Genomic DNA, 72089 nt, shown 5'->3' with positions numbered 1-72089 from the left:
TACTCGTCTTATAAAGTCTCTGTTTTAAGATTTATAAGACTGTTCTAAACTCCTTTTACGTGTTTCAAGTCCTGGAACTCTTAAATGAATTACAATGTCACAAGAGAAAAACAAAATATTATTGTAATTTTTTGTTGTTATGTTTGCACAACAGATTTGTAAATCAAAGTGTACTTTTATTAGTTCTTCCAAAACTTTGTTTTTTTGCCATTAAGTTAGCCATTTGATGTATATTGAGTTTCACTGATTTTGATGTGCACTTTAACAGTTTTTTGTGATAATTTTGCATTTAAACATGCATTGATTAATGGATTGGAACACACAAAGTAAATGAATCCATGAGGGCTGGAGCTGTAGTTTTGTAACATAATACTTGCCTAGAATGTTCACAGTATAAGAGAAAAAGGAAGAATATAGAATTCACGAGTCATTCTAATACAAAGCCACATAAATAAATTGAGGGAGAATGAAGCAACTTCTTTTACTATTGGAGTATCAATAAACACAGAAGGAATGAATAATAGAAAAATTGTCATTTGAATCCATCAGACAAAAATTGGTGCAAGCAAGAAGCTTTTCTGTGACAGTGTATTGAAGAATGTAAAACTTATAGTGCTTCTCCCCCAGATTGCTAATTAATTACAAAGAGGAAGAGCAGAGCTCATTAAAGTTAGAACTATGGAGGTCTCCACCTCAGCCAAGTGACCAAAATTCTTATGAATAATAGAAAATGCTGACTGGCGATGTGATGCCTTCAGAATAAGAAACTATTAGATATGTTCTGTTCCTGAGAGAAAACCTACAACTGATTTTTATTCATGAGAAAATTATTGAAAACTTATTTTAAAAAATCTTTTATTTATTTACTTAAAAGGGAGAGAAAGACAAGAAGACAGAGAGAATAGACAAGCCAGTGCCTCTAGCCCCTGCATGTGAACTCCAGACACATGCATGACCTTGTACATCTGGCTTATGTGGGCACTGAGGAATTGAACTCACATCCTTAGGCTTCACAGGCAAGTTCCTTAACCATTAAGCCATCACGCCAGCTCTGAAATCCTGTTTAATATAAGCTTAGGACTATAGTTTTCAAACATGCCAATATTAAGAATAACAATGGAAATCTAAGAAACTGTTTTAAATTGATGGGCAAGTTAACACAACCTATGATCATGAATCTGAACAAAAATGTAATAAGATTACACTGGGGCAGTGGGAGGGATGAACATGAATTTTTTCCTGTATACTAGTTATGCAGAATGTTGAAATCTTATATCTGGTTACTAGACTACCTCTAAAATTGTTCAACTAGCTTTAATAATAATGACAATAATACTAATAATTTGGATCTACCATAAATATATACATGTAGAGAGAAAAGTGAAGTTGGTAAAATGTTTAAAATGAATTCAAAATTATATATATATATATATATATATATATATATATATATACTATAATATCTTATAAAATCTTTCAAGCTTTAAGTCTTAAAGTTTTACGAGATAATTTATTCTACTATAGTAATATTAAGTGTCTCCTTATATTTTTATATGTTAGATACTGAGAAGAAAAATTAAAAAGACCACATCAAAATTTAATATATTGGTTCCTGTGACTGTTAAAATGTGGAATGCCACTTATAATAAATATTTACTAGAAACTAGGTAGAGGGTGAAATGAGTGAATTAGAAACACCCAGAACATTTCTGCAACTCCATGAAAATGTAACCAAACATCAGGTGTGTAGATCCAGAAATACTGGACTTGAAATAGGTAAAAAAAAAAAAAAAAGAAATCACTAACATTGGATTCTCACACAAAAAAACCCCGCCTACATTGGATGCTGTATAAGATGGTAAGAAATGTTAGAAACCCTCAGTAGAAAAGGAGAGAAAAAGAAAGCTGTGGTGAGCCCCATAAGCACATGCTGCAGTGCTCTGCAAAAATAAGTTTGAGGTGAGAGATGAACAATCCACACATAGTGGACTCTGGAAAAGGGCCTTGCACACCTGAGATTTTCATGCTGGCACAGTGCAAAGGAGACCATCTTAATTTAAAAAAATAAATATATATATATATATATATATATATATATATATATATATATATATATATATATATGATGTGTGTGTGTACCCCTTTGAATTCATTTTAAACATATATATATATATATATGTGTGTGTGTGTGTGTGTGTGTGTGTGTGTGTGTGTTTTATAATTAACAACATCCATGATTGTAAACAATATCCTATGGTAATTCCCTTCCCATCCCCAGTTTCCCCTTTGAAACTCCACTCTCCATCATATCCCCTCCCCTTCTCAATCAGTCTCTCTTTTATTTTGATGTCATCATCTTTTCCTCCTATTATGATGGTCTTGTGTGGGTAGTGTCAAGCACTGTGAGGTCATGGACATCCGGGCCATTTTGTGTCTGGGGGGGAGCATGTTGTAAGGAGTCCTACCTTTCCTTTGGCTCTTACATTCTTTCCGCCACCTCTTCCACAATGGACCCTGAGCCTTGGAAGGTGTGATAGAGATATTTCAGTGCTGAGCACTCTGCTGTCACTTCTTCTCAGCACCATGATGCCTTCTGAGTCATTCCAAGGTCACTGCCATCTAAAAAGAAAAGGTTCTCTAACCAAAAGTGATAGTTGTTTTCGCTTGTTTGTTCATTCACAATTAGAGAGCAGAGGATAAGAATGGGCACACCAGGGCATCTTGCCACTGCAGATGCCACATTGTGTATCTGGCTTTATGTGGGTACTGGGGAACTGAATCCAGGCATCAGGCTTTGCAATCAAGCATCTTTAGCCACTCGGCCACCTCTCCAGCCCCAGACTATGTGAAGAGAAATTTCACATCACACATTATGGTTGAGGGGATCAAAGGTTCCTGTACTTACATACCTCCAAGTCTCACAAGCTTTTCCTCCTCACCAGCTAATAGAATGGTCACCCTTAAAATCAAGTCTGTGGGCTGGAAGAGATGGCTTAGCCATTAAGGCATTTGCCGGTGAAGCCAAATGACCCAGGTTTGATTCCCCAGGATCCACATAAGCCAGATGCACAAGGGGCACATGCATCTAGAGTTCGTTTGCAGTGCCTACAGGCCCTGGCGCACCCATTCTTTTTGTCTGTCTCTCTTCTTTCTATTTCTCTTGCTCTTTACTTGCAAATAAATAAAAATTAAAAATTAAAAAAAATCAAATCTGTGCCCAAGAAGCTAGATGTGACTTGGGCACAATTCAGAGATAAGGGCCTGTGTGGTATTTAATTTGGGCTGACCTACTAAGGAAAGAGTGGAAGGAGCCATCCACTTAGGAACTAAAACATGATCTATCAGACCTTGAGCTTGTCTGTAAGTTGGGACTGGGACACCACCTGGCATGGCCAGGGGTAGGTAGGGTACACCACTCAGCACCCTGCTGTTCCCTACACTGCTGATTTGGTTGAATGGTTTTCCTACCACTCAAAGCTCCAGTGACCTCAGGCAGAAATGCAGTCAACATTCATTCATTTCCCACCTCCACGTAGAGTGCCTTGCATACTGGGGAACATCCAACTGGGTGTTCCATGGGCTCAGCAAGTGGTTAGCTAATGTCCTTGATGCACGGCTCTGTCTGGTTGGGGAGATCAACAGGACAAATTCAGCAGAGCAAAAGCCAGTGTCTTATCTAGCAAACAGTGGTTGGAATAGCATTGTAGGGCCTGGCCTCCATATAGCCCTTGCTGGCTTATCCTGTCTGGACATGAGGGAGAAATAATATCCTTCCTTTACCTCCAGTGTCCTTCCAGAGAAGGCACAACACACAAAAATCGATAACACACAAAATAACTTCCATAGAAGTGAGATGGTGGCTGTGACTAAACTTGAATGTGTGTTTCTCAAAGCTTTTGGTTTTGGTTTGCTAAAAGAATTTAGAGGTGGCAAGAGATGTAGGATGAGGACAATTTAGAGTTCTATAAGTAGAATTCAATGGGTAATTCTGTTGGGAACTCCAAAGACCATAACAATGAAAAGAATTCAGATAGCAAAGACAAGGCTCATCAAGTCTTGGATGAGAACAAGGGATCTATAGCAAATGGGATGAGCACACATGTATGTGGTGTGTTGTCAAAGAAATTGTCTAAATTTTGACCATCCCCTAAAGACTGGATTTCAAAACAATGGACTAATACACATGATAGGGGAAACAAAAATCAAGGCAGTCCAGAACTCAGGTTGTGGCATAGTTACTGGTGGATGCTTTTAGCTAGGGATACCAGTGAGAACTTGGAGCAAATAAAGTAGAGCAGAAAGAACTGAAAATTTGGGGGCTGGAGGGATTGCTTAGCAGTTAAGATGCTTGCCTGCAAAGCCAAAGGACCCAGGTTCAGTTCCCCAGGACCAACATAGGCCAGATGCACAAGGTGGCACATACATCTAAAGTTGGTTTGCAACAGTTGAAAGTCCTGGAATGACCATTCTCTGCTGTCTCTCTCCCTCTCTCCCTCTCCCCCCCCCCTCTCTCTCTCTCCTCCTCTCCCTCAAGTAAATAAAATAAATTTTAAAGAAAATTGCAAATTTGCAATTTGGTCACAAGATGCAGTATAGCAGTGAAACTAAGTAAGCCATGGGTTCTGAAGAGAAAAGTGCAATTAAAAAGAAGTAAACTGGGCTGAAGAGGTGGCTTAGCAGTTAAGCACTTGCCTGTGAAGCCCAAGAACCCTGGTTCGAGGCTCAACTCCCCAGGACCCACGTTAGCCAGATGCATAAGGGGGCGCACGCATCTGGAGTTCATCTGCAGTGGCTGGAGGTCCTGGCGCACCCATTCTCTCTCTCTCTCTCTCTCTCTCTCTCTCTCTCTCTCTCTCTCTCTCTCTCTCTCTCCCTGCTTCTTTCTCTGTCTGTCACTCTCAAATAAATAAATAAAAATAATAAACAAATAAACAAAAAGAAGTAAACTGTTCTGCATTAGGACAGTAGGAAAGATGCCTTCAAGGTAAATCGGGAATTCGCTGGCTCATCAAGAGTATGAGAAAGCAGACTCACTCAAAAGACTTTCCCTTATTAAGTACCCCAAGGGCACCCTGCTCACACAGAACCTCCTATGATGTCCCTATGATTTGCTGCTCTGACATTAAGCTCAGACACTCAGAAGACAAAGTTACCATGGTCCGAGTGGTCCAGCCTACCATAGCAGACCTCTCCATGAATTGGTTTCAAAAGCATGTAAAATGTGAAAGTTGTGGGATTTTAGAAGATCCTACACCAATTTCAGAAAGAAAATCTGGATGCCATGGAATGTATGACAGGCTCAGAATGCCTGTCGGTAAGCCTGGGAAAGGACAGTATATAAAGTTGTTAGCGCAAAGGCGGGGCTTCAGTAGAGACCCCAGGATAGTGGTAATGCCAGGAATGCAGAATGTTTCCTGAGGAAAGCCACAAACAGTGAGCAGAGCCAATCAAACAGAAGGAATGCGTGGGCCACGAATAGCAAGGTCACTGGGGTAGAAATTTCCAACACCATTGGTAGCCTGCGTCCCCCATGTCAAATACTGTGTGTGGGTACAGGATTTAAGGGTTGCTCTGTGGGGTTTGGGTTTTGCTTTCGTTTGGACTCTCCTTGCCATTCTCCTATTACTCTCTTTTATAATGGGAGTGTGTGACTGTATGTTGAGAGCATGTGACTTATTTTTTGACATTCAAAGGGAACTTGTCCTTGGCTCACCCAGAAGAAATTGAGCTTAGACTAATAAGACCGGCCATGAGTACAAGGGCCAAAGGTGGAATGTTGTGGTTTGCTGAGACAATACTGTTTGTGAAAAGAACAAGAAAAGGCAAAGCAAGGAACATCGAGTGCTCTTGTACACACAGTGCAACTAAATCTCACCGATCGTGGGTAGAAATGCAAAATGGTGAAGACTTTGGGAATATAGTTTGGTACCCACTTTTGAAATTAAGTGTTCATGCCATGACCTGACCATGATTTATCCAAGGTATTTACCCAAGCAAAATTAAATAGAAACTTGTTTTGACATAAAAAATCTTAATGATGAATGTTAATAGTGATTTATTCATAATCATTCCAATTTGAAATGAACCAAATATGCTTAACTGATGAAGAAATACTTTGGAGCAATAAACAACAATTAACTAAGATTACATGCAGATATACAGATGGGTTTTTCATATGCCTTAGGTTACAGGAAAGAAGTCAGATTCAAAGGTTACAAACTATTATCATTTCTAGAAAAATTCTAGAAGTAGTAAAACAACTTTTCAGGGTCTTTGGGGAGGGGCCTTAACTACAAGGACTATTTGGGGAGCCAAAAAGCATATTATGTATTGATGATCCCGTTCAAATAGTTATTTTAGTGATTGTTACTTTATTGCATACCTTGCATAAAACTACAAAAACCACACTCTAATCCTGGTGAATGTATTTTAACCTATTTCAATTATACCTTAAGACTTCAGTCAGAGGTCACAAAGTGTCCTGGAAAATTAAATAAAGAACACTTATATTTTAGTATGCAATGGAAACCAGAGAAAAAAAATAGAATTGTTAAAATTGAGAAGGGAGAGAAGCCAAGACTTAAGTATTTGAGTGGGGACAGTAGCAAGTGCTCTGTTGCAATGGATGTTAGTCCTGAATGAGCTTCGGCAGCCTAGGTGAGAGAGTACTGATGGGATGTAGGATCAACAGCAAGAGATAAAGGCTGGAGAGATCACTTAGTGGTTCAGGTGCTTTGCTGTGAAACCTACGGACCCAGGTTAGATTTCCCCAGTACCCACATAAGCCAGATGCACAAGGTGGTACATGTAATTGGAGTTCGTCTGCAGTGGCCGGAGGCTCTGGTGTGCCCATTCTTTCTCTCTTTCTCTCTCTCTCATAATTAAATAAATAAAATTTAAAATAAAAAATTCATTAAGGTAAGAGAGAAAGAACTTCCTTGCTTCCATCATCAATATCATTGATTCAGGTTAGGAACTCAGAGGGGATGGCCAGCTCACCTTCCCTTAAGAGAAAGCTACAAGTAGGAATGGTGAGGCCATCTTACTACTGAATGAGGATTGGGTAAAGCACCTGCCTCTCATGAAGCTATGTGCACTTCTTATCAACAAATCTTTTATCAGGAGGAAAACTGCTCCTATAGACAGCTTAGAGAGATTTATGGCAAATCCGAGACCTAATGTATCTTAACAACAGAAAAGATTTTAATTTAGTCTCATGCAGCATGGGTATCAATGTCAAAATAGAGACACTACTATTATTCACTGGATATATAACTGCTTTTATGATCTCTCCTATAAAATGTCTATGAGTAAATTAACAGTGAATTGGAGAGATATCAAAAATGCTGTGACACACTGCTGAATTGTGTGTTCATTGCTTTCCCATGTTCCTTTCAGTCAGGTAGTGACCTGAGTGAATGCTCATAGGCAGCTTTGCTAAGAAGGCTATCCTCACTGGGCATGCTCAGCCTTTGAGGAAGTAAAGAAAGGACTAAGGTGAACTTGGGAGCAAAGAATCCAAAGATAATTGCTATACCATATACCCAAAGACAGTCTTTACACAAGCTCAAAGTGGTAAAGGGTTGACAAAACATAGACATGAGAGTAGAAATGCTGAGAGACATGCTTGCTCTGAGTCCTAAGTGAAGCTCTGTGTCTGGTGTACAAAGCAAGCATCACATTGAATGTGTAGTTAAAGAAATCATGAGGTAGTTCAACCATTATCTTGAGAAGATCAGAATTTGACCGACATGCACTTGCCAAATTAACAAGGACTGTGGAGAACACAACAAGGGTTTAGAGATGTGCTGCAAAGAATTTTTAATTGAACATTACACCTGAAGAAAATATCAAAAGAACAAGTCTTATTCTTTTGATGAAAAGAGAAAATTAAACTTAGGACAAATTTCTCATCATTCAAGGGAAAATTGACTGTCAAAGAATGGCAATAAGTAACTCTTTAGCTCTATAGTTGACAAAAATCAAAGAGAATTGTCTTAAATTGAACAGCTTATGAGAGATTTATAATTACTTCCTTGCTCAGCCAAAGCTGAAAAGATTCACTCTATTATGAGGTACAGTGAACTCTAGTGTGTGTGTGTGTGTATATATATATATATATATATATATATATTGACATATATATATATATATGTCAATAATTGCCCTTATTTTATCATTCCTATCCTGTTTAAAAGTTTAAGTCCTGTCATATTAGTATTTAAACACAATACTGCATGCAGTTAAGCATTTAACATGGTGTTTGGATGGCATAATAAACATTAAAGATTTTTCCTGACAAAGCTGTAGAATATTGGCCAGATATGGAAATTGTTTCACTTACTCATGCAATTCACTGTTTTTCTCTTAAGAAGCTTTAGGCTTTCTTGGATATTGATTTACAGAAGGAAGCCAAATAGAAAATTAGCTCTCCTGTGAGTATGTCTGCTTTTTTGATAAAGTGCTGTGGACTAGGCACTATAGGCTATTCTTTGTAAACTGGTCCTAGTTCATTATGCAAATTAATCTTTCAGAATATAAATTACATCAAGGTATAACATCCCAGAATACAATAGACATTAATTATTATTTATGGCATGTATATTATAAGTGTAATGCAACTGATTAACCAGATTTCATGTATTGCCAAGTTAAATGATTTTTAAAGATGTGTTTATGTAAGGATTCTAATACAATACATGAGTTGTGCTAGGATGTCTTTCTGCCTATCATGAAGAGGGAATGTATTCTCATTACTTATTTATTTAAGAGGGAAAGAGAATGCACACACCATGGTCTCTAGCCAGTGAAAACAAATTCAAACAAAAACATGCACCATAATATGCATCTGGCTTATATGGGCTCTGGGGAATAGAACATAGTCCTTAGATTTCAGAGTCAAGTGTCTTAACGACAAAGCCATTTCTCCAGCCCGAGAATATATTCATATTGTTTAACTTTTTAACATTTTATTGGCAATTTACACGCACATATAAAATATATTATGATCACAGTCCCTCCAGTTACCTCTCTTGGATCCTTATGGCCAGCAACAGAGCCTAAGAAAATGTCCAGTATTATAGGTGAAATGCAATGTGTAATGTTCCATTCAGCTCTGCATGTCTCATTACTTGCTTCCAGGTCTGTTATCATTGCTGGTGATATAATGTAAATGATAGATCACAGTAGATGAGAGGAAATAGGAAGAGTTTATGCATTTAGATATCCAAATCTCACATTTGACTGATAAGTAAGCTGGAGATCATACGGCTAACCTAATCTAAACTTTCCTATTTCTTACTCACAGCTGTAATCCCTGGCATTGCCTTTGCTGATTATCATCTCATCTAGTCATACTATCTTAAAATTATAATGGTCAGAGATACTTATTAACTTCTTTGTAACTTAGCATCATTTAACTATGTTTAATTTTTTTCTTTTAAATAGTAGGACAATTCTAATTTCAGCACTGATGACTAAATTTCCATACAAAAAAGAAAACACTTTTGAAAGTTTAGAGTTTCAATAGACTAGTTTCCATGACTGTCTGCTACAAAGCCACCCACACAGAGAAAATGGTTCATTTATCTACAGTGGATTCAACATTGACCTTAAATGAAATTATACAATTTAGCAAATAAAACAATACAATGACCATAATTTATCTACAATGTATATGACATAATAAAATAAAATAAAAAAAAAACATTAGGTTACCAAGAGCCCGCATTTTGCATCCCCATTAATTCTTAAATTGTTTTCATTTCGTGAAAAGAAGTCAAAATAATTTTATGGCATCAGTATGCCTGGAATACAATGTGTCTGCCAGTTAAAGTCTTATAAAATATTTCTTGCAACTAACAGTAATTTATTAAGTTATAAACCAGGAAGCTCATTAATGCAAAACCATTAATTTTCTTCTTCTAACACTGTCATGAGAGAAATTTCATTTTAATTTCAAGTGTGAGTGGTTGATATAAGGGTTTAATTTTTATACCAGTAGTTAAAGAATGATTACATTTCGTTTCTATCAAATAATCCTCAAGGCTTAATAATTTCTGGAATGCTATTTTGCATTCTATTAATAATAATATGATAATTCTCAAACAAATTATGAGTACCTACCTTGCATCTGATGTATGCTGAGATGTGAGGCGATGGGGAAAATCAAGTTATGTAGTCTACCTTCACAGTACTTAGTCGAACATTACAGTCTTCAACACTATTACTTCATATGGCCTCTTGAATGCCGGAAAGCTAGTCTTCACATCTTGGCCCTCTGATTCTCTTGGATAATTCTTGCCTTTTGGTCTAATCTCAATGCACCCACAGCTGAAGCCAGTTTTTATTATCTGCTCAATGCCTAACACACATTTAATATTTTTAGCATACTAAACAAACACTGATCTATTATCTCAATTCACTTTGACTCCAGGATAAAAAAAAATTAGTAAACTCTTGGGGCTGGAGAGATGGTTTGGCTGTTAAGGTACTTGCCTATGAAGGCTGAGGACCCAGGCTCAATTCCCCAGTACCCACATAAAGCCAGATGCACAAGGTATCTGGAGTTCATTTGCAGTCACTGGAGGACCTGGTGTCTCCATTCATTCTCTCTTCTCTCTCTCTCTTGCTTGCAAATAAATAAATTAAATATTTTTTGAAAAATGGTAGAATCCTTGGGTGTGAAGTATGTTTCCTGAGAACTCATCTCACCAGGAAATGTAGTATGTAACAAAATTCCATGATGATTCCAAAGTCATAGATGAATTATTAATGATCGTTCCCTTCTTGTTTATTCAGGGAGAGGAGATTCCCCTTCCATTCATATGTAAAAATGTGCAGATGAAAACATATGTTTTCATCATTTAACTTGAATTTCAATGAACCAAAACTTCATGCTAGCTAGCCCTGCCCCCACACAAAGTGAAGTGAAGAAAATACACTTGATTTTGTTTTCCCAGTCCAGTGCTCACACTACCTGCTCTGGTAAACTGGAGGAAACGAGTGGTGTGACAAAAAAGGAGATGAATGACAACCACCTATGGCCTCCTCCCCTGACACCTTGACAAAAGAGCCAGTTCCACAGACTTCCTCCCATGCGCTTTGAATATGTAACCACTTCCATACAGTGTCTACTGCAGCGAATCTCCAATCCAGAGAGAATGGCAGGGTGATTCTGAAGGACACAAGATATGTAGAAGGCAGAATAATATAGTGGATAGAGTTGGGAAAAGGTAGTCTACATCATGCACACAGGAAGAAATCATGTTTTTTGTTTTTTGTTTTTTTTTACTCATGGTCAGAGACTGATCCATTGGCAGGTGTTCAGTGAGACGTAAGTGTGTCGTTAACAAAAGCCATACCCAGAAAATGAGGTGATCTGATGACTGGAGGTATGATGTATAGAAAGGGCACAGGGTCTAGTTGGGCAAAGACAGAGAGGCTCAGAAAACCCAGTTCATTTAGTGAGTGAGGAGACCTAACAGAAGGCACAGCGGTGGGGGGCAGGATAAGTACCATTTACACTAAGAGGGGTCACACGATCCTCAAGGTCTTAGCAGCTGGGCAGTGGCTGAGACCTGTGTCAGTGCTGGGCTTTGGCACTGTTGCTTCTCTGAAAGTTGCCTCTTTGCTGCGGGCACTTGTGCAAGGACTGTATGGAGCCTTGAGGATGCAGCTTTACTTCAAATGTGCCCAACATCACCATGATTAGTGCTAAGTGAATCATGTTTGCATTCCAATAAGTTTGTGGTGATGGGAAGGGCAGATGTGAGTGCTCCAAACAGATGTGGGGGCCCATGTGTGAAAACATATATGTCAGGTGCAAAAACAAAGCAAAATCCTGGTTTCTAAACTTCTGATATTGGAAAGGAGAACTCATAATCAGTGCTGTATACTGTCAGGGGAATATCCATTCTTCATCATTAGAGCATGTGGTAATAACCCTATTTAGTGAGATACATAACATGGAAAGAGAAACTACAATTCAGGAGGAGGAAAAAAACACAAGATAAGAAAAAAAAAAGATGAACAAGGGAAGAATGTGAAATGGTATCACCATATAACATATCAGTTTCTGTCTGGCTCATGGAATTCTCTGGAATGAATTGTAAAGGACAATTGTTCCCTCCTTTCTAAATAACCCTTCTTCTCAGTCACCTATTCACAACAGGCATTATGAATAGTTGCTGTGGAATACCACCCAGGATTAAAAATAGATCGTCAGCAGTAATATTTCTTCTGGGAAAGATTTAAGAATGGGTGAGTGACTAAGGACATGTAGATGAAGAAAGGCCAGAGAAGATGGTAGACAGATACCTTTATACACCAGGAAATAGGAAACCTTGCGAGTTGCAGAGAATGGTCTCTGAAAGCTGACTCGGTGGCAAGCTTTCTTTATGTGGCTACAAAAGACAGCAGGCAGGAAGATACTTTACTCACATCATCCTTTAAGACTCTGGTTCTGAAAATGTGGACCCTGGACCAGAAAAGTCAGGCTCACCTGGAATCTTGTTTGAAGTGGGCATTGTTGAGCCTCACAGAAGATCTTTGCAATGGAAACTAACAAACCCTGAAGAGGATCCTAACACAACATTGCTTTGTGATACCAAAGGGGGTTGGTGGTACAGTCTGTCAACTAGTTCACTCTCATCTCTGGCATTTGCTCTTGAACTCATGACATTATGCTTATAGTTTTCTTTTGGCACTTTCATGATCTCAGACACTGATCCAGTGGCAGGTGTTCAGTGAGAACTAGGAAGACGAGGAAGGACCATGGTCTTGTCTAACAGCATTCAGATAAGAGTCAAGACTCAGGAACTTGTGAATGTCGCTTATTGGTAAAGCAAGTGCATGCTTGGCATGCTCAAGGCTCTGGGTTCAGTCCCAGCACCAAACACAACCAAATAAAAGATGGGGTTCATATTTCACTTTCAAATGATCTTATATGACTCATTGACTGCAGCAACAACAGATTGCAGTTAGCCAGTCCCGACCCCGGTGATATTATACAATATTAATCATGTCACAAATGCCACCTAGCCTACAGATGCCTTCATTTTAACACATTCTAAGAGATGTTCAAAGGGGAAAATTGTGTGAGAAATGATGAAATGGGACAAATCACAAAGCAATGTATTAATTTAAAATTATAGTTCACCACAGTCAGTGTTCTTAAGAAAACAATGTGGACACTCAATTTACTTGCAACAAGGTAAATTCCTAGAAAGAAACTAGGGCGTAAATGAACTCTAAAGCAATATCCAAATTGGCTAGATATGGCTCCTAAGGCTACAATAGTGGGGCCTGGGATATAAGTAAAGTCCACTCACTCATAGGAGTTACAAGGATATGTTCAGATCAGTGCACTATTGAGGAAGGGACAAAACTCCTTGATTTTGCATTGCTGAGAAGGAGGTACCAAGGGTGGGGGGAGGAAATTTTCTACAGGGATCATACAGCGATGATATTTTAGTTATTTATCTAAATTCCATTTTTTTTCCTACTATCCTCACATGGGCCCAGATAAATTAGAATTCTGTGGGTAACACAATTAACCTTCCTGTGCAAAGAACTCCGTACCAGAGCTGGGGTTATGAAAAAAAAAAAAAAATCCCTTGTCCTGGGAGGAAAAGAAGCAACTCTTTAGAATGCCAGTGTCTTAAAATAAGAAAAGGGAGTCATCTGCAAACAAGCTTGGATCTCTGACCTCAGAACTGAAGCTATCTTTTCAAAGCGAAAGACTTCAGCCTTTGTGAGCCTTTACGCTTTCACGGGTCACATGGTACAGGGCATACAGGAGCTGATTTTCTACTTGATCACTGCTAGGAGGTTTGAGAGACAGGCTTATCCTAAGTTCAGATCTCATTGCTAGTTTCTGAGGAAAGAAGCCTACAATTTTTGAATCTGAAGGTCACATTTATCCCTGTGATAAATTTAATTTGTTGTTGTCACGCTAACTCTGCATAATGAAATAGATGCTATACTTCCTATGGAGATTTAATGAGACCCAAAAAACACATGATGATATATATATATTTTTTAATGAACAATGTTTAAGTGCTTAGGTATGATATAAATCTGTTTTGAGTGAACTACTAAAACCAGTGAAAACTCATGGTTAACTTCCATCCTTCATACTTTGCTAGGAATTAAACCCATGTTACGCTAGAGTGAGCTGAGGAGAACTTACAACAAGGCAAAATTGTGCCCATATGGAACACATTAGAAGATTAAGCAAATTATCCTAAATGAAAACCCTTAATGACGAGCTATGTTTGGCAGCAACATTTTCCTCTAAAACAAAAAAGAAAGATCTATGATTCTCAATTGGTTGGTCATGATTAGCCAATTTAGCACTTCTAGCTCAGTGTCCCAGGACGTGCTCCCTGAACTTTAGCCAGAGGGCACTTTGCTGTAAGGCTGGGGTTCTGGATGCCAGATATTCTGAGTTTAGGAATGGTTTGGCCTTGCAAAGGGGCTTTGCCTGCCACCATCCAAAACTCAGGATCCTCCTTATCCTACTCAACCTTGTACGCTTGGACCAAGGTAAATTTTTCATTTAAACCTTAAAACTTCAGGAGAATTCAAAGATATTCTGATGTGAATATTTTCTAAGGGAAAGGTGTTTATTCCCAAGGGAAGTCCATCTTCAGTGAAACTGCTCATGGGAGTACTGATAACCCTGGAAGAAATGTGTTAGAGAAAAAGAATAGAACCTGGGTTCTGGAATGAGAAAGACCAGGGCATGAGTCTTATGTACAGGCATTAATCATGGTGTCTCCATCTCCTTCTGTCTATAAAGGCACATCCTAGGTCATATGTCATCCAATCCAGTGGGACCACACATAGTCTTGATAGAATGTGAGGCACAACATTCAATATGCTGGACTTTAAGTTAGTCATGGTAACCAGAAGCACTATGAATTATCTCTCAAGGTGATGGACAAATTTTGTTGCAAGGGTGTGTTTGGATTCTTGAGTATTAGACCATGGAAGATATAGGCCCCAGCCTGCCAAAGATTTGTGTTACCTTTACATTTTACAGACCTGTATTAGAAGATATCTTCTAATGTAAAAACATTTACAGCCACAATGGCAGTACTAAGGACAGTCTCAAAATGTACAATGTGTGCACATAGCTTTGCAGAAATGACACTGGCAAATCATTCAAGATATGCAAACAGTCACACCAGGATGTCCTTAAACATGTAGTCAGGTTCCAATCTAAAAAGTAAAAATGGAGGAAAGAAATACTAAGGTGGATTGGTGGTATCAGACATGATATCAAGAGCACAGACCCGCTACCACTTGAGTTTTTAGAGATGTATAAAGTATATAAGCAAATCAAAAGAGTAGAAACTAAGGCAGTCAACTAGATCAGGTCACTCTGATGCATGGGGATGGTTCAATCCAGAGTTGACAAGACGCAACCCACTAGACCACACATCATGTGAGTGGCATGGGGGACACTCGGTGTCTCACTAATTTGCTCTAGAATTGAAGTCTGAATGACCTATTTGAAGTTAATGCCACATGACCAGGCCGGGGAGCAGCTGTGATGTTGAAACACTGTGTGTTCCTTCTCTGGGCCTCCTAAAGACTGAGGAAAGTGGGGACACAGAATGGGGGAAGCCACTCTCTTGAATTGACTGTAGGACTCGAGCATCTGCCTCTAATGACAAGAAGACAAGAAGGTCCTTCGTGAGACTGGGTGGCCTAATCCCTTACCTCATGACTTCAGAAATCAAGCCCATCATGCTCAGCTTTGTATTTCCAGCAATATGTATTGTCCTAAGACTGTCTACGTTAAACACTTTTCTTCAACAAACTAACATTGCATTTGCTTTTAAAGCCAAAGCCCATTGAATTTGGTAAGTAAGGAATTTCCTACGATATTTAATAAACTATCTCTATCTGATCGGCAGTAGGTAAAGACTCCATGAGTTTGTGAATAATGTGTTTTGAATAGTTCTTTCCAAAGCCCTGGATTCTGTGACTTTTCCAGAGACATCCTGTCATTGTTTCACACACAAGAGTCCATTAGTATTGGGTCAAGTTCAAAGGATAGGTCAACAGCAGGATGTAGCCTCTGATTATAGGGCTGGGGGCCACGTCACCCCTCCTACTGCTACATTTCTCAGTTCATCAGCCTTCATTTGTGCTGTTCTCATGATTTCTATTGTGGAAAAGCCCAAAGCTGTCCAAAATCTCATTCTTTTGACTTACCACAACGTTGATATGTGAGTCACTTTCTACCACTGAAGGAACTTTGGCTGTAAGGAAGACGATTGTCCACCTTTATTTTCAATTGTATCTAATAGACTAAGTGATTAAATAGTCCATTTGTCTAATAGACTAAATTTAAGATTAGCAGTCTATCTGAGACCTGTTGTTTCAATTTAGTTGGCACTGAAAGTCCTTCTGAGCTGACTTTATGATAGTTAATCAATACCTGTAATGGGAATGCTTCATGATGTCATCATTTCATTGAAATAAATGTGCCAGAATAATAGAGCAGTGTCTAAGGCAAACACACTTAAACTACAATGCTTCAAAATGTGTAAGCACTTACCATCTTGTTTTTATGATGTGCACTGAATTCACTCAGCACTGTCAATTTCTGATAAAACACCAAGGATGGCTGCTGCATTAATTTCAGAATCCCACATGCTTTGAGGTAGTAACTGGTACTTTCAGTACTCAGCTGCCCTGGGGAAATATTACGATTAATATCCTCTCTTTGATTCTGAAATGAGAAGAGATACAACTATATACACACATTGAGTTTCCACACTTGGTGTGGTGGTACAATCATGCAATCCCAGCATTGGAGAGGCTGAGGCAGGGGCAACACACATTGGAAGCCATATAATAAACCCTGGTCAAAAAAAAAAAAAAAAAAGGAGGAGGAAGATAGAGAGAAGTAAGAGGAGGAAGATGAGGAGGAAAAAAAGGAGGAGGAAAAGATGGAAGCAGAGGAGAAGGACAAGGAAGAAGAAGAGGAGAAGGAGAAAGTTTTCATGATGGAACCAGGAAAGACAGTCTCTCATATTTTACAGTGTATGCAAATTACCTGAGGATCTCATTAAAGCACAGTCTGGTTGGACCTAGACATCCTACATTTCTAACTAGCTCCAAGAAAACATAGGTGCTGTTAATCTAGAACCACAAGTCAGGTAGCAGGTCACTGGACAGCCAAGTGCTAGGCAAGAACAATGACTAAGTGTGAAATCCTTCATCCCTACCTGTGCCACTCTGCTCCTCTTCTTCATTGGAGAAGCTGTTTTTAAATCGTGCACATACATAATGCTGTGCTGATTTTTACTTTTACAAGTTGGTGCAATGTCCTATGCATATCAAATCTCCACTCGGTATTTATCCAATTTGTGTGAAGAGTCTGGTATGGTTTTACAGTAGTATATTCACAGACTTCTGGTGAGCATAGAATAAGGGAGCTCATAGCGTTTCTCCTTTGCTAATACAGAACCCAAGGTGAGCATAGGATGAGCAGTATAGAATACAGATGGTCACTTTAAGAAGTCCAACCCCAAGGCCCAGCTGAGAAGCAAGACCAGACGCCCACTGCCAGGGAAAGTCAAGGACACCTGAGGTATGGCCACGGGTCCTATCTAGTTACTCTGTGCAGAGTAGAATTTTCCCTCCTCTCCTGACCATTCGTCTAAAAAAAAAATAAATAAGCAACAAGAAGCTCCCTTTGTCCTTGAGATTTCTGGACTTTCTGTCCCTCAGCCTCTGTGTCTCTGTCTCTTTCTTTCTCTCTATCTCTATTTACTGCTCTCTCTCTCTCTCTCTCTCTCTCTCTCTTTCTCTCACTTCTTTTAAACCTCACCATAGCAAAGTGACATTCCTAATAAACTTTTAACTCTAAAAGTTCTGTTTGTCCTACTTCCTCTCTCTGGAACCAGGCTGTACTCCCTCAAAACATTATCATAAAGTTAACAGGTTTATTGTCAACCTTATAACAGTAAGCTGGACACCTAATTCTTGCTCTTGGGTTATCAACTCTCTGCAGGAAGAGAAATAACCGTCCCTTGCTCAATAGGGCAGGAAGCTTTTTCCTTCACAAGCATTGCTATGTGTTTTCCCAACAAGGCAAACTTGAATGAATATCACCATGCCATGCTTACAAAGAGCAGCATTGGCTGCTTGCGCCTTGGCAAATGCCACTGGATCTGTCATTTCCTCAATGGGCCAACCCAAGTTTCTTTTACCTCCATGGTCTGCTCCTTCTGTGCTCTGCTTCTCTGAGTTTTCTTGGTGACCCTAAGTGAACATGGAATAGCCAAGTCTGAGTTCTCCTTTGCTTTTTCATAGGTCAGTTCTTTTTAACTTGAGCGATCCACCAGGTCAGATGATTGTCTGTCTGCCAGGCAAAGAGCAGCCACTCTCTGGGTCTACCTTAGCCAGGCAACAGCCTGTTGGGAAATAGGCCAAGAAGCAGGAGCTCAGCATGGGGTCGGATTGGACCTTGGGCTTCCCCAGCACAAAGCCAAAGCCGCTGGTCTCTTGCTTAGGTTTTTCAACGCATGCGCACAGGCACGCACTGGTATTCACATTCCATATCTCCTTGGAATAAACAGGAAGGTCTTGCTGAGGAACCTGGCTGTGTGCCACATTGCCGTAGGCTACACCATAGGTGCACGGGATAAAATTTGTGAAAGGACATATGGGCCTCGTGAAAGAAACACCTGCTTGTCCAAACTAGAAAATAATAAATAAGAGTAGCCCCACTGCTAATTTGGATCCACTGCAGCAGGAAAGCTGATTGTGATGAAAAGAAAGAGGCCAACAGAGGCTCTTTCCTGCCCACATCCTTCCAGGTGAGGCGACTCCGTTCTCTCGAGTTTTAGACAGATACCATTAAGGACATGTTCTGAATTTAGATTCTGGAAGCAAACTTAAAAAGCCCACATATTAGCAAGTTCTAAGAGAGAGAGATTTTTTTTTTTAAATCTGTGAAGCCAAGTTTTAGATTTGCACCAACCAATATTTTCAGTAGCATACTTGCACCTGCTCCCAAATTTTGGGATATTTTGAAGTTCAATTATTGCTTTCAAAAATAAAAATTCAATGTCTCGAAAGGATGTGCAAGCAGAAAACTACAAAATTCTTTTTAAAATTACCTAAAAATACAGCATGCCATGAGGACTGTAAGTTATTTGCCATTATGGTGCAAATTTTATATTTGTTTTCCACAGTCAACAATATAGGGTAAGTTCTGTCACTTCTCTCTAGTAACTGGATGCCCTACTGTCACGCAATTGGCCAAAAGATGCTCTTATAAATGGATAAAATTAATTATGAACCTACCGAATAGGTTACAATGTATATATGTACACATGCGCATAGACATAGTATAAACCTATTTTTGTACATAAAATTACATATATGCAAAAGTGAATTTTTAAAATTCATTTGTTTCCAAGAAAATGGAATATGAGATAGAGAGAGAGAAAGAAAGAGGGAGAATGGAAATACCTGAGCTTCCAGCCATTGTAAACAAACTGCAAAAGCATGTGTTGCCTTGAGCATCTGGCTCTATGTGGGTACTGGCTAATCAAATCCAGGTCATTAGGCTTGGCGGGCAAGCACCTTAACCACTGGGCAATCTCTCCAGCCCCAAATGTGAATTATTTTGCACACACTAAAATGTCTGAGGGCTGGGGTGATGTATTTGTCTTGAGGACATGAATTTTATTTATCCCCAGCACCCAAATAAAATGTCAAGGTGGTGGAGCATTCCTGGGGATACCAGAACTAGGAAGGTGAGGATAGAAGAATCCTTGGAGCTCACTGGCCAGGTGTTCAAGCCCAACTGGTGAGATTAAGGCTAATGAGAAACCCTGTCTTGAAAAGAAGTAGACAGTATGCCCAACATACAAGGTTGTCCTCTGGCCTCCATATGCATGCACAGACATCTAAAAACACAAATACACACATGTACACACACGGTGTATACACAAATACACACATAGTATAAATACACACATGCACATTCATAATGTATATACATACATGCAAAAACACAGGTGAAGTGTTATGACAAATTATTTTCTTCCTTTTGTTCAAATTCACATTATGATTTTCCTCCACTACAAATTTGCTGCATATATAATAAAACCAGCAAACAGAGTCAAGATATGTAGCATAGGGGGCAAAACATACCGCAGGCTAATTTAGACTGAGACCCAAGTGACTGAAGCTCATCTATGAAGGCAGCCAGCCCTGTAGCAGTTCAGAGCCTACCAGGCTACACTTCTCCTTCTCATGAGGGGATCCCTTCATCCACAACAGGAGTTCTTACACATCTGCTACAGGCCAAATGATGTCTAGTATGAAGCTGCTCTTGCAAATAACACCTTGCTGAACCATAGCTACACTCATTTGTTTTATGCTTCTGCTCTACACAGCAGAGTTAAATAGTTACCATACAGAACATGTGACCCACTAACTCTAAAATATTCACTAGATCATCTTTTACAGAAGAAAAGTGTGTTCACTTTTGATGTTTTAGGACAAAAGATTTCCAGATTGCCCTTGTAGTTAATGGAAAGAATTCCACTTCTGCATTTCACTTGGTACACATTTGTGTGTGTGCTCCTGTGGTCAACGTTATAATTTCTTTTTAATATACAAACATTGTTTGCTCATTCTAGAACAATCTTAAATTTCACCTGAGACTAGAGATAAGTGGGTAGTTCTTATATGTGTTAAAATTTAGCTGAGATTTTCTATTATTATATGCTCACATATATTATTATATTACATGTTTGTTACAATATATTATTATATATGTTTGTGTTTTATATTTGGAAAGCAATGTTAAGTGGAAGATAGAAGGTACTCTGCATGACAACTTGACCTTAATCTTTGGGGAGTTTAAAAATATCCATTTTCAAAATAATAGGCAGTTGTTTTTCTTCTTGCGTGGAGACTACATCTTAATCATGTATTTTACTTCAGAAAAGCTGTTTAAGTAGGCCTTTGGGGGCCCAGGTGAAACCACAGAGAAGAACTGGTAAGATGAGCAAAAATGCTGTTTCCACCACAAGCCTGACAACCTGCGCCAGGGTGATGGAGACAGACACTGAAGATCCTCAAAACACACCAAAGCAGAAATCCAGAAGCAGCAGAGAGCTCAACACTAAAGTAGAGTTATAGCACACCCACCAAGGCTCAGAGAATTTTGTGGAAGTGGGGGCAGAAAGACTATAAGAGCTACAGGGTAGGAAAGAATATCCAGAGGCATTGCCTTCCCCACAATGACTAACTACTGCTCTCACATCTCCTAACCCACAACCCCATAGTGAACACCTACAATCCCACAGGGGAGGGCCCTCGGTGGAGTGCAGGCAGGGAGGAAGGAAATGATGGTAACAACATATTATGCGTCCATACAAAGTTTCTACTTTGTAAAAAACATAAAATAGATGTTCAGTCAGGCATATCTAAAAGCACACTCCCTACACTCCTTGGCAAGCCATGGATTTTATGAACCGATGCTAAATAGATGCATTAGGTTATAAGCCTTGCACTCAGTAAACTAAATACATTCCCCTAAGAAGAGCTCAACAATTTTTTGCCTGAATGCTACATGAATGGTGGCTAATGTATGTGCCCAAACCACAAGAGTGGTCATTAGTATATGTGCAGACAAGTATTTGATGGCAAAATTTTGATAGAGTAAAATGATGTTGCCTTAATTTCTCTTCATGATACACTATAGAAATGAATGAGCAAGTTGACCAACTTCAGTGCCGCGCAACTTGAATCAGACCAATGAGAAGGTGAAACAGATTAGAGGGTTGTGGAAGTCTAATTACAAAATGCTCCCATTGCTTCGAGTGTTTGTGATTAAGCCTCATACTTGATGCCCAGCTGGCAGAGCCTTTGGTGGTGGAGCCTTGCTGGAGGAGGTGTGTCATTGGAGGTGGGCTTTGGAAGTTTAAAATCCAGCTCTTCTCACCAGTGCTAACTACTTGCTTCTTCCCTGTTGCTGTGACCAGATGTGATGTTCTGGGTATCTGCTCTGCCACACTTTCTCCACCATGACAAAACTTCTCCTTCAATCTAAGCAGACATCAACCCTTTCCTGGTGTTTTGCCCCTGCAGTGAGAAAGTAACTGCTGCCCCAAGGGTAATGCATGTTTCTATTACTGAGGCTCTTGGTTAATGTCATGGGCCTAGATCACGTGCATAATGTGAAAAGTGGAGGTCTTACCTATATGGATTTTTCCTCTAAATTTCTCTGGGAATGCTTAATAATGGGACATAACTGCTGAAATTCCCCTCTCTCTGATCAGGTGTTGACTGCTTTTGGAAACTGAGACAGCACACCTTAAGCAATAGGGATGAGTTCCCCTGCTACATAGAAACACTGCAAGAGCTGGTCACAGGGCTAGCCTTGAAGGAACAGTGATGTTGGCTTTAGACCCTAAGAAAAGCTGCATATGATAGAGATTATAAAGTTGTGCTCTGAGACATCCTTTGAAGACTCATGTGTTAAAATTTTAGCTGCCAGCACATAGGGCTTTCAGGAAGTCATTTCATCAATGTGTTTATCTAGTGATAGATTTATAATTTGATGGTGTTTTGTGAGGGGGTAGATACATCCAGAGGTGGGGCTTGGTTAAAGGAAGTGTGTGACTGGGCATAGGTTCTTGGGATTAATATCATCTCCCACATTCCTTCCTCATTGGTCCCTCTTTCTACTTTCTGGCTGTGGAGAGGCAAGAAACTGAGCTCCGCTGAGTCCACTCTGCCATGCCAGTCTGCCTCACCGCAGGCCCACAGCGACTGAGCCAAGGAAACACCGACTTAAAGCTCTGCAATCACAGACCAAACCTGATCCTTGCTCCTTTCAGCTGTTTCTCTTACATATTTGTCACAGTGATGAAAAAGCAAGACTTTCTTAAGTTGGAGTCTGCAATAAATTCAGTTGTCCTGTGAAAAACTGTCAGGACCACCTCAGAATTCAATGTTCATTTGATACACACACACACACACACACACACACACACACACTTAGAATGATGGAGGGCAGCCAGGAAACTAGAGGTTCACTGTAGTCATTAAATAATGGCTCAGGTTAGCAAAGAAACAAAATCAAAACATCATCAAGATGAAATGGCAGGGGAGTAAGTATAGATGGAAAACTGAGAAAGACGTGGTGCCAAGCTTACATGACCAGATTCCTGGGAATAGCCAGAGGACACTTTTCATGAGGGGGAGCTACTTACAGAAACTATGTTATTGGTGAGTATGTTTTTAAAATATTTAGGAGATTAAAGAAAAAAAGAAATGGAAACTTGTTTGGTAATTATAGGCTCTTGAGAGCTAGGATTTATGTGCTATAAAACGATTGTAAAACTATCAAGAATATCCTCAACTTTAACCAGCATCAGGCTGGAGCATCAGGCCTAGAAGAGTCTGCCTCTGGCCTTCACAGGTGGCTTCTCTCCACAGGAGTCAATTTGCTCAAAATTATGTGGGTTGCATGACAGAATAAAAGGAAAACAGAGTGTTTTATATCAATGCCTACTATCCCTTCCCACTGGAAAAACATATTTTTATTTATTTATTTGCAAGCAGAGAGAAACAGAGAGAAGAGAGGCAGAGAGAGTGGGCATGCCAGGGCCTCTGCCTGCTGCCAAAGAACTCCAGACACACGTGCCACTTTGTGCTCTGGGCTTCACATGTGTACTGAAGAATTGAACCTGGATTGTTAGGCTTTGAAAGCAAGCACATTAACCGCCAAGCCATCTCTCCAGCCCCTTTCCCACATTCTTTTTTTTTTCCTTTAGAATTATTTTATTAAATCATAAATGTGCAACAGCTTCTTAACTCTACACACACACTTAAAATTTTTAAAGGAAAAACGTTATGTCTTATTACACCATGATCCTGGCTAACAGCTTTTCAAAACTTTGAGAAAAATCTTAAAAAAGGTTTCACATGTCACCTGAAACTTACAAATTTAACATTATCAAAGAAGGAATGCTTCTACACTCTTACAAAGACCACTAGAAAGAAACAACAATTAAAAAGCTAAGAAACTGTCTCAAAGGCATTTTTTTTACAATCCTTCCTCCACAGTAAGGTAATGTTATTAAATAATCCAATCCATTCACAAAATGGCTCTCTGCATCTGCTCTGGTGTCTTCTGTCATATCACTGCATATTTATGCATGACTGAGATAAGAGTTTCCTTAACATTGTTATTTCGATAACCTGAAGCTGTTCTGTTACCTCTGGGCTCTCATCCTCTCCTATTTATACAGTGAAGCCCATGGCAAGAAGGAAGAAGCTCAGTATCGGCTCCTCCCACCATAACACCCACTTCCTTCACTGCCTCCTGGACCATAGTTTCCTCCACCATATGGTCCCCCCATGTTCCTGCTACCACCAAAGTTTCCACTCTTCATTGGACCATAGTTAGAAGGTTGCTGGTTACAATTTCCAAAATCATTGTAATTTCCACTTCCATAATTTCCTCCAGGTCCGCCTCCATATCCATTGTAGCCGTCCCCAAATCCACGTCCACTTCCATATCCATCAGATCCTCCCCTAAAGTTACTTCCTGGTCCTGGTCCAAAATTTCCACCACCACCACGGGAATCTCCAAAACCAAAGTTCCCTCCTCTTCCACTCCTAGAACTCTGGACTTCCTGCATTTCTTGTCTTGACAGTGCTTTTCTTACTTCTGCATTATGACCATTAATGGTGTGGTATTTTTGCAATACAATTTTATCCACAGGATCATGGTCATCAAAGGTAACAAAGCCAAAGCCTCTTTTCTTTCCAGATTGCCTATCAGTAATTATTTCAATAGTATCAATTTTCCCATATTCTTCAAAGTAATCTCTAAGGTGATGCTCCTCGGTGTCTTCTTTAATTCCGCCAACAAATAGCTTCTTCACAGTCACCTGGGCTCCATGTTTTCCAGACTCCTCTCTGGCTACCGCGCGTTCTGGCTCAACTACTCTCCCATCAATCCAATGAGGCCTTGCAGCCATGGCAGCATCTGCCTCAGCCATGGATGAGAATGTTACAAAACCAGATCCTCTTGACCTTTTGCTTGCAGGATCCCTCATTACCACACAGTCTGTGAGCTTTCCCCATTGCTCGTAGTAGTTTCTCAAACTTTCTTCAGTGGTTTCAAAGCTTAAGCCACCAATGAAGAGTTTACGGAACTGTTCCTTTTCTCTCTCCATCGCGGACTCAGTCGCTTCAGCCCGATTTCCCGCAGCCAAGCGAGATGAGAGAGAACTCCGCGCACGGACCCGAACCGGACTCGTCCTGACTCAGAGGCGACCAGCGGCAGCTGTCCCGACCACGCGCACCCGCCGCGGAGACCTGCACGCAGCGCCGGCGCAGCTGCTTCTCTTTCCCACATTCTTTAATGTGGCCTAGCCACTGCTGCCTTTTAGAGAATAATAATGGCTGGGTCCTTCTTCTCAGAAACCACTGATCAAAATGCAAAACTGCCCTGACTCCATGCCCCAGCTTCCCTTCCCAGGCTCCTATTTAACAAAGAACCATATGAGTCATTCACTAATCACCAAACCTGAGTCTAGGAAACTATTATCATAGCCTGAGAAACCAAGCTACAGACTCCAGGTGATATATATGTTGATATATTTTTATGATTTATTCTATTAACATTTAGTGACACCCTCTTTACTAGGTCATATGTTAAGGAATTTAGGAGAACACAATTTTTTCCTTCACATTGCTTATCCCACACACTGGGAGTGGCTACAACACATAACACTGCAGTTTGGGTTCACAGTATATTGAAGGCCATATAAACATTGGGAGAAATTATTGCAGCTGATTTCTTGAAAACTGTGTTTTATCCAGGTACTGAATTTCTTTCTAAGGGTTCTGTGCACTTAAAAGATTTTGGACAAATAAATGTACAACATATATACTTGAGTAATATTTTTATCTTAAGCTTAAATAGAAATTATGCTTAGAGGTCTTTTGAAAGGAAACCTGAAAATTAAAGTGGATATAATTTTTCAATACAAAATTTCAAATAAGGGGCTGGAGAAATGGCTTGAACGTGAAAGGCACTCACTTGCAATTCTTAACCACCTGGGTTTGATTCCCCAGTACCCACCTAAAGCCAGATGCACAAAGTGGTGCATGTGTCCTGAGTTTATTTGCTGTGACAGTGGTCCAGGTGTTTGTCTGTCTGTCTCTGTCACTCTCTTCCTCTGTCCTTCCTTCTCTCTCAAATACATAGTTAAAAATATAAAATAACTTGTTGCAGTATATAACTTTTTAGTTCTTTCTTTTGCTGATGACTTGATAAAAGGCTGACTACACAATAAGCTGTGAATTAAGCATCTCAGGTCATATGCTTCAGAGCAACTATGATTTCAGCACAATTAAACACTATATCAGATAATATCTTTCAAATATTACCTAGTTTAAATAAATATTGGCTATCTATCAGTCAGGTGTTCCTTGGATAAGAAATATGAGGTTGTCATTAAACATTTAGATATTGGATTTATTTGCCTAGAAAAGCTCCTAGAGTTCAACCTGTTTTCTCCCACTTGGGTAAAATGTATATAAAATCCACATTTATTTCAGAGAAAAATATCATTGGGTTTGTCCCATAAATCATATATTTGTTATTTGAACCTTAAAATTATGTTATGAATAATAATCTATAATTTATTCATCATGTAAGATATTAAAAACAAACATATCATGTACAAAAACAAACTCCCCAGTCCAGATCCTGAGTTGACTCTCACAGAATATTTAACATTTAAATGTACAGGAAAATGGGTCTGTCTTTTTGCTGAATTTGTCAGTTTGAACAAATTTCAAATTACTTCACCCTTCCCATCCAAGTAGTTAGAAAAAGCATTGAACCACTGATGGTTTTCTAGAAGATTTTGAAAACCTGTAAAATAAAAAAAAAAATAGTTTGTATTGCTTGGTTGAGAAAACTAGACTTACAGAATAGTAGTCCTATAGTTCTATAGTTCTTCCTGTTTATTATAACTCTTCCTTACTCATAGAAAAGGATGTATGTGTGCATATATATGTGTGTGTGTGTGTGTGTGTGTGTGTGTGTGTGTGTGTATGTGTGTGTATGTATATACATACACAAAAAGATACAGCCACATATATATATATATATACACATACATACATAAAAAGATACAGTTTTCCTATAGTCCAAATACTGGGAATGTGATGTTTGGGACATTCACATTTTGCCCTCAAAGAATGTAAAATTTCCCTGAGCACTTTTCTTTTCTTTTCTTTTCTTTTTTTTTTGTTTGTTTGTTTAAGACTAAATGGTAATTTATTCCCAGAGGTAAGGGGTGTTGGGAATTTGTATTAGTGTAATGAAGACCACTGAAGAGAAAAATAGATAATTTTACCTCAAGATGTGCAGTATTATACACTACCTTATCCCCCCACCCATTCCCTCAGCACTTTTCCATAATACAAATTCCACTTGAAGTTAACTTAACATTAAAAAGAAAACCAAATATCCAACCCTAATGACACTAATGACTACATAAATAAATGGTGGAGGGGAGACGGTACCAGAATAATGCTACCAGTACAATCACAGAATTTACCTAATTCAAGTTTGGTAGGCTATGACTGGGTACTTCCCTGAAATGTATCAAAAACCAACACTTTCTCCTCTCCCCTCATCTCCTCTCCTCTCCCCTCCCCACTTTCCCTCTTCTGTCCTTTCCTTTCATCTCCTCTTCTCTCTCCTTCTTCTCCCTTCTCTTCTGCTCCTCTCCTTTACCCTCCCCTCCACTTCTTTCCCCTCTATAGTCCTCTCTGCTCACTCTTCCTCTTCCCCCTTCCTCCCCTCCTCTCTCTTTGCTCATCTCTTCTCCTATCTTCCTTTTCTGTCCCTTTCCCTGTCTTCTCCTCTCCTCTCCTCTCCTCTCCTCTCCTCTCCTCTCCTCTCCTCTCCTCTCCTCTCCTCTCCTCTTTCCTCCCCCTGCTTGCTCATCCCCTCCTGTCTTTAAAACAATGGTGGCCTGTCTGACTAGCTCTAAAGCTCATTTCTTTCCTGATCAAAACTGCTCTCCTGTGCAGCTCCTTGGAACATCACTGTGTCCTTTTTGGTTCAAGACCCTCAAACAATCCATACCTCAGTAGCCTAATTCAATTTTTCAGTCTGATGCTCTTCAGCTTCTGCCTTTCTTAACTCAATCTGTTGTATATTCCTTAAATGCTTACAGAAGCCTTCTCCATCCTTTTCTACACACACACACACACACACACACACACACACACACACACACATCCACCCTTGCTACTCTAGTAAGCCTTTTGAACTCCACAACGGTATACAAGTATATGTGTTTATATGATATGTGAAAAGTAAATAATGTCTACTTCACATGTATTATTCTGTATGGGAAAGTTTCTAAGAAATGTTTCTAAGATGAAGAAATGAAGAATGTAAAATCATTTCTACCATAAAAAAGAAGCAAGAAACTAGAATAAAAGAGATGTAAACCATATGATTTCATTTTATCTGAGCTTTAGAGATAATAAACTGTTTTTATCTATTTTAGATTCAGAAATGTAAGAGAATTCACCACAAAAAGACAAATGAAATACTTTTGACACGTATAAAGAGCACATTGTGGTATGTATGCGTGTGCATGCACACACGTATTAGAAAAGACAAAGGCAGCAAGACAACTGTATATTATGAAAGAATCAGCTGAGAAAAAATATGCCTGGGAAGAAAAATGTGTGATTCATAAAGAAGCTCATATTATTATAATTTCTTTTTATATGCTGACCTCCCCATTCCTCTCTGAGCGCATTCCATCTCTTGAGCAATCAGCAGTGGTTCCATCAAAGTCTGCTTTGTATAAATATTAACTCATCTTCAAAGGAGCAAGCAAGTATGTACTAAATTCAAATCTATCTTGCTCTTCTGTGGAGGTGACAAATTATAACTCTCTGCTTCGCTCCCTCTCCCCACCTCCCTGCCACCTTCACAGGGATGCGTCTACACTTCCACTGACTCTGTCCAGGTCAGTGTCTCCATCGAGGCTGGGCTCCAGGGACTTTCAGAGAGCCGAAGACTAACAGCACTCAGCCTCTCTCTCGGTGCAGTGTGGCCAAATTGCACAGGACTGGCTCGGACGGCGGAGTCTAATGATGAATTTGTTTTCCTCTTTTCCCCATTGCAGTCAATGATCTCTATCTTTGTCTCTTCCCGGTATCATCCCACATTTGAACCTGCCCAAGAGCTGCAGCTTTTTATGCAGGTGTGTGATACCTGCTGTCTGTACTTCCCAAAGCGGTGAGCTCGACTCCTTCATACCCACCCATTGCCAGTTGTTGAATCTCATCCTTCCTTCTTTCATGATGACTTGACAAGTTTCTCTCTGTTATTTGTTTTTCCTGTGAAGTTCCACCTGGTCTCTGGACTCTCACAGAGCCCTTCCGTATCACAGACTGAGCAGCATAAACATAAAACTCTTCCTGGAAGCACCTCATCATGCAGCCAGAGCTTCACATTTGCCCGCCGAGCTGATTCATAGACCGCCACATGATTGTTCATGCTCAAGATACAGATGGCCTCCGAGGGATCTCTACGTCAACTCATAGCAATGAGACCATGTTAAGATCACATGCCTCATTCGATACTTTTCCTATGAAGTGACATTCAGGGAATACGTAGGTGTGAATAGGCTTTCTGATCCTACATATTTCCAAAGCTCAGATGCTCCCACTCTAGACTACAGTACTGCAGTTAGGTTGCACAGAGCACATTACCCAATATGCAGAACTGCAGAGCAAAATTGCGATTGATTGAGTTCCACTGATGGCTTCTAAACATGTAGAATCCGGAAGACTTAAGATTCACTTCCAAAACACTAAGGAGGGAAAAAGAATTGCTAACTGGCTGGGAAGAAATGTGCTAGATGTTCTGCATCATACCATCAGAGCTACAGGCTCACCCAATGGGAGACATCAAACTGGACTTTGAAAGATACAAATAATAGTGATAGTAATAGTAATTGGATTGTAGAAAAGAGAAGTCATTCTCAAGAGAGGAAGAGTAGAATCCTTTTTGGCTGAGCTCAGAATGAGGCCAGCTACTTAAAGTGAGACTTTGTGTTTAGGCAAGAGAAGACACAATGATACTCATTGAAATCCATGCGTCAAAGATTTTACTGTCATTGGAGATTTCGAAGGAAGACTTCTGGGCAGGAGAACTCAAGAGAGTAATGTGTTTTAAGCTCTGGGTTGACAATGAGATTGGACAAGCACTTCAATGATATTAACTGTGGTGGGTTGATTCAGGTGTCCACTATAAACTTGGGTGTCCTGAATGCTAAGTTAGGTTCCCAGCTGATAGAGATGTGTGAATTAACACCTTCTGGAGGCAACATACTGTTGGTGGTAGGCTTATGGGTATTATAGCCAGTTTCCCCTTGCCAGTGTTTGGCACACTCTCCTGTCACTGTTGCCCACCTGATATTAATAAGGAGGTGATGTCCACCCTCTGCTCATGTCATCATTTTCCCTTGCCATCATGGAGCTTCCCCTAGAGTCTGTACACCATTTTTTTTTTTCTCACAAGCTGCTGTTGGCTGGGTGTTTACTGCCAGCAATGTGAACCTGACAGCAACATTGGCTGCATTCCCCCACACCCCAGTTCTACATAATTAGACATAAGACAAACAGTAGTGTCAGTACCTGTGCCTACAGAGAGAATGGTATGCATGATATACTAAAAAAGAAAGAAAGAAAAAACTTCTTGAGGAAAGGCTGCACCATAACATTAGCAGACGTTGGCTTACACTCAATATTTCATCAACTTCATAATATGCAACTTTACAGTTCTGCAAAATCTCTGAATACTAGGCTGAGGTTTTTTTTAATATTTTATTTATTTATTTGACAGAGAAAGAGGGAGAGAGAGTGAGAGAATTGATGTGCCAGGGTCTCCAGCCACTGCAAATAAACTCCAGACACGTGCACTCTCTTGTGAATCTGGGTCCTGGGGAATCAAACCTTAGTCCTTTGGCTTTGCAAGCAAACACCTTAACTACTAAGCCATCCCTCTAGCCCTTTTTCTCTTTTTTTTTAAATAGTTTATTTTTTTATTTATTGGACAGAGAAAGAAGGAGAGAGAGAAAAGGTTGAATTTTTATGAGTAAATAATTATTGAGTGCCTCTAATATGTCATCTTGTTTAAGAATTCAACATTTTTTGTTTGTTTGTTTTTCAGGTAGGGTCTCACCTTGGTCCAGGCTGACCTGGAATTCATTTTGTAGTCTCAGGGTGGCCTTGAACTCAAGGCAATCCTTCTCTCTCTGCCTTCCAAGTGCTGGAGGTAAAGGTATGCTCTACCACAACCTGCTAGAAATTCAAGATTTTAAATTAATTTTAATACCAAGAACTTCATCTTCAAGAAGCCTGTCATAATTTTGGAGTGCAGCGGAATCATGATGCTGTGGGAAACCCGAGGCTGGTGGTCGTTTTAGTCCTTACGGTGGAATCAGTCCCTTTGATTTTCACTGAACTCAATTGCCCTTCTGAAAACTTCAGCTGTATCTTCCGTCATAGGTTTCTTGCACTGGATGCTGACTGCTAATTCTATTTCCAAGCTTTTTCCCTAGAAACACAGCAGTTTTCTATGAATGACAGACTAATTGGGCCTTTACTTCTGATCATCAATCTAGATTACTAATTAACCCCTCTACTACAAGTCCTATAAGGGGTCATTTCTGTCAAGCTAAGGAGAGCCACTTGGTTTCCTGCTTTCCCCTGGCCCTCAGGGAAGTTTCCAAATGTTTATAGTCCTGCATTGAAAAGAAAATTGCGCTCATCTTGTATACATGGATTGTGATATTATCCTGTTAGAAATATCACACCTTGGTTTTACATCTTGTCTGATGGCTCCCTTTAACTTGAAATAACTATATTTTTGATTTTGCTAATCACTGCAGTATTAGTGCTAGTAAAGTAAACTAAAGTATAGTATAGTATAGTATAGTATAGTATAGTATAGTATAGTATTATAGTAAATCTCATTGACATTAAACAATTAAGTCTAAATCTTTATGGTTTACACACACACACACACACACACACACACACACACACACCAAATCAAAACTATCCCAGGCACTCACAGCTCAGAGAGACAGTTTAGGTTTTTACATATTCAGATGATGTTAGATACACATTAAGAATGTGTGTGTCCCTTCCACGGCTCATGAGCCATTGCAGAAGAGGTGGCAGAAAGAATGTAAGAGCCACAGGAAGGGTACCACCCCTTACAATGCAACTGTACAGACAGAAATTGGCCTCGATATCCATGACCTCACAGTGCCTAGCAATACCTACACAAGAACCTCATAATAGAAGAAAAGATGATGGCATCAAAATAAAAGAGAGACTAATGGAGAGAGGGAGAGGATATGATGGAGAGCAGTTATGAAGGAGAAAGTGAGGGAGGGGAGGGAAATATGGTTTATTGTCTGTAAGTGTAGAAGTTTTCAGTAAAAAAAAAAAAAGAAGAAGAAGATGTGTATCTCTGTATCAGAGACAGATCACTCACACAAAATCGTGAGATTCAAACGAGATGCAAACATCTGAGCTTTCCTGTGAGCAGTGTCTCAACCTGCCCTACTTTGCCCTGACCCAAAGCATAGGTCGGGGTTTGGCATTTCTGAAGTCATATGTCTTCTTTGCAGATGTTTTAATTTCATCTTTAGAAATGTTGCCTGTTGCTGGCAATTCTGATCCTTGAAGCACAAAAGATGGTATGTGTCACCCGATGGAATGGAGCTGTCCCAGAACAAATGGGAAACCTCGTGCAGCTTGTGGGACAGCAATGGCAGGCAGATCCCTAGAACCTCATCTTAGGATCTCTTCTGGTCATCATGAGGATGTGTATCACTAATTAGCAAAATACTCAGGAATTTTTTTTTGATTATTTGCATATTTCCATACTTCTATGAATTGCTCTTTTATGGTCTCATATTAAATATAGCTTCAAGAAGAGTATCTTTGGGCTGGAGACATGGCTTAGCAGTTAAGCGCTTGCCTGTGCAGCCTAAGGACCCCGGTTAGAGGCTTGATTCCCCAGGACCCACATTAGACAGATGCACAAGGGGGTGCACACGTCTAGAGTTCATTTGCAGTGGCTGGAGGCCCTGGGGCACCCATTCTCTCTCCGTCTCTCTATTTGCCTCTTTCTCTCTCTGTCTGTTGCTCTCAAATAAATAACAACAAAAAATTTAAAACAAAGAAGAGTATCTTCTAAAGTAATTAATTAGTCAGTTGGAAAAGTTTTATATGAAACAACAATTTTTTAAAGCGAGAAAGACAGGTCTTGACTGAGTCTGGACACACCAGGTCCCCCCGCAACTACAAATAAATTCTAGATGGATGCGCCACTTTGTGCATCTGACTTTATGTGGGTACTAGGGAATTGAACCCAGGCCTTCAGGGTTTGTAAGCAAGAGCGTTTAACTGCTGAGACATTTCTCCAGCCTTGAAACAACTTTGGCTAGTAGGAATATCTGGTTTACTTGATCTTTAAATCTTCCTCCTTTGATTTGTGTGTGGAGAGAGGTCCATCATTTATTTTCTCCAAAGTACAAATATTAACTGATGCCTGGAGATTATATATATATATATAACAAAAATGAATACTTTGAAATTTGGCCAAATTATTAGGTTAAACACAATATACTTTGGTTAGATTGAATTAAATTTCACTTTAACCTAGCCAGAATTGTTATAAAACACACCTTCTGTTTGAATTTGATTAAACATTCATCTTAAACACAACTAAACTACCTTGTAAGCTCCACATATTACATTAGCTTTCAGGTATTAACCCAAGAAAGGGAATTAGTTTGATTCAGAAAGCTTAAGCCGAATCCAATTTTTGGGTTTGTCTGAAAACACAGAATCACTAGTACTGTTTTGAAAACTTGTTCAGTTTCTACAGTTATGATTATACCAATGAAATGACATGAGATAACAAGACAGGGAAAAATAAATCTCATATATGAAATTGATCTTGGTATTATTGTAGGTTTGAAACTTCACAATCCTCTTGTAAACCTTAAATCCTATTTTCAGTTTGATTTGACTTTGTTACTACATACCTAAAAGTGGAGCAGGATATTGAAGAAAGACTATAGAGCTAAGAGCTCCATTGTAGCCCTTTAACCCGCTTTGGATCAAACAATCATCCTCTGGAGAATGGCCACAGTGATTTGTGAGGACCTGTTAACATATTATCGTAGGATAGTCCCTGATGGGTTTTATAGTACTTAATACCATATGGAATTTTGCATTTAATACTCAAATATAAAATGGTGCTTTGCTGTAATAATAAAGGTAAAACTTACATAGGACAGTGCAGTGTAAAAGAGGATCTTCTCACCTCTTTTGTCCTAGAGACCTTGCCTGGAGTTGATCATGAAAACACTGCTCTGAATACTTTAAAACCGCTGAATTGGTCCTGAGAATAAAATAATGAAGACACCGTTAAAAAGAGCAACATAATGATCTGCAGCTTGTACCCTGAGTACAGAGGTCCCACAGTGTTGTTTTCCTTGAAGCTTTCTGTAAGGAAAGTTGCAAGAGCTGTCCATAATTCTGCCCACAAATTTATGCTCTTTTGGGGTTAATTTCATATATATGTTATACTCGTGTATCCTCTTGTCCCCACTCCCATTACTCTGGAGGCCCTCCTCAGTGGAATTATGTCATTCACTGTGAGGTCACGAAGGCCTCAGTCAGTCCCTGGGGGTAGCAGGGAAATGGCGCCACATGGTATTTCTACCCACTCTGTGGCTCTAACAATCTCTCTGTCCTGTTTTCCACAATGCTTCTTGAGCAATGGCAGGGATATTGAAAATAGGATTTAGTGTTGAGTTCTTTGTAGCCTCTGGATTTCTGCTGTGCTGGGCTTTGATTGAGCACTGTGTCTGCCACTGTGACCCTGGAGCTGGTTGTCAGCCTAGCACTAAGAGTAGCATTCTTGTCACTGCTTCCTGTGCCCTGGCAGATGCCGTAGAGGTGGCTCAACAAAGGGTTCGTGGGACTCCCGTGCCTCTGCCATTGCTCCCCCTAGCATTTATTTGTCAGTATAACAAAGAGGTTCAAGGCCTTCTCCCTATAAAATAATGACTTTGTTTAAGGATAGCAAACTATAAAGGGAAGCTTTAGCTAGTTGAATATGAAAACAGAACAGGGGGGGAAAGGAAGTCCCATCAGATAAGCCAGGAATTGTTCCAGTGGCTATGAGAGTATCTACAAGGAACCCCAAAGCCCAAAGTTTCATTACATGGATTCAGATTTTCAGATGAAGTGACATCTTATTTACTATGACAACACTATTGGTTAAAATTGCAGTTAAAACTTGCAAGATAGCTCACCATTTTGGATATATATATATTTTTTGAGGCTTTTTTTTCCCCCTGACATTATCTATGGGAATAGGAAAATGGAACTAGCAACTGTTAAATGGTTTTTCCTCACGACCAATAAATGTTGTACATAATCTCATCTATTCCTCACACTGAGCTTATAAAGCAAGTCTTAACAATTCTTTTTATAGCAGAAAACTCAAGGTTTGGAAAGATTCATAACCATTAGGTAGAAGGACAGCATTTTTCTGACTTAAAACTCTTGCATTTTCTTCTGCTATTTTGCCACTTCCTGAGACAGTTAGATTAAACAAAATTCAGGGTTTGGCATGGAAAGTGCAATTAAGAGGCAAGGAAGTGGTCCAGAAATGAGGCAGGTACAGAAAACATGTGCCCAAGGACAGATAGCTATATGAGAGACGTTCAAGAGTCAGCCACTCACTGTTGTGTTTTGTTTTCTCCCTATAGAGTTACACGATGCTTTTTCTGATCAATGAAAAATATATTGAAATATGTGCTTTCTTTTTGGCAAACAAAAGGTGAGTCATCTGAAATGAGCCATTGTCTATACCCAGAACTCAAAGCACCATCCACCACAAGGAGAAAGAAATCTTTGTTTTCGTTCAAGACTTAATGCCTCAGGAAGGAGGTTCTCCTGGTTCTCCCATTTACAGAGCAGGGGCCTCCTGTCATTCTGGAAGAGCAGCCCCCTTCAATGGGTCTCTATAACGTGCTGTTACTTGCTGCACTCAGTGCTACAATGCTGACCAGTTTCAAGCAGCGTATTTATACAGGGACTGTGTGAACCGCAGTCTTGGAGCTGGTCAGTGTGGGACCTGCATAGCCAAAAATAGTGACCTGGCAGGACTCAAGGCTGGGATTCGTGCCTGCATTTGAGAGCGAAGCTATTTGTCTCTCTGAAAGGAAACATTCTCAAATGTTGAACATTTCAGTACAAAAGTAGAAAAAAAAATACACACATAGGCAAATAAAAACTGACACAAAGATAGAGCTTCCAGTCACTAGGGGGGGGGGTGCTTGGGGGTCCCTTGTCTTAATTGTTTCTACCCTTCAGACAGAATTCCTTTTAGGCTGAGAAAATGGCTCAGTGGTTATAAGTGCAAACCTGCCCATTGGAGTTTGAATTCCCAGCACTCTCATAAAGCTGGATACAAAAGAAGTATGGGAGGCAGAGTCAGGCAAATGCTAGAACTGCCATGCCTGCTAATCAGACCTTGCCAACAGCAAACACGAGGGACCTAGCCTCAAACAAGATGGAAGGGGAGGACTCACCTGAGGTTCTCCTCTGACCACAACATGCATAATGTGGCAAAGGCCTGCTTACACACTTGCACACATTTTTCTTTTCAAGGTAGGGTCTCACTCTAGTTCAGGCCGACCTGGAATTCACTATGTAGTCTTAGAGTAGCCTTGAACTCTCAAAGCAATCCTCCTACCTCTGTCTCCCAAGTGCTGGGATTAAAGGTATGCACCACCATGACCAGCTGCACACAAGTTTAAAACAAACAAACAAACACACACAAAACAAAAAGCAAAAAAAATAAAAATAAAAAATGCTCCTCTCACCTTTTTCATTCTCTTCGAAGTACCCTTGTTACCATAAGGATGTTTTTACTCTCTGTGGAGTAAATGAAGGTGCGCAGGTGGGCACTCCCACAGCTTCTGACTTCCCCATTTCCAGTCACGTGTGACTATTCAGGACTTCAACCCTGAGGAAGCGCCTCATCTTCTCCAGAGTGAAGACCTGCAGCTGGGCTCCAAATTCAGCCCCACAGCCCCTGCTTCCTGCTTTCACCCATTGCATTCCGTTTCTCCTTCCAGCCTGGCTCGGATCAATTCCTGTGTAATCTATCAGTCTCCAGCTGACCTCCAGCGCCATTGTTTCCATCTTCCTCTGTGTTCTCCCGTCCTATACGAAAATTATCTTTCATAGTTATTATTATATAAACAGTGCAAGACTAGAAACCCTTGACCCTTCATTCAAGGCTCTTCCCACTTGTTAAATCATTCTCATCTTAGTTCCCTATCCACTGATCCACATTGTGGGCATCCCACCGCACAGGGGCTTATGCAATAGAATGCCCAAGTTGGAAAGACTTTGCCATAACTTCATTAAGCAGATTTAAAACTGTATTAAATGCAGCATGTTTATTTAGGAGATATGTACATGTTTGATGCCAGCCTGTGCTACATAAGATCCTGTATCAAAAACTGCAAGCATATATACACACAAAATAGACCAAAGTAGAAGAGAGATTACTGGGGAAGAAGGGGTTCAGTGCATGGGGGATAAGTAGCGGCAAGCAAAAGAAGGTAACATGATAAGGATAAAAATACATTATATACACATATAAAATTTACTTAAAAATAAAAACTAAGTAACCCAAAGCATAGAAAATTAAAGATATATGTAGGTAAGTTCAAGGCACCACTGGAGAGGCATATAAGATAAAAATAATCTTTTGTGACCTATATATTCATTCAGTGACATCAGAGAAACAGTATCTTTGTTTCATGCAATTGGAAGAAACATATGATTTCCAAAAAATTAAGATTGGGCTAGAGAAATGGCTTAGCAGTTAATGTGCTTGCCTGCAAAAACTAATGACCCAGGTTCAGTTCCCCACTACCCACATAAAGCCAGATGCACTAGGTATGCCATGCATCTGGAGTTCTTTTGCAGTGGCTAGAGGACCTGGCATACCAATTCATTCATTCTCTCTCTCTCTCTCTCTCTCTCTCTGTGTATGTGTGTGTGTGTCTCACTCGCTCTGTCTCATAAATAAGTAAATAAATAAATAAAATGTTCTGAAATAGAAAATATTTACATAACCCAAAGTATCACCATGGTAAGGCTGATTTACCTTCTACTTAAGTATTCCCTCTTTAAAGTAATGGAAGTCCTTAAAATTAAATCCACTGGGGGATGGAGAGATGGCTTAGCAGTTAAGGCACTTGCCCGTGAAGACTAAGGACCCAGGTTCAATTATCCAGTACCCACATAAGCCAGAATCACAATGTAGCACATACATTTGGAGTTTGTTTGCAGTGGCTAGAGGCCCTGTGTGCCCATTCTCTCTCTCTCTCTCTCTCCTCCTCTCTCTTTATTTCAAAGAAATAAATAAAATATATTTTTAAGTTCAGATAAATACTTTGTAGAGTGTGTGAATTCTATTGGTGTCAACTAATACCAAGCTTCAGAGAAGAGACAGAAGCTGCTTATGTACAGCAAGTAGGGAATTATTTTCTTTCTTCCAGAAACAAAGAGGCAAAAGAGTAGCATGTAAAAATGAATGAGAACCAATGAAAAGTGAGATGGACAGAGGACTAGTTCAAGTGATTAAGATGAAGTCCTATGCTGACCACCACATTCTCTCCAAGGAAGACAAGGAGTCAAACAAGGGCATCTTTACAGACTGAAACAGTGACGTACTTCTCAGTGGTAGGAAGGGCAGACAGATTGTGCAGTACAGTGTATAATGAGTATAGAAGATGTGACTCTCTTCGGCCTGGCAAAAGGTGAAGGTAGGAGGAATAACAGTAAGAATTCTGGCTGGAATGTAGAGGACACATGTCAAGACCTAACAAGTATGGAAAGAATGAGAGTCAAAGAAAGTAATTAAGACTGTTTGTTTGTTTGGTTGGTTTTTTTGAGGTAGGGGTTCACTCTAGCCAAAGTTGACCTGGGATTCACTATGTAGTCTCAGGTTGACCTTGAACTCATGGCAATCCTTCTACCTCTGCCTACCTCCAAATTAAAGGAGTGCACCACCATGCCCAGCCTGTTTTTTGTTTTTTTTTTTGTTTTTTGTTTTTGTTTTTTGTTTTTTTTAAGGTAGAGCCTCACTCTAGTCCAAGCCGACCTGAAATTCACTATGTAGTCTCAGTCTGGCCTGGAACTCATGGCAATCCTCCTACCTCTAACTTCCTAGTACTGGGATTAAAGGCATGTGCCACCATGCACAGCTCTAGACATTTAAGTCAATATATCATGGGGTAGACTCTATCTCTGGGCTACAAGGATCACATGAATTTTCTCTTTCCATCCCTTTCCATCCCCTTCCCAAATACTTAGAATTCCCTAGACAAACAATTTTCTGGAGCATAGGTAGAGTTCTGGATTCATTACTGCCATAAAGTAAAGACTGCATTTGGCTTGTCCCATCCACACTCTCCTTTCAATTAGAAAAAAAAAAAAAAAGTGGGAAAGAATCCCTTTGGCAATATAATTTGTCATTGCAGCCTCAGGCGTGATCACAGATGGAACACCAAAGTCCATGAGACATTTAAAAGACAAACTGCCAAAGAGAAGGACCAAATAGAACAAAGTGAAAATGTAGTCTAGAAAATAAACAGAAAGATCAGAGCTTTCAATAAACCATTAAGAGGCTCAGTGAGATTGAGGGATAAAAGGACAGTCCAAAATATAATAAAATGCTGATGCAGAGAAGTAATTTTATCACAGTGTTCTTAGAAATTCAGAAAGAAACGTGGAGCTTCTGCTCTTGCCTATGATGTAAAACTCCATGAGAGTGTCGCCCACACAACAATACCAAAAGTAAGTCTGGCAGTCCACAGAATCATGCTTTATCTAGGTCATTTGATATCTTTGTTCATAAAGCAATTTGTGTATTAAAATTACAAGTAGAAAATCCCTCCACCAAGAGAGAGATCACATAGCCTCCCTTTGAATAGAATAGAAAGACGCTGTCCCGGCTGCCACAGAAGGGATACCTACCTCTCTGAAGGCTGTGTGAGAGCTAATTGAACACCAGGAGTTCCAGGCACAGGAGGAATTCACACCCATTGATAACTTTTGGCAGCTCTCCTGTCAGATATGAACAGAATGGCTAGACAAGACACTTGGGAGAAACTTCCTCTTGGGTGGAGGAATTCAGGTGTGCGGTTCAAGAAGGTGAACTTTGAGCATCTCATTCTATTCCCATTCTAAACTACAAGGTACTGATGAGTTGTTACTGAAGGATGGCCAGGAAATGTGCCTCTTCCCTCAACCCTGTGCTCACACCAAGCAGAAGACTTCTGGATCTGAAAAGGGGCAAAATTCGCCCCTGTGGACCATGCTCTGCTGAAAGCAGGAGGTTTCTTTTCATAAGTGCAGGAATGTTCAAAGAGCCCCACCCATGAGAATCAGACTCACTGGACCTGCCTAAGGCCTTCCTGTGCCCAGATAAACCAGGCAAAAACAATCTGACTCAACCCAGGCACACATTTACAAAACCTCAAGATACCCAAATGAAAGGAAGAAACCTCAAAAATCCCAGAAAGAGGGCTGGAGAGATGGCTTAGCTGTTAAGGTGCTGGCCTGCAAAGCCAAAGGACCCAAGTTTGATTCCCCAGGGCCCACATGAACCAGATGCTGAAGGTGGTATATGTGTCTGAAAGTCCTTTGCAATGGCCAGAGGCTCTGGTGTGATCATTCTTTCTCTCTATCTGCCTCTTTCTTGTGTGTATGTATGTGTGTGTGTGTGTGTGTGTGTGTGTGTGTGTGTGTGTGTGTATGTGTGTGTGTGTGTGTGTGTATTCAAGAAGGAAAACTAGGACACCTGTAAAAGGGAAAAATTCACATGGACTTCAAAATGTAATCAACAGTGTTAACATGAGAAGACAGTGAGGCAATATGTTAAGTGTTCAAAATCATTTTGAACATCTATTTTTCTACTTCTTAAGCCAACTATCCATGAACTGAGAGGAAACCAGGACAGACTCAAATATGGCAGACATTTTATCATGGCCATGAGGATTTCCTGATCAGTGAGAGTCACAGACACTCACAGAAAGTGACCACTGTCATCTCACAGTCCTCGCTCTGTCTTCTGAAAAGTTTGCTTTGCCAATTATTGTCCGTGTTTTCTCACTCTGTCCCTCAGCTCTCAATGTTCATGTCTTCACATGCAAATGAGGGGAGGTACCTGTTGGTTCAGAACAGTGTTTCACAACCTGGATTACAGAATTTGGGCTGCATAATTCTCTGTTCTGAGGCTTTTTCTTGGGCAGTTATATATAGGGCATCGGTGGCCATTATTCCCTAGACACCAGGAACACACTTCCAGTTGTAACAATCAACAATACGTTCCAAAATTTTCAAATGCCCCCTGGGAGGCAACATTGTGCCTGGTTGAGAACCACTCTTTAGGGGCTAATTCCCTTGTCACAAGGTGTATGGATTGATAATACATTTCCTTTAAAGGAATCTCAATCTAGTGATCTGCTTGTTATCAGTCATTTTCAGACACAATTAACCACACCCAGCATCTATTCCTAGATACAATTTCCAAGACAGCAGCCCACAAACTTGAGTGGGAAGGTGTCAGCTGAATGCTCACAAGCCATAATTGAGCAAACTCTCTTTCCTCTCTTCCTCTTCTTCCCTCCAACTTTTATTTTAGAAAACAACTCTCTTTTTTTCTGGGTTCGTATTGTTATTTCTGCTTTCAAATCAGCCAATTCTTAACTAAACCTGTTACATTCTTATGATCTCTCAGCTGATAATGGCCAAAACCCCTTTAGCCTGACTCTAACAACTTCCTGCCAGGTTTAGGCTTACTTGGCATCTAGTCCTCTCAATTGGTCCTAAAATACAGTTGACATCATTTATTTCTACCACTGCATAACATATCTGCATGGGTTTCCAGTCTTCAGCATGATTCTTAATCGTCCATCTCACCACTTTGCCACAAAGTTCCGTTTTGCATTTCTCCAACAGCTCACTTCTCAAAACCAATTATCTCAAGGAAGATGAAAAAGTCTAACAAACGCTCCCCAAACTCCAGTGACTCAGCTTTTCCGGTTGCGAACATGCTTATTTCCGGTTGTGAATAGGTTTATTTTTACGGTGTATGTAGGATAGCTGCTTCAGTGCATCATGCAGGCGCCCGGGATTCTTCCATCTTGGAGCATTTCTCACTTGTGTCACCAAGTCTTCCAGTCTTGTGCATTCCCACGGTGGAAAGAAAGGGAGGAAAGATTACATACAGAGAGGATCAAACACTTAGCCTAGATATGTGGTCGCCTTTTCTCTCATGTTTATTGGCCACATTTCGGTTGCTAGGTCACTCTAACTGCAAGGACCCTACAGATGTCTTTAATGTGTGACAGAGAGGAAGAAAGCTCGAATAGGAGCAAGCCACAGCAGTTTTTGACACAAAGTCAATAGAAAATAAAACCTCAGAGGCTCCACAAGGAATTCGTTTTGAAAAATTCAGATGGATTCCAACTCCAGAAATTTGTCATCTGAAGATTGTACTAATCTAGTCTGAAAGCATATATTTCTTTCAGCAGGAAAGAAAGATATTATAAAAGTGACAAGGAGGACTTGAGAGATGGTTAAGAAGCTTGCCTGAGAAGCCTAAGGACTTATGTCCCAATTCCGAGGTCCCAAGTAGCCAAGCACACAGTGACCCAAGCATGCAAAGTTGAGTCCAATCAGTGCTGCTGAAATCCCTGGTGTACCCATTCTCTCTCTCTCTCTTCTCTCTCTCTCTCTCTCTCTCTCTCAAAATTAAAAAATAAAAATGAAACCAGGCATGGTGGCACATGCCTTTAATCCCAGCACTTAAGAGGCATAGGTAGGAGGATCACCATGAATTCAAGGCCACCCTGAGAATACAGAGTGAATTCAAGCTCCGCCTGAGCTAGTGTAAGACCATATCTTGAAAAAAAAAAAAAAAGATAAAACAAACGAAAAAAGTAAAGAGGAAATAAAATGACATAGAAAAAGTAGTTAATTAAAAAACTAGAGGGAAAAAAATCCTGCACCAATCCTTTGTGTTCCAAAAATAAATGAAATTATGATTTGGGTGATAATTTAAGTATTTGCAGGGTGAAAAAAAAGAAAATTTCCCACTTAATGTATGTAATACATACCACCTATGGAGAAGTTTAAAGATATAGTGGAACATATTCCTTCCTTATAACACCTAAATTTTACCACTCAATGAATAATGCTTATATAATAGCAATCCAACATATGCAATTGATAGCCATTAAAAATGTGTAAGCCGGTTACACTGACACATGCCTTTAATCCCAGTACTTAGGAGGCAGAGGTAGCAGGCGATGAATTTGAGACCACCCTGATACTACGTATAAATTTCAGGTTGGCCTGAACTATAGTGAGACCCTACTTAGGAAAACCAAAAGAATAAAAAAGTTTTATATGTTTAAATGTTTAAAAAATAGTGCTTAATATTTTAGAGCTATAGGGAGAAATACCAAAGATTTTACTATGCTATGGAATAGAATGGAAAAGGTTTTCTACTTTGACAATGAAAAGGAATGTTCCTGAGCAAAGGTCCAGAAGTGTTCAGGATGATAAGCATCCAGGTATTTGGACACAGAAGATGTGAGTCCAGTGAAAACTAAAAGAGAAGGAAAGAGCCAGTGGAATTTGCACTAAACACCATCACTTTTAACTGTTGTTATACAACTAGGAGTATTATTATATCTAGAAAAATTCCCCCAGTAAATGTCCCTGCAGTTTTCTGTTTACCAATAATTATCTGTTATTACCTGAATTTAGCAAATCCAGGACTATTGTAAAAAGTGAGCAATTTTTTCCACTAATTACATCTTTGTGTGGAAATGGAGCTAGTTACTGTGAGATAGTAATAGCATTTGGATTAGGACTACTTTTTTGAAAGCATCACTCTGTAAGGCTCCTTCCAGGGGTCAGAAAATGTAGCCTAGTTATGTGGGGTCTGAGGTTTATCAAAAGAGACAGAATTAATCATGCTGGGTTATGTGATGCATTTTGGAGAATGGACCTGACTCCTCTAAAATGAAAAAAGGCAAAATCGTTTTCTATGGGCTTGTGAATACTAAGGTTACCCTCCTGTTCCCCCTATCGTCCATTCCCAGATTAAGAGTGGAACAATCACCAGATTCTGAAGGCAGAGGGGGAGGGGAGGTGGTCTGCACCTGGAAACCATTTTCCTGATGTGTGCTGGCTGTAATCCTAGAGATATAACAGCCAGAATTCCTTTCTGGGACTTCTTTGAAATTGGGGCAGGTTGATTTGTCTGAAGGGAGGAATGGACAGATGAAGGGTGGGAACTCATTCCTTCTTGCCACATTGCTGTTCTGCAGTGGAGGAGTTTGGCCTGCCTTGGGTTGAAGTTAAAAGGCAATCATCAAGGCGGCCTCAAGTATGCAGGAATTTGTTACCCTGATCTTGCCAATTTTTCAAACATAACTGGGCATTGTATCCTCAGTAGGGGGCTGCCACATGGTTCAGCGTTGAAGATCTTCCCAATAGCTGTGCAAATGATGATGTGCTTTCATTTGCTTCAGCTCATCCAAAGGATGACAAGCAATTATCTCTTTGCTTACATTACCTGGAAAGGCACGGTAATAAATCTGCTTTAGAAGGCTTCTTTGTTGTTTAAGCATTTAAGCATTCACACACTTGAAAGTTGGAGAGTTGTTTTTTCCTACTTGAACTAAGTAGTGAGCTTCAAAATATAAACATACTTTACCTAAAATGGAAGACAAAAATGGAATAGAATAAAACAAAATAAAATATTCTTAATTCCCATGAACAATTCACATGTACTTTTGTGCAATAGAGAGCATCAACGAGCTTCCCCCTCTGTCCCTATCCTAACACAAAACAAGTCTCTACAGCTAATTGTTGAAGACATTGGACATAAAAAGAGTGATTAGAGCTTTGAAAGTGCCTACTATATGTCATCTTATACAAGCTATTTCGAAGTCACATGGCATTAGACAGTTAACTAAAATCTTTGATTTAATGATCAGAAGTGCAATGCTGATGCTGGAGAGATCGAATAGTGATTAGGTTGCTTGTCTGCAAAGCTTAAGGACCCAGGCTCGATTCCCAAGAACCCACTTAAGCCAAATGCCCATGGTGCCACATGCATCTGGAGAACTTGTTTGCAATAGCTAGAGGCCCTGGCATACCCATTCTCTCTCTCTTTCTCTTTCTTTCTATTCTTTCTTTCTCTCTCTTTCTCAATAGATAAATGAATGACCATGCATCTTCCATCTGCTACTGGATTTTATACTGTGGCCATTGTGATATCCAAGTTCAGCCTTTAGAGCAGGATTGGTTCTGTCTTTTATTTTTGGTGTGTGTGTGTGTGTGTGTGTGTGTGTGTGTGTGTGTGTGGTATAGTGAGTTTTTGTGTGCATGCATGTTTGTATGTGTGTATGCATGGCTATGGAGACTAGAGGTCAACACCAAGTGTCTTTCTCCATTCTTCTCCACCTTATTTTTTCATGCATGGTCTCTCACTGAACCTGGAGCTCATAAATTCCATTGGAATAGCTACCCAGTGATCCTCCTGTCTGCCTCCCCAGTACTGGGATTATAAATTCATGCTGCCATGGGGAGCATGTTATGTGGTATCAGGGATGTGAACTTAGACACCCATGCTTGCATGGCAAGCATGTTACTGACTGACCATCTCCCCAGACATGTAAAATAGGTCTTTTCACTCTGCAAATCTATCTTCTTTCTGATCATGCAAACGTGGTTCTAAGCATTGGTACCATTGTTCTCATACAAAAGCAGCCATATATACTGATGTTTGGGTCTAGAAGACTGAGTTTGAACTTTGAACCCACCACTTACAACTTTCTACCTTAGGCAAGACCATTCACTTACATGGCAGGAGATTTCTTCATTTGAAAAATTGAGAAAGTAGCTGGGCATGGTGGTGCATACCTTTAATCCCAGCACTGGGGAAGCAAAGGTAGGAAGATCACTGTGAGTTCGAGACCACCCTGAGACTCCATAGTGAATCCCAGATCAGCCTGGGCTAGAGTGAGACCTACCTCGAAAAACAAAACCAAAAAAAAAAAAAAAAAAAAAAAAAAGAGAAAGAAAGAAAGATGGAGAAAAACAAATAAAATAAAAATGTGACAAACACATCTGTGCTATAGGGTTATTGTACAAGTGAAAATATAGTCAGAAAGCTTTAAATAGCTTAGTGATGTTAATTAGTATTTTTATTAACCAAGAAAGGAAAAATTATACCCTCTCAAAGTATAGTAAGTAGTAAATATAAGTCAAGTATTTTTGGATAGTCTCTATCATATATGCCAATATGCATATACTGTAACATACTTTTGCTCTCTTTTCCCCCAAATCTGCCTAATTCAATATTTAGAAATTTCTAAAAAATATCCAATGTTTATCAACTTGGAGATTTTAAAAAATCCTCTTTTTAATTAGTCTATATTAACTGTACCAAATAATGGATTTCATCGTAGTTTTCCACAAATGTATATTAAAGTCTTTCAACCATGTTCACTTCCCCCCTTCATTTTCTTATCTTCCTTCGATTCTCCCCAGCTCTTTCCTCTTCACTAATAGTCACCCTTTTACCTATATGAGGTCTTTCCCTTAGTAATATATATGAAAGAAAAAGTGTGATACTTTCTGAGTCTGGCTTATTTGGTTTGACATGATGATCTTTAGTTCTGTCCATTTTCTGACGTTTATCTGTGTAACAACAACAACAACAACAAAAACCTTAATTCACCATTCATTTCCTCTTCTCATCCTCTCTTGATATGCCTCTACTATCCCTAGAATCCCAGACCTGTTTCCATAGTCCAAGATGCTAACTAAGCCCAACTGGTATTTTGGATTCTAAATTTGTGATACGTGTGTGTGTGTGTGTGTGTGTGTGTGTGTGTGTCTTGTCATTCTGTCTTATATCAGTTTAACTGTAAATTAATCAAGGAACTTAAATGGCAAAAGAAACAAATTTTCCTTCCCTAGGTGTACCTATCATTCATCCATCAACCTTCATTGAGCACCCTCTATTTCCTGAACACAAGGGGACACAGGTGTTGAAGGCCCTCTCTGTCCTTAGAAAGCTCACTCTCTACTCTGCTAGGGAGAAAAGGAGAGCTGCTGTTTACAAGGCAGGGTTACATGCAATGTGATGGGTCCTGCGCACTGCACCAGGTCAGCACCCAGCACACACTGGCTCCCTGGAAAGCTGACTCTGGAAAGGAGATTCAACAGATGAGTGGAAGTAAACCATGTGAAGGAAGGTGAAGGAGATGCAGTGGACACAGCAGAACAGAGCAGTGTGTGCAAAAACGCAGCTCCATTAAAATGCAGGACCTTCTCCATGAAACACATGTTCTTGAGGCTCTTGCAAGAGCAGCAAAGAAAGGCAGGTGATGGAAAATCTGGAGAGGTGAGCTCAAGGGCCAGCAGATACAAATTGTCACCCATGGATTTGCTCAAAAGCCCACAGATGCCATTTATTCTTGAAAGACAATGTGCTCTACAGGGGACAAGGGAAGGACAGTAGTTAAAGCCTGCATCTTGACCTGCAGGGCCAGCTGAGTTTCATAGAAGGTAAACAAACAGACAGCACATTGGGCATAGTGGGGTTCACATGTGTTGATGTAAAGTGTGAGACTCAGTATTTCTTACTGAACAGGCAATACTGTAGATTATGCTAGCTAGCAGGAATGAGCTTAACTGAAAATCTTATGCAGTTTTTTTTTTTAATGAGATAAGCTCTTCAAAGTTGTCTGATGTTGCCTTGGTTACCTAGATTATCAAATATATACTGTGGAAGATGAGTAAGGGATCGGAGCAGCAGGAAACAGCCATTGTTAAAGTCTTTATATTTTTCATACCTGCCTTTTTGAAACACTGGATCCCTCAAGTCTGGAACAGACAAAACTTCTGCCTGGAGGAACAGAGGCCTTTTTGAAAATATATATATATCCAGAGTCAATGTTCATTGAGAAAATCTATCCTGACATGGAAATTTCCCTGATAGAGCAAGGTTGCCAGCCTATGTTTAAGCTTGCTCACCCATCTTGGACTTCACATGTGAACCTGTTCAAGTTTGACCCATTAAGAAATATTAATATGGGGAACTGGGAAACTTTATGGAGAAAATGACCCTGAAGAAGTTAACCTGGCTGTACTGAGGAACAATGTCACAGTATTTAGTCTAAGTAACCAGAGGGACACTTCTCGCTCATGTTATCTTACAATCCAGACCTCATAGACTTATGTCATTATGTCAAGATGTTATTGAACATAGGGTGACTAAAAAAAAAAAAACTACAAAGATCCATGCGCATATAAATATTAAATCTTTAGGTATCCCTGATGGCATTGATTTGGCACTTAGTAGACAAGTAAAGTGACATTTAGTGTACTTACAACATCATGCAGTGTTCAAGGTATATTTTAAATTACTGAATCCTTAAAATGACCCTGTGAGCTAAAAATCATTTTTCTTCACATTTAGAGTAAACTGCACATAAAAAGAGAAGCAAAGAAACTCTTCTAAGGTCACAGAACTTGATGAGGAGCAAACAATCAGGAAAACAGAGATTTCAATTCCAGTTTTCAGCCTCCAAAGTTCATGCTCATATCCACAAGGTAACTTAAAATACAGTGAGAGGGTGGGAGAGATGGCTTAGCAGTTAAGGCATTTGCTGCAAAGCCAAAGGATCCCAGTGTGATTCTCCAGGACCCATGTAAGACAGATGTACACGGGGGCACATGCGTCTGGAGTTCATTTGCAGTGGTTGGAGGCCCTGGTGTGCCCATTTTCTCTCTCAAATAAATAAATAAATAAAATATATTTAAAATACAGTGAGAAATGGGTTCTTCTCAGGAGCTGTATACTAAGGACTTGAGAATTCACTACTTCAATAGTCTTCAACTTGGGCCAGAGGCAGCAACACTAAGAGGGCGAGGCTGGGAAATTACAGGGCACTGTGAAGATTTATCACAAGTGACAACCAAAGGAATTGAAGAGGACAGAAGGAAAAGTAAGCAAACGATGAACCTGCATGTGATTTGCCCCACTTCTGCCAAGAGATGAAAGAGAGGAGGCAGAGTGTACAGTCTCCCCAGGATTAAAACAAGAGCCAAGGAACATTATTCCTGAAAGTGGCATGACCTAACTTGGTGTGGCTTGAAAAATACAGAACCTATTTGTAACTATTGACTGCATTTATTAGAAGTGTCAAAAAAGTCCCAAATGATCTCGCATAGTTACTGTCTACTGAGAAACAATAGCAAGCCGTACATCAATGGGTTGAGACGGCCACACAGAGTCTTCCCAGTGGCAGTAACAAAGGATCTGATGCTAATACATAACTCGACCGTTGTCCAGCTTTGTTGTTTTGTAGAAAGTTGGTATGGACACATCATGTGTTACTACTATCATTTCCCTCCTCCCGGCCTCCATCCTGTTGGAGGCTCTTCTCCGTGGGTTTGCTGACATTCCCCCTGGGGTTGTGAGTTATAAGTTGTGAGAGCAGCAGTCAGTCTTTATAAGGGTGGGGGGGAATGCCTCTGGATATTCCCTCCCACCTGTGGCTCTTACGATCTTTCTGCCCCCCTCTTCTGCAAAATTCCCTGAGCCTTGGTGGGTGTGTTTTAAGTCCCCTTTTAGTGTTGTGCTCTCGGCAAGTTCTGGATTTCTGTTCTGGTGCATTTTGAGTATCCTAGGTGCCAGAGCCTTAATCCGTCAATTTCCTTTTACAGAAGTGAAAATATAGAAGCCATTCCCTAACTTACAAAGAATATTGTTAAGAGGAGAGCCACAGGAGCAAAAGAACAATAACAACTCAAATGGTGATTTTGCCTTATGTAAGAACATTGATCTTTTTTTATATATATATTTTTTAACCACAAGTGTAACACATTATCCCATAGGCATTGTTTGGCAAGGCTCGTGTGACCAAGAAGATCTTATGTCAAGCTAACAGTTTCATCATAAGTGGCAGTACAAGTGGTGAGTGTGTGAGTGTGAGTGTGTGTGTATGTGAGTGAGAGAGAGAGAGAGATTCTAGCTCAACTAAATGGAATGGACTAGCACAGGAGGCTACAGAATTAAGCATGGCAAATTGTTCCCAAAATAATAGAATTTAAAAATAAAACCCTCCTAGCTGGGCATGGTAGTGCATGCCTTTAATCCCAGCACTCTGGAGGCAGAGGTAGGAGGATTGCTGTGAGTTCAAGGCCACCCTGAGACTACATAGTGAACTCCAGGTCAGCCTGGGCTAGAGGGAAAACCTACCTCAAAGAAAAACCCAATAAATAAATAAATAAATAAATAGACAAATAAATAAAATAAAACCCTCCATTTTAAAATGTAAAAATAATGTGAAGATTTAGCAATGTTTCTTTTCATGATGCATTAAATAGTAAAGAAAAGTAAAAGGATCACACACGGAACCTATGAAATCATAAATTTACAAAGCTGTTCTCCTAAGGGAGAATGAATCAATAAGAGGGAAAGCGCTTCAAGCTTTCTCCTCATCCAGGCTCATAAGCCAGCTACCCTATAAAGGTCTATTTAATCTCATTTCCAGATGTTATGTCTTGTATGAGTCAATCCTGTGGAGGACACGTCCTAACAGCTCGTTCTTGTTCACATGCCTTTGAAGGTTTAAGAATTCTCTAGCTGTTTTTTGTTGACTTCCCGTATGCAAGGATCATACTGTTGTCATCATAACCAAACCCATTTTTTTTATTATTACCACCGTGAAGCTTATCTATCTTGCACTGTAACTTGCCATGCAGAGGAGATGTAAAATATATCTCCAAGAGTCGGCAGTGCCATCATAAATACTCTACTATGGGATATTAATACAAGGGAGTGACAAGGTCCTCACGGCATCAGCTTAGCACAGGGTGTACAAAAAAGTAAAACCTCCGTGGCTCTTAGCAGCTGATTTGTGATATTTAACATAGAAAATGTGACCTGCATTAGACTTAGACTTTGCATTTTCCTAGGCCTTCAACCAGGTCATATAAACAACAACAAGAACAGTAATAACAACAAACCATCAATCTGACATTAGTCTGTTTACGTACTTTCACCCTGGTTCCTCTGTGTAAAAAACACAATGCCACATCCATGAAGCCACATCTGTTGGATGAGTGGCGACCCTCATCGTATGATCACTAGGAAGCACACTGTAAGTAAACTTTACAGGTTGGTACTCCATTTGAAACACTGCTGTAGCTGCTCCCCCCCAAAGACTGACTTGTCTCAAGCATGGATTCTTTAAGCGAGTAACTAGAGCAATGATTAGTTACACCACTTCCACAAAAGCTGAGCCAATTGGGTCAACAGATATCATTTAGGGCCACGTCAGCCCTTCTGGACCCCTCATTGAATAGCTACTCCATATTCAGCTTTCCTTCATGCAAATAACAGCCAAACAGTCTTTCATGGGCCTGGCATTTCAGGGGAAACAGAGTCTCTTTGGGAACGTAAAAGAATCAGACTCAGTGGGGAATTTTTTGCCTCTGGCTGCTTTATAAAATAAATACTTCAACAAAACCATTTACATAATGAAATCGTATCATCCATAAGAGACTTAGTAAATTGTATCCAATGAAGCTAAACTGTGGTTTTATAACGTGTTTCGGGAGTAGATAAGGGAATCTCCTCCCTCCATACTTTTATGTCTGGTTTTTGTTTTTCTGGGATGGGCTCTTCAGTCCATTCTAGAATGGAGAATTCTCACTAGAAAAATAACTGCTCTTCATTCTTGCCATGTTCACTGATTTTCATGGCTTCCTAAGGGAGCTTTTAGAATTCTTGGTGGGCTTTTTCACATTTTTAAAACCTTGTATGTCAGTTTTTTTCTTGGTAAGTTGATGGGTGGTTGGCAACATGGAATACCACATTAGTGTAAAATGAAGGGGTTACCAAGGAGTCACCTTGAACTTCTCTTAAAAGTGAATTTTTTTAACCATTTAATTTTTTTATTATTGACAACTGCCATAACTATAGACAATAAACCATGATAATTACTCTCTTTATTGACTTGAAGATCTGTGTTCTCACACACTCCACTTTGGCCTGCCTTGCAGAGGTAGTTCTATTGTGTGCTTGGTGGCCCTTGTGCTAGATTCTAGAACCCTGAGATTTTATATTCAGTTTGTTATTTTTGGGAGATTAGCAAATAAGTTTTTTTTTTTAAAGAAAATGAGAAATATAGTCAGAAAGTTGAATTCTGAAATTTTTACAATCTATAATGTAAACTCCTCAATTTCTTGGGTCATATTCTTGGTTTATATATCTTGGTTCCTGGGTTCCTTTTGATAAACCTGAAAATAAAATTAGAGACTTGTAAATATTTTATTGATTGATTGATTGATTTGAAAGAGAAAGAGGGAGAGAGAATGAGCATGCCAGGGCTTTTAGCCACTGCAAACAAATTCCAGACACATGCACTCCCTTGTGTATCTGGCTAATATGGGTCCTGGAGAATCATACTTAGGTCCTTGGGCTTTATAGGCAAATGCCTTAACTGCTAAGCCATCCCTCCAGGCTAAGACTTGTATACCTTAATGAATACACAAATGTTCTAATGGCTAATAAACATTTAATTAATTACTTCTAATATTTTCTGTGCAACTCTAGAATTTCCTGATTCCTGAGTGATTTGGGATCATGTATCCCTAATGCCATTAGTTATCACTGTCAAACATTTACTGTGCACTACTGCGGACAAGGCATGATAATTGCTTAAGGTTTGAAAGTAATCAGAAACTCTTTTGTCGAATTGAATAACCATTTCTAATTTGTACATCTCCCAAGTTGAGCCACCTGTTTTGGGCTGGGAAAAGATTTGAGAGTCTTTAATCTTTGCTTTCTGGGTAAGGGGATGATTACAGGAAATCGGCTCTTTAAGAAATCACTGTTGCCACATTACTAGCTGCATCTGATTTTACAGCCTGCAATTCCAGCGGCCACTGGTGGGAGGAATTGTGGGTGAGTATGAAATCATGAAGAACTAAAATAGGAAATACAATTTTTTATGATCTTTTCAAAATAGACTTAGGGCTAGCATGCAGTCATGTTTTGTTGTTCTAAACTCCAGATACACATATTGGAGGCGGGCCTTAATCTAGAACTATCCTCCCCTCCCCTCCCCTCCCCTCCCCTCCCCTCCCCTCCCCTCCTTTCCTCTTCTCTTCTCTTCTCCTCTGCTTTGCAGTACTGGGATCTAACCCAGTCTTGCCTAGAGTAGGCAAGTGATCTAAGACAGCTTCATCCTCTGTTCCTGTTTTATTTTGCCAAAACACCAAAAATAATGTTCTTGAAATGAATCTTTTGTGGGAACCGTTCAAAGGAAGTACCTACCTTATGAGGAAAGGTATTTGTGGATAATGTCATTCTTCAAACTTCTAGATTCTAAAATGACTGTAAGCTACAACTCAAGAAAATAAGTGTGTGCTGTTATTTCAACTTTTGTCTAATTCCACACTCAGTACAAGTTAGGCAAGGTCAGTCACTTGTGCTTTCAGTTTCATATTTGTTAAGTTTGTGTGGCGTATATTTTGCATTTTGATGGTACTTTTTCATGTGATTCATATTCTTGGCTGTTATTTAGGGAAATCCAAAGGGTTATGGCATCACACTGTGATCAAGACAGAGTGACAGGGGTTGGGAAGGTGGATCCTCACTGGATAGAGAACAAATAACACTTGGATTTGTTAATACAAAAAATATGGCAAAAATGACAGCTCTTGGTTGAGCAAGAGACCCCATCTTAAGGAAATAGATGAGTGAAACGACAGATACCTGTTCTTCTCCGGCCTTCGTAGGTGTGCACACAGGGAACATGCATCTGTACACAAATGTGTACACAGCATGACATACCACAAAATATACCACATCACACATATTCTACACATACATGCATGCCAAGAAAATAAAAACAAAAACAGTTTCAACTTCACTAACTTCAACTAACCATCATGAAAGAATAGTTTCCAGTACTTTTTTCAAGCTTTTAAAATACTTTTTTCATTAATTGCTTCCATAAATATAAACATATCATGGTCATAATCCCAACCTACCACCTTCTCTTTCCCCCTCTCCCAAATCTATCTTCCAATGAACCTCTTCTAACTTGTCTCTCTTTATTTTGACGTCATCATTTATGTTTGCCTACTGTTACAAGACTTTGGAGGTAATATCAGCTACTGTGATGTCATGAACATCAAGGCCACATCCAGTATTTTTTTTAATATATGTTAAATTTAGCTTAGAAAACTACAAAATTGGAAGCCCTTGAGCCTTAAGATTTTGTTTCCTTCTAGAGTAATAACTCAACCTTTCTTCTTAAATTACAATTTATACAAACTTTCCTATTCCTTGTGCACATCCTTTCTGTGTTTTCTAGATAACAACAGCCCATGCCTACTGTTGTACTAATGGGCAAGAATGACTGTCCCTTATATTTAATTCTGAAAATGCTCCCCAAATGCAAAACATACACCATTTCAATCATTCATTGATTCATTATCTCAACAGATACATGTTCATCACCTGTTTCCTACCAAGCTCTGCTATATATACTGGGGACAAAAAGAAGTCCCTCTCTCCTTGGAACTTAGTAAAGGAAGAAATATAATGTGTTGTTATGAGTAAGGGAGGAGAGCAACATGAGGTAATAAATCATAATAGCCATATTTGTACATATACAGACACACACAACACAGGAAGAGGTAAGGGTCAAACTATTCAGTGAACCTCTGTTTCAACAATCCTACCCAATATTCTCCAATTAATATTAAAATTAGAAGACCTTGTAAGAGGCAAAAACCACTCTCTAATGTGTGAACATATTAAGTAAGATAGTATTTAATGTTTTAGTGTTAAGTTCTTAACCTTAGCAACAATAAAAAATTGAGGAAATAGCATGCTATACCAATACACTTAATCCCATAAAACATGTCTTTATGTCTGTCTGTCTATATGTCCATCATACTACTCAGGCACCCCTCATCCATCCACTCATCCATGTATCCACCCATTGACACCAGCCATGATATACAATTTGCCACTGAGCGCTGTCCTTGCCAACAGAAGTAGAAGAGACATTGCCAGAACATTTCCACAAAGAGCATTCATTAACTAGTCAATTATTCCAACTTTTGTTTGTACTTATGCTCCGGGCACTAGTCTAAGGTCTGGACATTGGTATCTTGCTGGTATTCACAGACAGACTTTCTTCTACACTCTCAAGCCAGGCATGACAGAGCTCACTGTTGATCCATGGCAGTTCTAATCTGTAAGTGTTGCAGGATCCCCCTGGAACAGCCCTTGGGGGTGGGGGTAAAAAGGTGCACAATCAAGGATACAGATTCCCCAAGACAGGTGAGAAGCTGAAAGCTGACTCATTTATTGAGGAAAACAGGCATCTCTATATTTCCTTTCCTTGCTTCCCATTGGTCCTTTCTTATACCCTTCCCTGCTTCCCATTGGTCCTTTCTTTGTTTGGCATTGTGTTGTCCCTTTTTCATTGGCTCATTTCTGCTTCCGCAGTGTCTGGGTGTTTAGGCAGAGTTTAGGTTGGCTCACAGGGGAAGTAGCAGTTGCGCATGTGCTGTAATCTCAGGGCCTTGTCCCAGAGCCTCCCTGTCTATGCTTTTCCTACATGTGAGGCCATTGAAATCTGTTTGACTTCTTTTAATTTCAATTTTAAGGAGATGTTTTATTTAACCCAATATATCTAAAATATTATTATTTAAGCATAAGACAATGTAATGGTAGATTCTTTAAAATATGCATTTATAGTACTTATCAAATGATATTAGCCCAATGTGTTCAAACCCTCTCAAGCTGTGAATATGAAAGGCCCAAGAATTCAGAAGCTCAGAAATACTATCACGCACTAAAGGGAGCTTAAGCGGGCCACCTGCATACCTCAAACTCCAGGTTTTACTCTCTGTCAGAAGCAAGTAAAGAATCCCTCTTCTCATTGTATCAGAGCCCACTCCTAATATAAAACTAGGTTAAAGGGCATGAGATAGCCCTCAAGGATGGGAAATGAGTAATGAAGTGAACCACTTATTTGGTTTCTGTAAATAGCCTGCACCATAAGCCTTAATAGCCCACACTGTAAGCCTTAGTAGCCTACACTGTAAGCCTTAGTAACTCGCACCATAGGCTGTAGCAGCCTGCCTCAGACCACCAAGGTCATAGGAGGCTGATACCATACTCTGTTACCCCCACCTAAGGAATTGCACAAGTGCTGACCTCCAAGGTCACAGGAGACTGATACCACACTCTGCTACTCCCACCCAAGGACCTGCGCAAACGCTGACCACCAAGGTCATAAACTAATTGGCTTAGAAACTATGGGGTGGCACCAACTGACTGGCTAACACCCTGCGGGGCTCCTAATATTAGAAAATGATTGGTCTAAGGCACAGGCTTTGTTAGAAACCCTATAAAAACTACCCCATTCCTGCATTCGGGGCTCTGCAGTCCTCTACCCTTGTGCGGTGTACGACTGTGGGCCCCAGCGCGCTTGGAATAGGGTTTTGACGCAGTAACAGAGCTCTCTAACATTTTCTCTTAAAATATTTCCGCATTTATGATGTACTTTCTCATCTGTTTTTTTTTTTTTTTATTTTGTTTTTTTGAGGTAGGGTCTCACCCTAGCCCAGGCTGATCTGGAATTCACTATGTAGTCTCAGGGTGGCCTCGAACTCACTGCGATCCTCCTACCTCTGCCTCCCAAGTGCTGGGATTAAAGGCGTGCACCACTACGCCCGGCTCTATGACGTGCTTTCTGAGAAGTATGGAATTAGTGTTAACAGCATGCAGACAATCAAGGCATCACTTCTCTGCACTCTTCCCTCTCCCTCTACCCCTGCCATCTTCCTCATGTTGGCCTTGGCTCTCTGCCATAATTTCTTTTGCATCTCAAATTATTTGTTTATGCTCCAAAAGAAACATGCTAATCACCAGCTTGCACCCAGTGTTAAAGTTAAAGAATAGAGAACTGGGCAATGGTTTGTTCCTGCGAACCTCTATCTACTAATCAAGGATGGGGTCGTATTTATGACAGGTTTACAAGAAATTTGTACTGCATCTTATGAGCTGGAATTGAATTTTAAACCTGCATCTTACTACAAGGAAAACTGAAAATGTCCAGGTGCCCAGGGACAGATGGATTTGGTATTGTTGGGGGTAAATATTCAGCCAATAAAAACGAGGCTCATAAGAGCAAAGACCAAGCACTGGCTTGATTAAATCAGTGAACTTCACCACAGACTCCTGTTCATCTAGAGGTAGTGTAATTAAAGACCCTTGTGTGAGGAGTATAAGAAAGAATGCATGCAGTCAGCATGAACGTTAGAACTAATTTTGTGAACACTAGATTACCAACCAAAGGAAGGTTTATTTTTTCCTTTATTCCATGGATAATGAAGATCTATTAAAGGTGTTTGTATAATGGGGTGACAAAAAAAAAAAAAAGATTTCAGGCCAGTGATGATGTCCAACCTCAAATCAATCAACACTGCATCCACTAAGGACTCTATATGCTTGGCTTTCCAGCACACCCAAAACAACAGAGACCAAATCCATGTGTTGAGTGCCCAATTGGAGAGCATGGCCCTGGAATTACAGAAACTAGTACTTGGAGTTACCCCACTTTGAGCAAGCTGCCTCTATGAGCACAGCCTGTGGGATAGAAACCTAGCTCTTGGGGTTATTTATCCAAGAGTGTTCTAACTGCTAACTGCTAGTTATAGCAATGCCTGATAGAAGAGAGCTAACCCCAGGAGTTACCCAAGCTTGAGGCTGAAAACCTGAGGAAAAGAAACTGAAACCTTAGACTAGTCTAAACCAGGGGCGAACCCACTTCATCTGATGTCATAGCTATTCTGATGTTTCTGCCACTATAGTGCTTTGCACACATGGGCATTTTTGTTGAATAGCCCCTGCACCAAAAGTAATATGTGAAGAATTAGTATTAAGTGAACAAAGGACAAGGAAATTTGATTTTGAATAATACTTAAATATTTGTTAAAGGAAGGGATTTAGGGATATGACCGGTTGGACTCTAGTGAGTTCCCTCCCTCCCTCCCTCCCTCTCTCTCTCTCTCTTTCACACACACACACACACACACACACACACACACACACCATTCACAAATGTAGTAGCACTAAGTCCTCCTATTGTCTTCAGCAGATCTGTGGCAGTTAATGGGCAATTTATTACTGACCTCATTATTTTCAATGGTCAGCACTTCTTACACATGTGAATTGGTTCTGAGTCAAGAGTCCAACCAGGCCACTGAGGAAATTGGGCAAGTAGCACATATTACGATCAGTCAGCATCTCTAAACATCCCTTTTCAACTGTGGACATCTGTGCTACTCCAGCCTAATGTATACCAATGCAGAGGAAGCCCAGTCACATCACTGGGTTGGAAGATTAACTTCAGGGCAAGTTACAAGTAAGGCAGTTAGCTTCTCAAAGCAACAGCCCCATGATAGTTATTTGTGAGGTCCACAAGAAAGATTCCCACAGTCTTTTGATGATAGTTCATTCCCATACTTCATGATTTATTAATTTATTTTTCCTGAAATTCATTCCCACAGTCCAATGGGTGAAGTTTTGGGATTCTCAGAGAATAACACCAAGAAGTGTTCATAGCGCCTGGAGAAAGCATGACAACAGACATTAATCCAGAGCTTTCTGAGAAGAGGCTCTGTAGCTCTCTCGAAGTCTGGCTCTTTTGCAAAAGTTCTTCCATGTGATGTGGCGTTGCGTCTGAAAAATGATCAGGTCACAAAGGAGCACACACCTGGATTCGTGGAAAAAGCACAGCTCTGGAACCAGGTAAAAACACATGCCTAAAATGAGCAATACAAGGATAAAAACAGTACTGAAATTTAGATGGTACCTTTGAAATCCATATCTCATTTTTAAGCTAAATGGCTCTTACTTCTCAAGATTAACCACAAGAGAAATCACAAGCACAGAGCCAGTGAACATTTTTATGGCTTTCCCCTCTCTGTAGGTAGAAAAATAAATGAGCTTAATTATTCTGTAATCAGTACAGTTTTCTCAGTCCTATCACCCTTTAACCTTATACCAGATTCTCCCTGGATAGCTTAATATTTTCTACCATTTTAAAATTGAGTTTCCTACATTGCTTTTATTTAAGGTCACATACCCATAGATACAATCACTTGATTTAAAAAAAAAATCCATCAGCTTCAGAGTTAAAAGTATACCACTTTTATCTTCTAATGGGATTGTTCAGATGGGCCCAAGCAATATTTTTTAACTGTCACTTAATCCTTTATAGCTAATAAGCTCTTCTATAAGATCATGGTGATTATCCACAAGGTTGGGCAGTTTATCTTAGAATTTTTTTCTGGGTTGGAGAGATGGCTTACTGGTTAAGGCACTTGCTTGTAAAGCCTGAGGACCTAGGTTCAATTCCCCAGCAACCATGTAAACCAGCATTTCAAGGTGGCACATGTATCTGGAGATCATTTGCAGTGGCTGGAGGCCCTGTTGCCCAGTCTCTCTCTTGGTCTGCCTCTTCCTCTCTTTCTCCTTTTCTAGCAAATAAATAAATAAAATATTTAATTTTTTTTTCTATTGCATAATTGATGTCAACAAACCCAAAGTACTGAAAACTAGAATAATTTAGTATCAATCATCGCAACAATGATGTATTACTATAAGATGCAACCAGAGATTTAAAGACTCATTTCCAGTCCATCCTTAAATAAAGCAAATGAACATTTCTAAAGTTCCAGTATACATATAGTCTTTTTGCAGTAACTGGTTAGATTTTATTAGTTTTGATAAAGGTTATCACATGGTGTTTGGAAAAAAGAGCTGATAATGATGTGAAATTTAGAAAGTTTCACAACAGTGAAGTTTCTAAACATGCAGAAGAATTGAAATCCTAGATATAACATACCAGCGACTGTTATAATCTTGTTATGTCTGTGAAACAATTTGATTAACTTTAATTTTAAACAGTACATAAAATATGATAGATGCCATATATATATGTGTGTGTGTGTGTGTGTGTGTGTGTGTGTGTGTGTGTTGATTATCCACAAGGTTGGGCAGTTTATCTTACAATATTTTTTTCTAGGTTGGAGAGATGGCTTAGTGGTTAAGGCACTTGCCTGTAAAGCCTGAGGACCCAGGTTCAACTCCCCAGCACCCATGTAAACCAGCCTTTCAAGGTGGTGTATATACATACATACATACATACATACACACACACACACACACACACACACACACACACACACACATACATATATATTAAGTTCTTATCAATAAGCCATATGGAAACCTCCTTCTTTGCATGGTGACACATCCAGAAGCCATAGATTGTTACTAGAAAATTTTCAGTGCCAAGTATAGGATGCCTTCCAATGAGTTGATGCCCAGGGAAGTCCCTAATGCCCCCAAAACATTACAGGCCATTGTGAAAGCTTTTGGCTGCCCACCAGAACTAAAGGGTAATACGCTGTTGCTGAAGACTCCACATGCTTGGACTACAGGTCACTAAGAAATCAAGCTGGAGCCGAGCTGGAAACCTCCTCCCTGTATACCAACTGAAGGAAAGTTGGAAAAAAGCTACATTGCATGCAGCCCTATGGAGGAGAGAAGTCATCAAGGGTGATAAACATCAGAGGACATTGCAAACCCTAAGACTGGCCAGCCAGGTCAAATGTGCCCACTGGTGCAATAGTGGCATGTCTGTTATCGGGGAAACCAACCACTCTCTAAATGGACTGGAGGGGCACTCCATGGGAGGAAATACATGTCTTGTACTGAAAACCTAGTCCAATGCCTATGGCTCTGGTAGGTCATGAGCCCTGAAGGAGTTATAATTGCTTTTGTCAGTCTAAAGTATAAATTATGCCTACTAAAGTACCCTGTAAGCACTTTTTAAAAATGTTTATAACCATATAGCATTAGCTACTCACTCTTTTGGTTAGAGAAGTGTTTCTTTCCAGAATTGCAATGATCACTAGAGTGACTCAACTGTCACCATGGGACTGAGAAGTGACAGTGGAGTGTTCAGCACTAAGACATCTCTATCTACCATCCAAGGCTCAGGGTTCATTGGAAGAGGTAGAAGAAGGAATGTAAGAGCCAAAGGAGGGATAAGACAGCTTAGAAAACAAACTCTCAGAAGCAAAATGGCCTTGATATTCAGGACCTTGAAGTGCCTGACACTACCTACACAAGACCTGCATAATAGGAGAAAAAGATAATGACATCAAAACAAAAGAGAGACTGATTGAAAGGAAAAGGGGATTTGATGGATGGTGGATTTGAGAGAGGGGAATTGGGAGTGATGGAAGAAATTATGGTTTATTATGGGAACTGACATTTAAAAGTTGTTTTTTTATTTTTTTTTAAGAGTAACCAAAATCATTCCCAGAAAAATAAATTTACTGTGTTCCCTCAACTGCTACTGGAGCAAGAAACTGGAATAAACTCATATGAAAGACATGCAGGCCAAATATTTCCAAAATGCTTATGAGCTAGTCTATAACATCCAGCCTTGGAATAGAGCTAAAGGTGAATTTTAGCACATTTGAAGAGGCATTTGAACTTAAAAGGCAATGAGTTACAACAAAGTGAACTCCTCTGATTCATTTCTTTCTTCCTTTTATTTTTTTACTTACAGTGTGGTAAGAAGCATACTTTTCTTTATACAAACTATCATCTAGCACATTTTGCTTGAGCTCCTCCTTTTGATAAATATCTGTGTTTCATAACAAAAAGAACTATTACAACAATAACGACAACAACAACACACACACACACACACACACACACACACACACACACACACACACGCCACATGCCACACACCACACATGGCAAAACTTGTATGGTTTAAGTCAAGGACTTCTGTCCATCCTGGCTTCGTATATTCAAGCTAACTGAGAAGCTTGGCAGAGCCAAAGCAGTTTTCTTTCCTGTCCCTAGACTGAGACACAGCCAATGCAGCCACCCTCTACCCAGGGCAGTTTCATGCCAGAGAATTTCAACAAGCAGAAGAATGCCGCACCTGGCTTTCTCACTGCAGCAGATGCAGAAATAGACTCTGAGCACTGAATATCCATGGCCTCAGAGTCCTTAATTATTCCAAGTTTGCAAAGCCAAGCAATGTACTCTTGCTCCTTCATCCTGTATTTCTTTTCTTTCTTTCTTTCTTTCTTTCTTTTTTTTTTTTTTTTTTTTTTTTTTTTTTTTGCTTTCCATACTGTAATTATCATCATTGCTAATGACACAGCTTATTCTTAGTGGCTTTTGATTGAACCAGGCAAGGCTTTTCTGGAGATATTTCAGAGAAATCTAATATTTACCTAGATTTCTTGAGATGGAGGACTCAGCTAAGGAAAACACTTCTTTCCCTCTGTCCATAGAACACCGTCAAAAAATTATCGGAGACTTATTTTGTAAGTTTCTCTGTTCTGCAGTAATTTCATGTCATCTCAATTCTACTTATTCGTTTTTCTTTATTTTACATTGATTACTAAATATTTAGAAAGTTGGCCATATTCTACAGCCCACATTGACCTTGGATTCAGTATATATCCCAGGCTGGCCTCTTAACTTTTACTAGTCCCCCAGCCTCAGCTCCCAAGTGATGTTATTATGGGTATGAACAACCACAGTCAGCTCTATGTGTTTTAGGAGGAGTGGTTATTTCAGATTATAAATATGCTGCAAGTCAGAAATGTATAATCATTGAGTATAAGGCCTCCAAGCCCATCCCTCTGTGCTTACACACAAGGGAACTGAGACCTTGAGAATTACAACAATTTGACAAAAACTAGCAATATATATATCTGGGGTTCATTTGAAGTGGCTGGAGGCCCTGGCATATCCAATCTCTCACTTTCTCTAGCTGCCTCTTTCTTACTCTCTCTCTCTCGTAAGTAAATAATTTTAATTTTTTTAAATTACTCTACTTTTATACAACTTAGTGCATTCTTCTAGCTGTAGCCCATCAGAATCTGAGCAGACATCACAGTTTTGACAACACTGGAATGAAATATCAGGCAGTTGGCAGATCATCACCTCCAAAGGCAGCAAGACAGAAAGCTCAATAGATCAACATTTCAATTTGCCCATCATTCTCACCTTTTTGAGAGAGGAGAGAAGACGCAAGAAATCTATGGATATTTTCCTTATGTGAGAACAGTGTTGAAATTTATTTTTTAAAATATACTGTTTATTCCTCCAAAATCTGACTGAAATAAGGAAATCTATAAAAACACACATCACTGAATCTTGAATCTGGAATTTCTCAATTACTGAACAGATTGTGTTTGTACTCTATTTCATAACTGAAACAGAATTGGATGAAACTCCTGCTTCATGATCTCTTTCAACTTCCTGTCCCTGTTTCATTGAGGAACTCAACATGTTTAATTCTCACAGTATGTCCTTTCTGTGTAGATATGTGGCACTCAGTTTTCCATCATAATAAGACCAAGCAGAATAAAAGCTTTGGGCTTCTTACTCTTTGTAGTGGTGTGAATCAGGATGCCCCCATAAACTAAAGTGTTCTAAAAGCTTGATCCCCATTTGAGAGGTGGAGCTTTGCTGGAGGAGGTGTTCTGTTGGGGGATGGGCTTAGGGCTGTTATAGACAGTTTGCTTTTGACAGGACTTGACTCATTCTCATGCTATGCTACTCTTTCCCACCTATAGTGGCAGAGGTGATGTCCATCCTCCTCTCATGCCAAGCTTTCCCCGCCACCATAAACTTCCTTTTGTGACTGTAAGACAAAGTTAAAAAAAAAAAAAAAAAAAGCCTTCCTCCAATGGCTGCTTTTAGTTGGGTGCTTTGTCCTAGCAACAGAAAGGTAACTATAACATCATAAAAAGGAAAGCATTTTGTTTATGTTGTAATCATGGAAAGAACCAGAACTTGAACTCAAAGATGGTTGAATACAAGGACTTGGCCACTGGCCAGATATTTCTCTATGTCTTCACTGTTTTTCTCCATCTTTCTTCATGTATTGGCTGAGTTCTCTGCTACTATACCTGATAGACTCACATTCTATGTAACCAAAGATATGCAAGCCAAGCAGGTCTGAGCTTACATCCAGAGTACCTTGCAAAGAAGAGAAAATAAAAACTCCATACCAATTTGACCCTGGTAGACCAATTTGTAACTATTCCATCTCTCCTGACCACTTTAGGAATCTCAACTTTATTGGTACCTTTCTTATTGCTATGACAAAATACCTAACAAGAGCAACGTATGGAAGGAAGCCTCAAGATTTGAGGGGCCACAGCCCATCAAGGCAGAAGAAAGCATGCCATCAGGAACTAACGTGAGGCAGTTGGTGGCATTGCATACACAGTCAGGAAGCAGAGAGTGTTGAAGGCTGGTGCTGAGCTCTCTTCCTCTTTTGTTCCTTTTAATTCATTGTAGGACCTCTCTATAGGTAGCTTATACCCACAATCAATGCCACAATCAATGGAGATGCCCTCACAGATAGGCCCAAAGGTGTGTCTCCCAGGTAATTTTAAAATCCAGTCACTAAAGCAAATTAACCATCATATCATGTGAAGCCACCAATCCCTTATTTCTCTTAATAGTTAGTCACAAAGATTTATGGATGCTTCATACTTTACCAGTAACAGTAAAGTGTTTTGCATTTTCAACCATTGTCACCATCAACGTCTCATGAGACAGGCTCAATTCTTGCCTTATTTTGAAGCTGAAAAAACAAAGAAAGAAGACTGATGCTCTATGGGGTTAAACATGTATCCAGGTCACATAGCTAGGAGGGAACAAAGTCATATTAGAATATCTGAAGGACACACACTATTAATCACTATGAATCCCAGTGTATTGCTATTAGAGTAAAGAAATAATCTTTTACCCTGCTATAGGTCCCAGAACAAAGGAGGCAACTTTTGGCTACATCTGCAAAGGTTTTTTGTACTTTCTTGGTGCAGTGTTTCCTTATGCATGTAAAACCACTTCACTTTAATTCTTTTTTTTTTGGGGGGGGGGGCTGTCACCATTTGTGTTCATTAGAATATGTTCATTAACCATTTCTTTCCTAGTATTTTTAACCTTTTCTTTCTGCTAGATTGTTCTTCTGTTTTAGCACCCTAATAATATCCCCACTTTTATCATTAACATAACACTTTTACTCATTGCTTCCATCTTATATCTTTCCCTGCTTTCTGCATATCAATGAATCTGTCATCTGACTTTTTGTTGACCTCCTACTTTGTCACCTACACTTGTACAGAAAGTAGTTTCATCAGGGAATTCACTACCACTGAGTATCCAAACGCTAAATCCAGATTTTTTTCAACATTCCTGGTCTTGATCACGGCTACATAACATTCTTTACCTCTCATGTTTCAAAGCTCCATGCCCCTTACTCCTTGGAATCCTCACTTCTCATTTACTGTGAAATTTTTTTTAAAAAAAAATTTGTGTGTGTGCAACTCCTTTTCAGAACCTTCTCTAGCATGAATTCCCACAAAAATAGCTGTGACTTACTTCCATCTTGGAACTGAGAATCCATATGTCTATAGTTCCATTTCTGAACTCTCCTCTTTGAACTCTGGACCAATCTATCTGGAATTTAGTCATCTCTGTCTGCACTGCATCTTATAAGTCACAGGAATCCAGTCAACAGCTTAAAGTGGGATTATGTTTTGTTCTAATTTTATAAAGTATAGGAAATGACAATCCTTGGAAAGTATGAAATTGAATCTCATAGGAAGATACTTTGAGAAGATTTTAAACTAACTTTGAAATAAGGTCACATTTATTTAGAAGGTTTCAGATAGAATAGATGAGTGAGATATTTCAGGGGTTAAAAAATATGGAGAAAATTTGATGATTTGATTTAAGTTTTGGAGAGGGAATGTTTAGGAGGATTTCTGGGTTTCTGAGCTAGATACACTGATGAGTGACAAGGAAAACTGAGATAAAAGCAGGAAAACAAGTTATAAAAATAAAACTAGTAGGTTTGCTTTTAAGACTGAGGTCATCTTCCCCTCTTTTCTCTGTTTATCATATGTGCACACATATGTGTATATGTGTGTGTACATTGGCTCCAGCTCATCTCTCTTTCTCTCTGATAGATTACATAATCCTCTTTACAGTGTTGGAATAGAACCATTTTCAGGAAAGGAAATGTAGAAAAAGAAGCCAGGCATGGTGGCACATGCCTTTCATCCCAGCACTCAGGAGGCAGAGGTAGGAGGTTCACCATGACTTTAAGGCCACCCTGAGTCTATATGGTAAATTCCAGGTCAGTTTGAGCAAGAGTGAGACCTTACCTTGAAAAACTAAAATTTAAAAAAAGACCAGCTCTCCTCCAGAATGAATTCTCTGTCTTAAAGAAATCCATCTGAGGGCTGGAGAGATGGCTTAGCAGTTAAGCACTTGCCTGTGAAGCCTAAGGAGCCCGGTTCAAGGCTCGATTCCTCAGAACCCACGTTAGCCAGATGCACAAGGGGGCGCACGCCTATGGAGTTCGTTTGCAGTGGCTGGAGGCCCTGGCGCGCCCATTCTCATTCTCTCTTTGCCTCTTTCTCTCTGTCACTCTCAAATAAATAAATAAAAATTAATTTTAAAAATTAAAAAAAAGAAATCCTGGCACCACATAGACACCTTTGTACTACTTGTTGAACTGTGCCTTTTCTGATGAAAATGATAGTTTCTCTGATTTGAACATGAACCTTTGATTCTTCTTTGGGGTAGTCTGAATGGATGTCCCCCAATAGATTCCTGAGTTTTATTAAAGCTTGAACTTGGATTTCTAGCTGCCAGCCTGGAAGAGGTGTCACAGGGGGTTGGATTTATTTCCAGATTAAAGGTATGCACAGAACTTGAGCTCTCTCCGAGGTTCCCGGACTGTGCTTGCTTGCGGTGCTGGTGGTGGTTTTTCTCTCTGCGTGCATCTCTGAAAGGGAGCGAGCTTCTTCCAGTATCAATGGAACGTCTCCTGGATCTGTAAGCTTTCATAAATCCTTTCCTCCCATAAACTGTGTCTGGCTTGGAGGTTCATTCCAGCAGCCCGGAGCTATGATGCTCTTCTCTACTCTTTCTAGCGTTCGCTTTGTCATCAAGGACTCACTCTGGCACCATGAATGCTGGCTCTCGTTAATCATATACAGGTTCTGATTTAAGGGAATGTTTTTCTTTTTCCTTCATCTCTATGAACACTCTATCAGTACCACCTATAAATTAGATCTTTACATTTAGTTTTATTTTGCACATATACAAAAAAAGGTGAGTCAAAGTGCCTTAATTTATGATAGTAAATTCCTAGTTACCTATGTAGTTACCCATCATAATGATGTTCTAAAACATGTTAATATTAACATTATTATTGCCATAAACCAATGCCATAAAATATCTAAGCATAATTGGACTTATGTGCATAAAACACAGCGTGGGTGAGCACCTGTGTGCTTGTGTGTGTATGTGCATATGAACCAAACACTCTGTGGATCCCAACGTAGCTGAGTCATTCATTGTTGTTGTTTTTTAATTGTGCAGAACAACAAAACAGATTACAAATCACAAAATCTATCTTCTTATACACAAGACACAATTTCCAGGATTCCTAACAAGGACAACTAGCCCATTTTCAGACCCTTCACTCTGCAAGGAATGTTTCAAAAAGAGAGCTTTTCCTTTTACATTCTGGGTCCAGTGTTTGGGGACCAGCAAATTAACTGGCAATAGTGAAGTTAAAAGAAGAAAAAACAAGGCTTATCATACACTATTCATCCATGAGTTAATGCACTCAACAGTAGAATTAATACGAATCTTAGCAATACGGCCAGATAAGAGCTTCCATGGGAAGGTTTAGGAGGTCCTATTGGGCTTTTTGTAATAGCATTGGGCCTTCTACCTCCATGACAGTTGAATTTGTACAAAACCCTCTTGGAGGGCAGTTCAGGCCACGCATATTTGCTGGAGATACTTTTGTAGTCAGATAAAGGAAGTTTGAACATGACCCTTCTCTACATTTTATTTTAATCAGATGTTTTCACCTTAAAATAATCATTATACCCCTTTTTGAGGTCTAAGAAGTGCCCCCCCACCAATGATTAATCTACCTTCAAATGTGCATCTGCGAGAGCTGAGCACAGAGGGTTGTGGACACACATTGACCTTCATGAGTTTATTCATCATCAACATAGATTTTATCCTCAGGGTTTGACTGATACTCTTTTCAAGCCATATTGCAAGATGAAGGCGGGGGTAGACACATCTCATGACACTAGCGAGTCAGAAAAAGGAATGCAATATCAGTCACAACTACAAAAAATGCACCATGTATGAGAGTGGGTATTAAATTTCATATTTATCTCTCCATAAATTTGATTGATAGACCACTGCTACACCATCTATCAAGTCTGAATTCCACCAGTTTTTAGTTCTTCCCTTTCAAGGACATTTTAATTTGATATAAATTTAATAGAAATATTTGGGAGTTGAAGGAGCATACAATTGTTCCTTTACCTCCCAGCAGAAGGAAAATATAATTTAATGTTTTTCAAAAAAAATGAACTACCAGACACTTTTTATAAACTTTTAGATGACAGCCTCAGGGAAAAGGAAATTGGTTTCCTGAAAAAAATACTTTAAAAATTATTTGTGGAAAAATGTTTATGTGTTAGTTACAATCATTTAACACAGTTATAAATCCTTTTCTAATATAAGAAGAAACAATTAAGTTTCTAAATTTTTAAATTGCAGTGATTCAAGCCTATAGTGCACAAATAGTCTAAAAAGTCTAAGAAATCTTTCTTATAGAACATCAGAAAAGTACATTACCTGACTCAAAAACAACAGTTCATTTATTAAGCATCACCATTGAAGCCACACCCATAAAAAGTATTATTAGCATCCCAAAGTTCCTGAGCCTGCCTCCAGAAGCATTTTAATGATTTATAATGCCTTGAGAGATTAAGGTCTATTTATAAAATCTTAATTCCCACTTGGAGTCTCACAAATTTTATCCTAGAACTAATAGTGTTAGTGTAAACTTACCCTAAAGGGTCAGACTTGCTAATACACATTTAATTCTTTCTATGGAAGACCATCTCCCTTGAGAAAGCTATCCAATCATAAAAAATAACAAGGACGGGCAGGAAGAGTCTGGCATTGAATATAGAATAAGCAGAGAATGAGATAACTCGGTTTTGATCACAGCCCTTCACAAAATCCCTTTATCCCTAGGGGTTTTGGTTAACTAAAGCTCATCACTTCTAATCTGGAGGCATGCAGGATGCCCTGAGGCCCAAACAGGAGAAAGTTATGTGGTTCACATGTAAACACCCCCTGAAACTGGGAAATGGCATTCCTTAGGGAATGAGCTAGGAGGAAGTTACAGTAGAAATTTTGATATCTTAGTAAGAAACCATCATTGTTGTTTGTATTCACTGAAGACCTTCTCTTTATGTTAGGTTTAATGTAACAGAAAATATAAACCTTAATAGCGTAATTCAATCCTTTGCATTATATTCATTTAATTGAGGGAAAAGCATTCAAGACTTTTATAGCATGGCCTTGAACTTAGTCATTCATTTATTAGTATAGCAATAAACAGCAATTTTGAATAAAGTTCTCACTAGAGTATCAAAGCTTCTTGGAAACTGCTGAGTAATGCTGGCTGAATATAGGTATAGAAGCTGTGATTTAGATTCAGGCTCTAAATTAACGTCATTAAGTTGCTCCTGCAACTTTCAGTTTTATATGCTCCTTTTTTTTTTTTTTTTTAATCTACAGACACTGGTGAAGGATAAAATCACCACTTACTGATGTGTGCGTTCTCTTTTAGAGAGATTATGTCCTAACCACAAGCCTGGATTTAAATGGATGAAGGGATTCTCTCTCTACACTTGCATAAATGAAGTCACCTAGATGTTTCCATCACTCCTCCTCCAGCTCCTGAAAGAGAGAAGGGACACAAAGGAAACTGTCTTTTTACTCCAGTTGAGCTTTGAGTCACTTTCTGTAGCACTCAGCTGAGTATCACATCTATAACCATCAACATGATAGCAATGTATTCAGTAGAACACTATGAAAATAATGATGTTGGACTAATTATAAAATCATCCACTTGAAAGTGAACTTTGATTTCTTAGGACGTACTACTGACAGGCTGGGATCTTGCTCATATTGAGATCATCAAGTTGAAGAAACAGTTCACTCCTTAGCCTAACTAGAAATACTTTCATTACATACTTCGTTTGCATTCACCTCTCCAAAGCAATTACTCTGTTAACTAGATGTCCTGTGCAAGCTAAGTAAGTTACTTTTAATAACTTAACGTTAGCAATTCAGGCTAGGGAGATGGCTTGGTGGGTAAGAGGTTTTGTTGTACAAGTGTACAGACCTAACTTTGATCTCCATCACCCACATAGGAAAGGCTGACATGGCTGTGCCTGCCTGAAACACTAGCACTGAAGGAATCAGAGACGAAGGATTACCAGGGCTTGTGATGAGCTCCAGAGAGAGCCTCTGTCTCAGGCAAAACAGTGTGGAAGAGTGACATTTTGCCTCTGTGCATATGCATTGAGCAAATACATCTGCACACATATGTACATACCCTGTGCACATACATACTACCCACATGGTACCAGTTACCTTCTTGTTACTGGGTATGGGGGGACATTCAACCAGAAGCATATTATGGAATGGAAGGTTTTATTTCCAGTTTAGTGTTCTGAGGGTAAGTTTCATCTTGGTAGAGAAAGCACAGCATGAACAGACAACTGGGTGTTGCATCTTCACCTCAGCAGAGAGGAAGTAAAGAGATTGACCTCATTAGTGAACCCAGTGGTAATGGACTATGCAGCTTCAAGGTGCACCCCTAGTGACACACCTCCTCCAACAAGTCTCCACTTCCCAAAAGCTTCTCCAGATGGATACTGGGTATGAGGTATAGTAACAAGCACATGAGGCCATGGGAGACATTTTGCATTCAAACTAATCAAAAGCACATACCAAAATTAATAATAAATATAGCAATTTTTTAATTATACCAAAAGTTTGCATAGATGTCTTCACATGTCTGTATAATTATAAATTCATGATCTTCTTGTTTAGAAACCTGTTTTCCTTCTAAATCTATATAAATTTTGATGGGAGCAGGGCATGGTGATTCACGCATTTAATTCCAGCCCTTGGAAGGCAGAGGTAGGTGGATTGCCATGAGTTTGAGGCTACCCTGAGACTACATAGTGAATTCTAGGTCAGCCTGAGTTATAGTGAGACTCAACCTCAAAAAATTAAAATAAAATAAAAAACCAGAATTTGATTGGTCTAATGTTTATATCACTGAAAATAGCTTGTCTATATCATAACCAATCAACTCTACTCTGCCAATGACCTCCTAAACCAAAACAAAAGAAAAAAGAATAAGAAAAATGCACAGGCACTTATCCCTAGAGTCTTCTGTAATCTTTTAAATCTTGTTTTTTGAGATTTTAGCATCTTGGCCCTCATAGACAGGTTTTCCTAAGTACAGACTTCAGGGATTTTGTACCATTTAATCACTTAGTGAACAGTTTCCACTAGTATTTTTTTAAATTATTTTAAGTAAGTGCACATGTATGTCTTTGAGACTTTCAACATCAATTAATCTTGTCAACTTGACTGGATTTAGAATCAGCAGCAGACAGGCTTGTAACTGTTGTCATTTGGGGAGTTTTCAGAAAGGTGTAACTGAGGAAGGAAGCTCACCTTAAATGTGTGTGGCACCTTCTCATGGGCTGACAACTCTGATTGAATAAAAGGGTGCAAAGGAGAACTCCAGGTG

General features: G+C 39.5%; 1 protein-coding gene across 1 annotated transcript; it reads right to left on the bottom strand.

The window, feature by feature from the left end:
• Window positions 1-23875: 23875 nt before the first annotated feature.
• On the bottom strand, window positions 23876-25364 carry LOC123459360 (heterogeneous nuclear ribonucleoproteins A2/B1-like). The gene has a single exon (XM_045145600.1). It carries the CDS (start codon window positions 25233-25235, stop codon window positions 24330-24332), a length of 906 nt encoding a protein of 301 aa, XP_045001535.1. The 5' UTR covers window positions 25236-25364; the 3' UTR covers window positions 23876-24329.
• Between the last annotated feature and the right edge of the window lie 46725 nt (window positions 25365-72089).

This window comes from Jaculus jaculus, chromosome 3 (assembly GCF_020740685.1).
Source record: "Jaculus jaculus isolate mJacJac1 chromosome 3, mJacJac1.mat.Y.cur, whole genome shotgun sequence".
In the NCBI taxonomy this organism is placed as follows: Eukaryota; Metazoa; Chordata; class Mammalia; order Rodentia; family Dipodidae; genus Jaculus; species Jaculus jaculus.
The sequence above is the reverse complement of the archived record's forward strand: the minus strand, read 5'-3'. Positions and strand labels throughout refer to the sequence as shown.

Bases quoted from the DNA above. Each gene is read 5' to 3' on its own strand.
- LOC123459360 (XM_045145600.1), bottom strand. From the start codon at position 25,235: ATGGAGAGAGAAAAGGAACAGTTCCGTAAACTCTTCATTGGTGGCTTA.